Genomic DNA, 72,089 nt, shown 5'->3' on the forward strand with positions numbered 1-72,089 from the left:
TGAATGCTCTACAAATATGCAAAATTAAAAAAAAAAAAAAACCAGTAACCAGATTCAGATTAATTTAATGGCTCTTACTCTACAAATAAAACTATGTGACGGATGCACTCCAGTGACAAAATGAGAAGATACTCTTTTATACAAATGTTTCAAGACATTAGGAAAACAAACAGGACTTTAAAACTTTTGACCCATCCTTGCTACCAAGAGAGAGGGGAAAGATGCTTCTGAGTTAGGATGGGGTGGCTCTGAAGGATTACAGTATCCAATTAGCATTGATTCCCTTAAAGAAAACTGGCTCTAAAGTACAGAAAGAGAAAGTAGAGCTTTCTAATAGCAAAATTGCTACTTTGTCAACAGTAAATTCTAGTACAATTTCTATATATCTCCTTTGGCATTCTAAATCTACTTGAGGTGTCTGGGATCTCTAATTCCCCCAGGCACTTTTGCTCATCCAAATTATACCTGTTTCCTTTGGACTTCTAACAAATCAACATTGAATTCCTTCTCTATTTCATCTAACTGACAAGAAAAGTACCTCCTTTATAAATAAACTGCCAAACCAAATGCTCATAAAGCTGACTTTTCTTGAAACAGCTGAAGGCTCTGTATTGCTGACTACACATGGATTTTTCTTTCTTCTCATACTTAAGTCAAATCCAACCATGTGTTTCCAAAGGAGCCAAGGTTTCCACTGGTGCTCGGAGAATACTGGGCCTCAGTTCATCAAAGAAAATATTAACTCACCTAAGTGAGTAGCCAAACTTGCCTGATACTCTTCAAAGTCTGAAGCAAAAAATAAAGCTGAGTCTCACTGTAGAAAAGGTTACATAGATAGAGGCTCATTGTTCTCTGTGCCAGACCTTTTTGTAAGGCCAAAATGCTAAACGTTATGAATTTAGGCTCTTGAGAGATACAAGCAAAATTGCAGTCTCTCAAAATTTGTGTGTGGGCTTTCATATAGCATCAAAGGAAAGCTAATCTACCAATACAAACACTATTAAAAGACATTGAAAATTCATTAATTTTCATGAGAATGGACAGAAATGTCTTCATAATTATGACTTAACTCAAAAAAATCATTTGATTTGTTTATTATGCATGCTACAGCAATCACTTACTCTTGTTAATATATTGAATAAAAATAAATAGCAAGTTTAAATGGCATTTTCAATATTTCAAGTCTAGAACTATTAAAAAATGTTTTATTACAATGTGATCTATTAACTCACCCAATTTGTTACCACAATATTATATGCTGATTTATTTATTTAATAACATCTTGGACTTTATTAGGGGCTAAATTTGGAAAGAAATACTACACCCGTACTTGCATGATCCTTACAGTGAAAACCTCCTTCAATTTTGTACCTCAGCTCCGTCATTTCCCTTACCTCAAGGATGAGGTGTGCTGGATGCGAGCAAGAACAAATCTGACCCAACAAACACAAGCTGAAGCCCAAGAAGACAAGCTGACATTGGTATCCGTCCTGTTTGTTTCTTGCCTTGATTTTGAGATTGTCTTGTATAAGTTGGGATCCCTCGTCACAAAGCTAAACATACCGAGACCGAGAGTCAGAGAAGCTGATGAAGGATCCTCTGAAAGGTGAAGTATTTGCAGTGCCAGCCACTGTGTCATGCTAATAAGGTGAGCAAGCAGAGAACTGACAAAATGCATGACCAATAAAATGCCTATGGCTTCATTTCTGCCTACGTAATAATCAATTTTATGACCCTCCCCAACAGGAAAGGATATTCTCGGAAATGTAGTTCAGCTTAGCCAAGTGAACCTATTACAAACACACCCACCGATTTTTGTTTTTGTTGAATATGTTGAAATATCTGTATTGACAAAATATGTTAGTTTTTTATTATTTAAAACATCAAGCATTCTGTAAAAGTATAGATTTGCTACAACTCAAGTAACTAGGACTTATTGTCTGAAAGTAATATAAAAATATTCAAAGGGAAAATAAAATTGTGAATAAATACCAAAATTTGCCAATTGTTACGTTATTTTATGGAATGATCATGACTAGGGAAATACGTACTATTAGGGATCTAATATACTTTACTGATTAGATTTCAACTAGTTGGATTTACATGCAAGTATTATTTTGGCATTCTGTTGTGTTTCTTAAAACATCATCAAAATTTTGCAATTGATACTTTCAAATTTTTAAAAATTTCCTAATCTGTGAAAAATACTGTCAAATTCAAAGGTTCACAAAACAATGCCATAATGCTCTTTAACAACATACCATTGAAACTATGTTGTTTTCCTGTTCTTATTAACTACGTAGAACTTATTCTTTAAACAATGATCAATATATCCTAGCAATATGATAATTACAATGTTTAAATATGTTAATTTGTAAAAAGTGCAAATATAAATCCATATGCTTTAGATATATTTATTTTATGGACATACTTATCTTTTAATATAGACTTACATTTAATTTGCATTATTTACTTCTATGTTTCCATCTAAGCTAGAATCTATACATTTCTACAAAATTGAATATTTTGTTACATTAAAAATATGAAGTAAATTTAGACTCCACTATTAATGTCTATTATTATGTAGGCAATCACAAAGCATACAATGATTTCATAATGCCATTATGAGTTTCTATGGTGATAAGGAGCTTGCACTGATAGACAAAAATAGTTGAATAAGTGATGGTATCTCTTGCATTATAAAATCTATTATCATTATCTGTATAGCTCTTTCATCTCATACATTGTTCCTAAATCTTCTTAAAGTGCGTAAAAACTTAAAATAGACTCTTTTGTGAAAGTCCATAGGATCTGCAGCTGGGTGATTTGTTCATCTCTAGTAGTGCTGAAATAGCCCAATGACACATAAATGCACTCCCTGGCATACTTGTGAGATTGCTAACACATCAATTACAGGTGTCTCTGTTAAAGTTTTCTGGAATTATGTGTCCCAGGGAGCCAATTTGTAGGCTTAAAGGCTTTGATATAGGTGTTGATTAAGTTGAATTTGGACTTTTCATAATTGGAAAATGTTAATTGAAACAAATTCTCATTTTTCAGTGCAGCTAATCAGTTCCAGTCTTTAGCATATTCATTCCAAAATTTTCCCCATTACATTTCAACATTTCACTGATGACCTTCATATGAAGTTGGGTGTGCTATTATTGAGTAAAGATTTTAGTCTGATAGAAGAACACCATAATAGCTGGTACAGGGAATAATTTTACTGAAAAGAGAAAAGACATTATGTCACTGGAGTGCCATGTGCAATTCTGTTTGATTTTAATCACCTTCCCCCCAACCATAAATTTGCTGGGGACATTATATGCTGGGACAATGTCTAAAACAAACCAAAAAAAAAGTATGGTTTTCTGGTTACCTAGTGGAATAGCTATCTGAACTGGGGCACATGGTTTAAACTAAAATTTAAATAGGACTTTTCAATTTCCCCCAAAACTATGTACATATAAAATTAACTCTAGCTGTTCTATAAAACATTCCCAAAGTTCACCAATTTAATGAAACAAATGTTTCATTTTCCAATCTTATCATAATTTAATGTAGAGGAATGTTAGGGCAATAGTGTTTGCTCAAGGCAGTCATTCAGGTTCCTAGTGTCCTTCCATTTTTAACATGTGACTTCAAATTTCCCCTGAAATTATTGAGCCAGACTACATGGGAAAAGATAATACAGAGGATCCCACAGGAAGATATTGAGACCAGACCTTCAAATAAATTGTCTTCATTATTTTCATATTTATTACATTGTCCCTTCACTCACATAGCTCCTTCTAATTGCAAGATGGGTGGAAAATGCAATCTAGCAGTTTCATGGAAGCAAAGGGAATGCATTAATATTGGAGGATTATCATTCTCTGTCATGAACACTTACCTCTTATGCTTTACCTTTAATATTCAATTCCTTACACTCTTTGCCAGGTACCTTTATTCTTAATGTACAAAGTGCTTTTGTTTTTATTTAATATAGATGAATTTTATTTGTTTTATTTTATAATAAAATACTTATATGATTTTGATCAGCATTTTCTTTGACAGACTACTTGATAATTGCACTGTTATTTGATTGAGGGTGTTGAACAATTATTAGAAATTTTATAGTTAACGTATAATCTGGAAAAATAAATGGAATCTTAAGTTAATGACTAATTATAGAAATAGTCTTTAGACAGGTAAAAATCCTCAACCTATCAGGTAATGGTGTTTGCACCAACACTTTGCCTCATTTGTCTTTGAGTAATTACTCAAGATGTACTATTAATTGCATCTTATATTGTGGATAAATGAACATGTATAGATCTGCTAGCCCAATTAGAAGAGTGCAAAATGGTCAACATCTACAATAAAACTAAAATAAAATCTGTAGAAATGACTAAGAAACATTTTTCAAGGTGCTGATTGCATCTTCATATTGATGAGGTAATGACATTATCAGTAAGCTAGATTCCTGGACATGTAAAGTGTAATTACTGCTTTACTTCCTGCTTTATACTAATTTATAGCTAGTGAGTTGGGTCTTTTATTTATTGAAAAAAAAATATGCTTTGACTGCCTGTTAGTATCTTTTCTCCTATTGTATTACTTATGCTTTGCCACAGTGATGTTTTAACTTCAGTTCATAATTGTGAGGTTTTAGAACTGGCTCCAGGCCATTGGTATAAATAATATCCCAGAACCACAATAAAAACAAGGAAGTACCTGGACATAAAACTGTGTTCAATCATAAATCTACTAAGATCTTTCTTTTCTGTATTTATTTCATGCAGTTTGGTATAATATCTCAAAGAAAAGTTTTTTAAAAACAAAAGTATACTCATCTGAACCAATAATAATATACAGCTTAAGCAAAAGTTTTATCAATGCTCTCTGATAGTAAAATCCTGATATATCTGAGCATTTAATGATATTTTCACTCTGTTGAGAAAATATGTAAATGCTATGATATATTACATCCTTGGCACAAACAGAAATGATCAATGTCTCTTGAGGCCTTGAGAAGAATTTAAGTGAATATTATTAATCAATTAATCAATCAATTTAATCATTATAACAACCATGCAATATTGGCAGTATTATCATCTTCATTTTACAGAGAAGAGTTACACAAATGGAGGCTAATGTTGGGTTCGACCATTTTCCAAATTATTTCTATTCCTTTCCAGAAAAAAAATGTAAATTTTAATTATTATTTACAAAAAATTCTTATCAAGATATCTATGTAATGTTGACTCCCAGAGAAGGTCACCAGAAAACTTATTAAGTAAACTAAAATCTTTGCCAATGCAGGTATGGGAAACACCATTCTGAAAGAATCTTAGTAAATCTCCAAAGACGATGACAGAGGAAGATATTTATATATACTTATTACGACCTGGAGGCCAGCTAGTTTAAAACAAGTCTTTCAATGTGGAAAACTGTTTGAGCTGGAAACGTTATTGACATCAAAGATTAGGATAGTTGGCTGGGGTGGTGCCTCACGCCTGAAATCTCAGCACTATCAGAGGCCGAGGCAGGTGGATCACAAGGTCAACAGATCGAGACCATCCTGGCCAACATGGTAAAACCCCACCTCTACTAAAAATGTAAAAATTAGCTGAGCATGGTTTCGGGCACCTGTAGTCCCAGCTACTTGGGAGGCTGAGGCAGGAGAATAACTTGAACCTGGGAGGCAGAGGTTGCAGTGAGGGGAGATTGTGCCACTGCACTCCAGCCTGGTGACAGAGTGAGACTCCATCTCCAAAAAAGAAAAAAAAAAAAAAAAAAAAAGGATTAGGACAGTTGGCATAGATAAGAAATGGCCTTGATAAGTAATCTATTGCCTCCTAACTAAATTGTTTGCCTGTCTGCCCAGGTGAGCAAAATTTTCTCCTGATAGGAACAATATACTTTGTCATATATTGGCTAGGGTTTTCATGAATCAAACACAATATCTATTTATTGGTTTGTAGCCTTATATTCCTATGCAAGAATATCTAGGGAAAAAGTCAATACATGTTAAAATGGTAGGAAGAGTGTGGTTCACTTCTCAGTTGAGATTGTTAGACTATGTTAATGCAAGTTATTTGAATCGTTGCCACCATTTTTGGAAAATAAAATTTCTTATTATGTGGTATGAACAAACTACACTTACAAAGACTTGTGAGAAATTTTTACTAAAATGTGTCCATTTTCTCTAGGGTCCTTACATTCAGAAAGGAAACAGATCATTGATTGTTGTCTCAAATTAAAAAAAGAAAATCCTTTTTCTTTAGCCTTCATCACAGTTATAAATTCCTGCTTGGATACGTGTCCTATGTGAAAATAACTCTCAGCCTGGGACTTTTCTGTCAAATACAATAGCCATTGGCCTCATATCATTATTTACATTTAAGCTTCAATTATTTAAAAATTAAAAGGCAGTTTCTCAGTCGTGCTAATCAAATTTCTAGTGCTCAAGAGCCACCTGTGGGTGGTGACTATCATGTTAGACAATCCAGAATTATAGAACGTTTCTAACATCACAGAAAGTTCTATGGCACAGCATTAATCTCAGAATTCTTTATGTTCTGAGAGTTGACTTAAAATATAGTCACCTTTTACAACGCATAAATATCCTTTCTGGGCTTTTGGAACAATAGTCTTATGTATGGGAAGGATCAGTGCAATAAAATCTCCAAGTAGTAGTATTTCCCATTAATTATTATTTTTATGTGAAGTGACAGTGTATTATACGTTCCAATTTTGCATCAAATTCCCATTGGGCTCTCGTGTTTTCCTTTCTTTTTTTTTTTTTTTTTTGATAAAAAGCTATAAGAGGGAATGAGAAATAAACACTTTTTCTCTTCAAGTTTCACTGAATGTTCATTAGATATTTATGGGCGCAGTGGAAAAAAAAAATACCACGGAGTCATTTCTGGGAAATGTGAAAATACATAAAAGCAATCCCAACATGTGCTATAAAATTTTAATGTATATTAAAATTAAACACCTATGATTTAATAGTTTTGCTGTATTCCACTGCAGGAAAATAAAATAAATTTATAAATGAGATTAAAATTTACAATAGTTGGTTGCACTTGATTAGTTTCATTCAAATGCAACACATTGGTTGAAACTGTAGAATATTTAAACTAGCTGATCCCTCCTGTGAAAATTTACTTGGTGATTATTAACTACATTTGAGCATTTTTGGTTTCCAGTGTAATATGTGCTCCAGTACAGATACCACTATCTGATAAAATCAATAATGGTGCTTTTTTTCTTAGAGTGACCAATACATTATCACAAATTCCTTTTAAAAATACTTTGAAATAGTAAATAACCAAAGTTTACCTTTTAAGCACCCATGGATCAAGTTTAATAAATTAAGAAGGCATATGTAATAGACATGCGTTATCTCCTGTGTGTGCGTGTGTGAATGTGTGTGTGTGTGCGTGTGTGTGCATGTGTGTGTGTGTGCATGTGTGTGTGTTTTCTTTACCCAGGTGCTAACCAGTTCGTAAGGCTAAGCTCATATGGTTATGTTCTTACATTTTGAAAAACATCTCCATAATCTCTCAAAATTTAGTGCTAACATTTTCCTTGGGTCTTTAATAACTCTAGAATTTTACTTTACCTGCAGCTTTTTAAATGTATAATATTTTCAATAGAAACATCTGGCTCTTACATCTTTCTAAAATAGTTAAAGCAGGGATACCTTTCCTGGAATCACAAGGTGTGCATCCAAAGGGCGGGTCTTTCAAAATTATGCAGATGCATCATTTTACTCTTTTAAGGTGAGTCCTCCAAGGCCCTATCAAAAATTCACTAAGCACAGCAAATTGGTTTTACTTTTTTTCATAAGAGGAATGTACTAGAATAATATCTACCTACATTTCAGTTAAAATTGATTTAGAATTGCCTACTATGAACTGGACAATCTATGAGGCACTTTTATATGTATTTTGCTATTTATTAATCACTAGAGTTCAATGAGAAAGATAGTCAATCTTTGTTTACATAATTAAGAATCTCAGTATAAAACAACTATTTTCTAAAAAATTCATAGCTGATTCATGAATTCTGGTTCTACAAAATCCAAGTTTGAATTTAATTCAAATTTAAGTCTCTTAAACCCACATAATATTTTTGAGTTCCTTAGATCCTAAAACTACTTGCAGGCAAAAAATATTTTGTAGTTCCAGTTGCAGTATTCAAGTGCAGAAAATGTAATATCCAAAATGCTTCACAAATTAATCTACTTATCAAAAATGCTTGTTTCTTCCATGTTTAAAGATTTTCTTATCTAGCCATCTCAACAGCCTGCTTACTTAAAGTAGATATGCCTGCTTAAAAATCTATTTTCTATAACTAATTTTACTGTTTACGAATTTCATGCAAATTTACTTTCTTGTGCCTCATTTTTTCCATGCAACATAATGTTCTTGAGATTCTTCTGTGTTGTGGCATGCATCATAATTTATTACTTTTTATTGCTTAAAAATTCCGTGGTATAAATATACCACCATTTGTTTATTCAATCTCTTGTCAATGAATATTTGAGTTGTTTCCAATTCTTGGCTTCTATAAATTATTGATTGCTTGTGGCTAAAAATGAGTGAATTTGATTTCAAAAGGGTAGGAGGGAACATATGCAGTGATTAGTTATACAACTGTATATATTCAGGTAGAGTTTAATATTTAAAAATGGTATCTTAATAAATTTCACAAAATATTTATGCTTATTATGGTAACCAGAATGAGATGTAACTCACACAAATATGACCATTCCACTTCCTTTCTGTAAGCACTGTAATAGTTCTCTATATCATTAAAAAATAAATAAATACACTTCAGCCCTGGGCGCGATGGCTCACGCCTGTAATCCCAGAGCTTGGGAGGCAGAGGTGAGTAGATCACCTGAGGTTGGGTGTTTGAGACCATCGTGACCAATATGGAGAAACACCATCTCCACTAAATAATCAAAATTAGCCAGGTGTGGTGGTAATCCCAGCTAGTTGGGAGGCTGAGGCAGGAGAATCGCTTGACCCCAGGAGGTGGAGGTTGCAGTGAGCCAAGATCGTGCTGTTGTACTCCAGCCTGGGCAACAAGAGAGAAATTCCAGGTCTCAAAAAAAAAAAATTAATTAATTAATTAAACTTCTTAGAATTTGTAGAAACCCTTCCCTTACTCGGTTACCAATCCATTATCCACCTTACTTACTTATTACTAATATTTTTGACTTGATCCTCTTAAAATACCTTCATGCTTAAATAATTTAAAGCTGTATTTAACTTTTCTGCACATTCTATAATAATTTTTCTTTACATATTTCTTGAAATTATTTTCTACGTTATTCTCTTTTGTGCAATTTTTACCCCCCCCCCCCACACCCACACAGCTCATTATCATCTCCATAAACATTATCTTCTGGACCATCATCACCATCACCACATCCAACAAAACTGGCAACTCTAGCACTCTGCAAAACTGAGTAGTTGTAATTCTTACTTCAGATTTGGACCAGGTGTGGTTATATACTGTTATTTGTAATTCCGTCTCCACCATTCACAAACTGTGGAACCACAGACAAGATAACACATTTTTCTTATCCTCATATTCCTCATTGCAAAATAAGGACATTAAAGAATAGTGATAATAATGGTAATATTAATATATTAATGTGAGGATTCACATGGAGGATTAAATAAGAAAAGGAATATATGTAGTCCATCTAAGTACATGGCATAGGACAAACATTTGCTTATTCACATTAAAGACAAAGCAACATGTTGGATGAATTATCTCTCCCTTTGCTAATATATTCCCATCATTTTCCTAAAACTTGTACCACTGGGTATTTTATTTTGTTTGTATCTATTGCAAATAAAATTATTTTCTTGGTTTCTTTTTCAAATTACTTCCTGTTGGTATTTTGTATCCTGCAGCTTTTACTGAACACTTAAGAATAACCTTAAGCAAAGAAGTGAAAGATCTCGACAATGAAACTAAAATACACTGATGAATGAAATTAAAGAGGACATAGAAGTGGAAAAATATTCCATGTTCATTAAATGGAAGAATTAGTATTGTTAAAATGTCCCTACTAATCAAGACAATCTACAGGTTCAATGAAGTCTCAATCAAAATACCAAAGACATTCTTCACAAAAATAGAAAATATAATCTGAAAATTTATATAGAACTATAGGAAACCCAGAATAGCCAAAGTCTTCCTGAGCAAAAAGAACAAAACTGGAGGAATTATATTAACTGACTCCAAATTATACTACAGAGGTATCATAACCCAAATAGCATGATATTCACATAAAATCAGACACATAAACATATGGAACATAATAGAAAACCTAAAAATAAATCCACACATTTACAGTCAACTAAACTTCAACAAAGCTCCCAAGAACATATATTGGAGTAACGGCAGTCTCTCCAATAAATGGTGCTGGGACAACTAGATATCCATTTGTAGAAGAGCAAAACTAGACCTCTTCCTCTTACTCTCTATATAAATCAAATCAAAGTGGATTAAAGACTTAAATATAAGACTTCAAACTATAAAAGTAATATAAGAAAATATTGGGGAAAATCTCCAGGACAATGGTCTGGGCGAATATTTCTTGAGTAAGACCTCAAAACAATAGGCAACTGAAGCAAAAATGGACAAATGGGATCACAGCCAGATATAAATTTTCGACACAGCAAAGGAAACAATCAGTGTAGTGAACAGACAATCTACATACTGGAAGAAAATATTTGCATACTAATCATCTGACAAGGGATTGGTAATCCAAACATATAAGGAGCACAAACAACTCTATATTACTATTTTCCAAAAACAATTAATCTGATTACAAATGGGCAGAAGATCTGAAGAGATATTTCTCAAAAAAAAAAAAAAAAAAAAAAAAACACACAAATAGCCAACAGGTATATTAAAAAATGCTCAACATCTCTAATAATCAGTGAAATACAAATCAAAACTATCACACCACACATAGATACCATCACACCACAGATAGACTGGTTTTATCCAAAAGACAGGCAATAATGAATGATGGTCAGAATGTGTAGAAAGGAGATCTTACACTGCAGTGAGAATGTAAATTGGTACAGTCACTAGGGACAACAATATGGAGGTTCCTCAAAAGACTAAAAATAGAACTATCAAATGATCCAGCAATCTCACTGCTTGGTATATTTGGAAAAGAAAGGAAATCATTATGTAACACACAAGACACCTGCCCTTGTATGTTTATTACAGCACTATTAAAAATAATCATGGCCGGGCGCGGTGGCTCAAGCCTGTAATCCCAGCACTTTGGGAGGCCGAGACGGGCGGATAACGAGGTCAGGAGATCGAGACCATCCTGGCTAACACAGGGAAACCCCGTCTCTATTAAAAAAAAATATAAAAAACTAGCCAGGCGAGGTGGCGGGCGCCTGTAACCCGAGCTACTTGGGAGGCTGAGGCAGGAGAATGGCGTAAACCCGGGAGGCGGAGCTTGCAGTGAGCTGAGATCTGGCCACTGCACTCCGGCCTGAGCAACAGAGCAAGACTCCATCTCAAAAAAAAAAAAAAAAAAAATCATGCTGCTATAAAGACATATGCACACGTATGTTTATTGCAGCACAATTCACAATAACAAAGACTTGGAGCCAACCCAAATGTCCATCGACATTAGACTGGATTAAGAAAATGTGGCACATATGCACCATGGAATACTATGCAGACATAAAAAAGGATGAGTTCATGTCCTTTGTAGGGACATGGATGAAGCTGGAAACCATCATTCTGAGCAAACTATCGCAAGGACAGAAAACCAAACACCGCATGTTCTCACTCATAGGTGGGAATTGAACAATGAGAACACTTGGATGCAGGGTGGGGAACATCACACACTAGGGCCTGTCATGGGGTGGGAGGAAGGGGGAGGGATAGCATTAGGAGAAATACCTAATGTAAATGACCAGTTGATGGGTGCAGCACACCAACATGGCACATGTATACGTATGTAACAAACCTGCACGTTGTGCACATGTACCTTAGAACTTAAAGTATAATTTAAAAAATATCATCAAGCTATGGAATCAACCTAAGCATCTGACAATGGATAAATGGGTCAAAAAATGCAGTACATATATGTAATGGAATATTATTCATAAAAAGAACTAAATCCTGTCCTTTGCAGCAATATGGATGAATCTGGAGGACATTGTGTTAAGTGAAGTAAGTCACGCACCGAAAAAATAAATATTGCATGTTCTCACTTATACGTGGCAGCTAAAAAAAATTGAACTTATGGAAATAGAGAGTAGTTTCCAGAGGCTGGAAAGAGTAGCAGAGGGGTGGGAGGATGAAGTGGGGATGGTTACGGAGTACAAAAGAGAGTTAGATTGACTCAGTTAGATATAGTATTTAGTAGCATAATAGGATGACTTTAGTTTACAATAATTTATTGTATATTTTAAAGTAACTCAAAGAATGGAACTGGAATGTTGCTAGCAAAAGGAATGGTAAATACTTGAGCAGATGGATACCCACAATACCCCCATTTGATCATTATACATTGTATATCTGTATCAAAACATCAAATATACCCCATAAATATCTACAATTATGTACCCATAGTGATTCAAAATACAACTTAAACTACCGCATTAAAGTTATCTTAATTTTCCCACATCATTATATTTTTTGCTATACTTAAGCATCTCAAATAGATATAATTTTTAATATATCAAGATATCAAGTAAAGGTCAGTGTTTGGTAAATAGTAATATGTAAGAATATTTTTGAACTAAAGTGAAATAAAGAATGTGTGTCTTAAATACAGTGCTTTTCTTAAGGCTAAAATAATTAATTTTCTGGCTTTATAATACAGTCATACAGGTCAAAATAATTCCTGGATATGCCAAAACCGTTTTCACATCAAACTGCCGTTTGTTAATTTGTCACATTTTCATGTCATCCCTATTTCGGTGGCTTTTTCTCTTCAAATGTATGGTATTTTCTAAACAAACAATTTTGCCATCTGCTTTTAAGAAAATCCAACCCTATGTGAAGTGATTTTTATGAAGTCAAAAAATTAAAGTTACTATTCATTTTCTTTAGGCTGATTTTAACTACCAATAAAAATATTCTAATGTGCTTATAATATAGATGACTAAGTGGATCTTTTTCCTTTTTCAAGACTAAAAGAAATTAAATAATTGGAATTTAATTGAAGTATATTGTATATATCACCATAAAGACTTATTGTAAGACTGATTTAAAAAAAGCTGAATAGAGCAAATTATCATGTCCCTCACAGCTTTATATATTTCAAGGAGATAAATAATACAAAGCACTGATGTTAATTAATTGTTGTGATTTTTATATTATTTACTCAACTGCATATATATGCATAATACTATGCTTAATTAATAGAAATATTTATAAATAAAAAACTAAAATGGGTAATTGAGAAACACATAGATTTCAAAACTTGTCCATAATCTGCATGGAGTCAATTCAACTGATAGAAAATTTTAATTTACCTTCTTAATAGATAACTTTATACAGAATAAAGAGAAAGGAGTTTAAAAGCTCCAAGTAAAAATGGTTACATATATAATAATTGTTTCACAAATATTTATTAAATTGATAAATAAATATCTTATCTGGATAGTAATGCTGAACATGTAATATATGGTAATTGATCCATATCCTAATGGATAGCATATAAAAGCCTGTTTAGGATAGGACCTTAGTTATTTCTCTACAAATATTCTCATATTTTTGTTGGTTGTATAAATTTATTAAAATAATGCCTATAACAAATACTCAATGATTGTTAGTGACTGCTACCGTTACTGCTATTAATACCACCAATACTAGTACTAGGTTCTGTTTCTCTCTTTGCCTGTTTTGTTCCCTACAACTGAAGAGAAAGATAGCATGCTTATTTTACAGAATTATTGTGAGTTAATACATGTAAAGATGAAAATATCAAGAAAGTACAATGAAAACGTTGGATTTTGTTATTATTGTGTGTGGGGTGTGGGCGGCAATTCTTACATTTTTCCACATCCCTTTTTATCCTCTTATAAAATACAAACAAAGCAAACTGCATTATTATTAGGAAGATGTTTACATATTACATTAGATGTACATATACATCAGATGTACTCAATCCATACATCTGAATTGAGACTTCATTAAATCTAAGATTTTATTTATCAATAATCCATAAAAAATGTAAACAAAATATGTGAATGTGTATTTATTAATATGTACTTTGCAGTATTTTTAAAAAGAATAGATGAACTCAATACCTACCCAATGAAGGATTATTTGAATTAGAGCATATTAGTAATAAAATACTAAATATCTTTGACCTTTAAAAATGTTGCTAGGTCTACCTGTACTGACAGAGAGGTAGTGAAACTGTATTACTAAGTGTAAAAATTGTTAAATGTATGTAAATATACCATTAAAAATAAATAAATAAATCTAGAGGATTGTTAATTCTTGTACCTGAGAATTAAATTTTGGATTATTTCACTTCTCTCTCTCTCTCTCCATATATATATATACACACACACACACCCACACACAGACATATACACATATATAGACACACACACATATGTGCACATGCATACATATATATCAGTGACTGTTCCAAAATACTCAAATTAACGTTTACTGTTGAGTAACAATATAATTACCAAAAATTTAAAACTGTAGTTTAAGCGAAGTTGAGTACAAAAGAGTTGAGAAATTGTTTGAGAAATCTGAATTATTTGTTTAGTCATATTTATAGCCTTTCAGTTTTATAATATTGTTGCATAATATCTTATTTTGGGTGTAATAAACACCCTCATTGAAAAAAAAAAAATCATACTCTAAAAAGTGAGCTGTCTTCAATTATTTTAAAGGAAATCAGCGGAAGCCCATCTATGTTAAATTCCAAGTAACAGGAAATCATCTCTGGTAAAAAGGCTTTCGTTAGTGAGGTACTGATGTGTTTTATTACTCCAATTTTAATAATTTAAACATAGAATCATAATCGGTTCCATCTAAAGAATGAAACTACTTTTCCTAGTATCCCCTAACGTATTTGGTTTAAGGTTACAATTTCTCAATGAGAGGAACTCTCCTGTGAATATGAAGTCACAACTAAAGGAAAAGCCGTTATCTCTGGGAGCTTCTGACGTCAGACACAGTAACTTTATAAGGTTTAGTGATTTCAGCTAATGAGACAATTTTCTGGTAGTAATAAGCTTTGCAGACATCCAAGTGAACTCTCTGTATTGTTCCTTTTACCTCAGTATAACAATGTTCCTAATAATTGCAATCATTTAAATATATTGATAATTTTCTTAAGTTTGAGAAATGAAAGAGAATCAGAATAGATTTGAGTAAATTAAAATTTTGAGCAAATCTAATTATTTCTTCTGTCTTTCTTTTCAAAAAGTGAAGGAACCTATGTATAAACTGGTTTGGTTTCCAGGAAAACCAAACGTGATTTAAATTTAAAAGCAAGAGAAAGGAATTCTTCCTACACTGTCCAGATTCCAGGGACTCATTTCCCAATTCTTTTGGCAGAATGAATGAATTCCTTTTTGCAGTTTTTGCTTTCCAACACACCTCTGCTAGAAGCTCCTCTTAGAGTCCATGTTTGGAGAAATAGAAAGTAAAACAAAACCAATATCTCAAAAAACAAACTAATGAAACAACCAGGAAATTCACTTTTGGATGAGTTACTTCAAGTTTTCAGTTTCTTTGCTTCTCTTCTGGCTTCTGCTTACTTTCCAAGGTTCTTAGAGAGTTATTTAAATTTTGTTCAGAGACTTTAGTTATAATTATTCAGTAAGAGGCACGAGCTGTGGTGGGTTTACTCTGTTTTGGCTGGGATGAAGAGTCAGTAAATATTTGATTACTCTGAATATGGGAAATAAATTTGTTATAAACATAATTGAGAATAGTCAGAAGAGACAATAAGAAATGAAAATTATATCTAAAGGCAAGAAATAGGTACCAGTAAATTTTAAAAGTAAACAGCAATAAGCAAAAATAATAATTAGTAACTTATTTCTTTAAATAAGGAATTCTTGGTATGTATGATTTGGAAGTATGCCAAATGCTTGGAGCGTTGATAAAACATTTAGTAATTAAAAGGATTTGCTGGTTTTGAGCAAAATAACCTTGAAAATTTTGTAGCAATAAATATAAATTTTAAATTCCTCCATGTAATAATTTGTAATAAATTATTCATAAATTATCCTTATGTTTTACTAGCCCAAGTAAAACAAAAAAAAAAAATAATTAAATATCAAGAAAATACTCTGTCTGATTTTCATTTTAAACCAACTGACACTGATAAATTGTTAACATTCGATTAAGTTTGTTTAAAATATGAATAATTTACTGTATTTTTAAATATATCATTTGAAAGCAAAATAAACCAAGGCAACTAGAACTCATTTTACTCTAATATTTTTATTAATATTTATAGTGTGACATCAAAAAATATTTTAAAATCATTTTTACTATTTATTATCTTTGGTTTATTCTTATTATGCTGGTAATCTTAATATGTTGGTATGTGTATGTGCATGTGTTTTTTGTGTGTTTGGATGTACATACTTATATAACTATAATAGATAAAATTAAAATGTTTACTTTTACTTTACATATTTATATAATATAATCAATGAAAATAGTATGCCAACATCAGTTTAAATGACAATACAATCCATGAGAAGACACTTTTTTTTTTTTTTTTTTTTTTTTTTTGAGACGGAGTCTGGCTCTGTGGCCCAGGCTGGAGTGCAGTGGCCGGATCTCAGCTCACTGCAAGCTCCGCCTCCCGGGTTCACGCCATTCTCCTGCCTCAGCCTCCCGAGTAGCTGGGACTACAGGCGCCCGCCAACACGCCCGGCTAATTTTTTGTATTTTAGTAGAGACGGGGTTTCACCGTGTTAGCCAGGATGGTCTCGATCTCCTGACCTTGTGATCCGCCCGTCTCGGCCTCCCAAAGTGCTGGGATTACAGGCTTGAGCCACCGCGCCCGGCCGACACATTATTTTTATAATTAAAATAATACAATTCTAATTTGTTGAAAATGTTTTCTCCTAGAAATACTATCTAAACTCTTTTAAAATAAATAAAACTCTGTAGCCTTATATAAAGAGTTGTTAATGTTATTTAATTCATGCTAAAAGTTTGGTTTAGTTTTTCTTCTTACTTAGGAAGGAAGGCCATTAAAAATTTCTTCATTAAAATTTTTCTTCTAAACTACAGTTTTAGTAAGTGAAAAAGAAGCAAAATGACTGACCTTTTATTTTTTAAGAAAATGTTTATCTTCACTATATATTCCTAGAGTGTGCATAAGATAATAGAAAAATCATTTTATAGACAGTTAATCTCCAATTTTCTTAATAAAAGGCAAAGTGAGAGAAAAATTGCAAAAAGAAAAATAAGAGGGAGCTGGAACTGACTCCAGACGTATATAAAATTACCACTAGGAAAAGCTAATGATCCTTCCTTTGCAGGCAAGAGAGAGAACTTATTTGTAGAAAGACCGATTTTGACATACACAGAAAAAAAGAAATCATAGTTGGTTTAAACAATAGTTTATGCTTTTGAAAATTTCTTCTGCTGTATGATTAACAAAAATAAAGGTACAAAATTGTACTCCAAATACAGAAATGAAAGAAAGGGGCATTGTTCATGTTAATCACTATAATGTCTCTTTAAAAGTGAAGACAGATAATCTTCCCATAAGGATTTTATTCCCTTTTCTCTTTCAAATCCTCTCTCAAATGAAGAATAAAAAATTTCCCAAATAGCCATTGCAGTTTCAGATAGTATTTACTAGAGTTAGAACTGTTAGAAAGATATGTATGTGAGAATTGCAATATAAAATAGGAAAACTGTACTTGTGGAAACCTTGCATCTCCACAATTTGGCCAAAGATAAGTCATCACAAATTGAGTATCCAATGAATCCTTCAAGTCTGGCCAGAAAAAATAAAAATAAATAAATAAATAAATAAAACTGTTCTCATGGATATAAACAATACAACTAAAGCATCTGTATGACTTTGAAAAGTTGATCCAAGGCAGAGTTTGTACAACGAATACTGGTCCAGAGAGACCTTCTGAACCCATCAGTCCTTTGGGATTATACAAGAGTTAATCATCACTCATATGGTGATCTTCTTTCTATATATTAATGTTTTCTTGTAAACACATAGACAATGAACGGAGTAGACAGAAAGATAGATGATAGTGTTTTTAAAAACATGACAGTGTTTCTTGTAGGATAAGTGTTTCCAAATATGATCACTTAATCAAATGAGTTTTTAACAGGTTTTTATTTCCAAAGAGATAAAATGAATTCAGCATTTGGGAATTCCATATTGCAATTTACAACCAATATATGACTTTCACTTCACATCATCTCACTTTCATTATCTGAGAGAACAACTCTCTATACCCTTATTAACAAGTTCTTTTGAATTGATGGCAGTGGACATATTGACTAGATTTCAATGGAACTTCAGAGATCATCACGCATTGACTCTCCAAAATTCCAGAAAAAGACAAAAACAAAAATGAACTAATGCAGCAAAGTTCAGTTTATTAGACATTACACTGAAAGAGAATACTTCCTTGAAAGAGTTTTAATCGTTTCTCAGGAGAGAAAATTTGGGAAAGAGTATTTATAAATTTTTTATTAAAATAAATGTATTAATAATCTATCCATGGAAACCATTGTACTTTTGCAATCTGCTTCCAGTTTAGACAGACAAGGCACTGGGTATGTATAATATGAAACCACATTTCTTCAATATTTCTTACAGATGCTACTATTAATTGACTCAGAGAACTCACCATTAGGTGCAGTGCATCACTTAACAATGGCTGGGGAGTGAAAGAGGCAAGGAAATTTATTTTAAAATTTTAGCATTCCCCTTGTTCCAGTCTGAGTATATCAGAATTTAGAGTATATTAATGAAGATCGAAATGCTGCATGTTTAATGACTGTTTCATCTTTATTCAAAATGTGTATACAAAGGAAAAGATATATCTTTTCATGGGTTTATAATGTCTTGATTAATGGAAGATTCATTATATGAATAGAGAATTTTTAATAAGTTAAAATTTTGAATCTTACATAAAATAAAAAAACTATGAGCACATATTGAAAGTTATCTGACTCCTTAATTAGAGAACTAATCTAAAGATGAAGCTGGTCCAGAGGAGAAGTAGAATAATGTTGACTTCTATGACCCTTCAAAGGAATGCTGAAATGAATTTGCTAATAGATACAAAACTAGTTAATGTGCTATTTTTAATAAACTGTCATATTTTAGCTATATTTTCTATAGGTAATCTATAGAAATAGATTAATACATAATCTAAGAGCAAATAGTTAAATAAACAAGCAATTTCCTCCAAGTCTAAAGTATACTCTAATAGCAAATGCGAATTCAAAAGTACATATTTTCAGGAAACAAATTATCTTTACCTGCAACTGTTTGTACTCCCATAGATACCAAAGTTCAGGCTGTAATGCTGTTACTTGATGTCTAAGTTTAAATAATTATTCTTTAGAGTCAGCATCAATATCTTTAAACTTTTTAAAATTTTAAAATAATTTTAGGCTTACAAAAATTGCAAAATATTACAGAGTTTACTTATATTCCTCAACTGTCTTCATCTAATGTTAATGTTTTACCCTGATTTCTAAACACAATTGCCCACTGAAGAAACCAGGGTCTTTGTAGATGTGGTTGATTCTAGGGCTAGGGCAGGCAGAAAGATGTCAGAGACACTTGGGGGTTTCAGAAAGTAAGAAATGATTACAAAGAAGAAGAAAAAAAAGAAAAAAAAAAGGAAAAAGCATATTGAAAAACTCCAGGGCCTGAGCAATTTGAGAAACAAAACATCAATATTTTTTAAGGAATGAAGGATATTTTTAAACAAAATGAAAATGCTATGGAATGAAATGGAGTCAGAGAAATGACCTCATTTGGATAGATGGGAAGGAAACAATGTCAAAAGGTACCTCCCAAAGAGTTTTCTTTTCGTAATATGGAATATTTGCAGTAATTGACTATAGTTGTCGCCTTTCTATAAGTATCTATGCTTATACACATCCTAGAAAGTCTTTGTGCAAACACTTTTTCCAGTTTGAAAACCACTCGTATAATAAGTAGGGTTTCTGTTTCATATTTACTGTTACAAATGTCAATAAGAAAAGAAACAATAAATTTCAAATGTAGTCAGTAAAGACATTTTTATTGAACGTCTACTAAATCCTAGGTACTCTCAGAAGTCCCTTCCTTTGAAGAACTTTTATTATAGTAAAACAAGAGATTATTAATTTCATAGAGCAGATAATCAGTGAGTTAATTTTAGTGATTTTTAAGCACAGCGCTATATACATTATTTGATTCCATGCAAGAAGATAAATAAAAATATGCTCGAGCGATTATTAAATTTCGATGGCAACTAGAAGCATGTATCTATATAAAACTTTATACTTTATAAATATCAAATTGTACCAATATCTTCAGATGTACCCATTTGTCTGACTTTGCTAGAATTATATAACTGCTTCTAAAACAAATGACTTTATAATGAAAGTCGCACAAAGTGAAAAACGCAGTGTCTATTTTCTACCTCCTATTTTTTCATTTTTAAATAATGGAACAAGCAAAATCTAATGGTTAATTTAAGATTTTAAAATAGATTACATAATATAATATAGTATAATGTAATATAATATAATAATGCTTTGCTATTAGATTCCAAATACTAAATTTTGATGTTCTTTGATATTTTAAAGATAACATTAGAATTCACAATGCTACTATTTATAATTTTGAACATTTTAAAAATAATCACAAAATCAATGTTAGTGAAAATTAAAATTTTTACTAAGGATTAGTTTCTGAATTATAATTATAATTATTTTGATAATATGAAATATAAAAAGATCTTATGTAAGTGGAAACAGTATTTCTAGTCTTGCACTAATCAAACCTGGGAATGTAGAGAGGTTCACGCTTGGTTGCTGCTTTTCTAATTCCTCAGATATATACTTTGTGTTATTCAGCGCCATAAAAACAATACTTCTTATAAGACATAATTCAACAGTTCAACAATTACGATTATAGTACTTTTTATACTAATTATAGGCATAAAATATTTGACTGAGACAGATTCAATATTAACCATATTTTGCCTCTTGTAATACAGGTCATATCACGTTATTCATAAGTATTCATTTGTATTATACACAACTTAGAAATAATCATGAGAAAATAACTGATTAATGCATAAATGTCTAATATTATAAAATTACCTACTACTCATCTCTGTTTTATGTAATTAACTTTACATTAAAATGTAACTCAAGCTTCATTATGTAATTACTAAAACACATATGTCATTAATTGTATTAACACTGTTTCCACTAAGATAATAAAAAAATTAACTTCTGTTTTTATACTTGAATTTGGGATTGTGTACTCAGATTAATCTGTTTCAAATTATTTATCAATTATGCAACTATTCTTGTTTAGTATACAACTATTTTATCAGTCATCTTTTAATGCAACCTTATCATTATTTTTTAAATTACTAATGTACCAATGTTCATTTGTGTAGTCATGTTTATATCAGTCCCAACCTTTGTTGATAGTAATTTGGCAGAAAAAGTCCAGGTTATCAGCCTTTCTGAACTGATGAAGTGGTTTCCTTAGCAACTGAATCTCTCAGAACACCTGTTCTTCCCACTCATAATTCCTGCAGCTGAGATGTATGCACTTGAAAACTGACTTTTTATTTTGATTTTTGCTTCTATATATTAAGCTAGGTTAGGACTGAGAAAGTTTGCTGAGTTTGACTTACTTGCATAGCTCAAAGGACCAAAGAGTCTGCATGCTTTAGACTTATTATTATGAATAACAATTAATATTTCATCTCCCCCATCCCTGAAGTATTCCTCATGTATTTTCCAGAGTCCTGAGCAGCCAGCGATAATGGTAAGGTTTGGAAATCAAGCTAGAGCAATGGACATTCTCTAAGTGCAAATGACAAAACGTGGCTCCATTGTCACCCTCAGGCTTTTTATTCAGCCAACATTCATAATTCAATGGGCTTGGTAATATAAAAGGGCAATGTGCCTGACTGCTTGAGAAAATTACTGTCATATTTTAGCTTATAAATTTTTAAAAATTATTCATTTTCTTGATTGTGTAAGGTCATTCTCTTTGTCTTAAAAATTTAACTGAACTTATTCAGATGTATTGTCTATGGTACAGCTCCTAAGGGCAATTAAAAAAAAAAAAAATCAATCAGTTATTTTCTCTTTCTTAGAACAAGTCGAGAAACTTAAAATGCGTTTCAATGTTTCATTCTAACAATTGTGGGAACACTTCCCTCTAATTTAAGAATTTTCATTTTAAAACATCTCAACACATTAAGTAAAAAATGTACAAAAAAAATGGCCTCTATAAACATATAATACTTTCCATGGAGCGACCCATGTCAAAAAGAAAAGCTCATGCAGATAGATTAAAGTTAATTTTCCAAATATTAATCAACCATCTCATCATATCTCAAATTTTCTTCACAGACTAACTTATGCTATAATTTAATTCTCCACTTATTTGTTGGTCACAGTCTGATTTTCTAAGTATAATGTTAAGTAATGTCCTCAAAAAACTAACCTTTACCAATTAATTAAACATCATAGTTTATAAAATTGTTTATAAAATTGTTTATAAAATTTATGTGTCCACCCAAGATGAAATATGGCTCTAATTAGAGGAAACTATTTTCCTATTAGTAGACAAAAAAGAGTTGTGTAAAAATGATTTCCAATTGTCCATTTATTTTTCCCCTCAAATATGCCTATTTAAAATGATTTAAAACACATTTTTATACTAGGCATTAAACTATTTCACTATTGAAATAGAGATATTAAAAGCCTATGTCATCAGAGACCCACAAATGATATAATTTGAAGATGAATTATTATTTTCTCTTTTTCCATTCATATACTACCAATCAACATTTCTTTTCTTTTCTTTTTTTTCTTTTTTTTTTTGTTTTGTTTTTTAGACGGAGTCTCGCTCTGTTGCCCAAACTGGAGAGCAGTGACACGATCTTGGCTCACTGTAATCTCTGTCTCCCGGGTTCAAGCAATTCTCTGTCTCAGCCTCCTCAGTAGCTGGGACTACAGGCGCCCGCCACCACGCCCAGATAAATTTTGTATTTTTAGTAGAGACGGGGTTTCACCATGCTAGCCAGGCTGGTCTTGAACTCCTTAGCTTGTTATCCACAAGCTCAGGCCTCCCAAAGTGCTGGTATTACAGGAGTGAGCCACCACACCTGGCCGACATTTCCCTTTCTTTTGGAATTCTGCATGTGCTAAAAATCCCAAGGAAAAAATATTTATACATCTCTGATATTGTTTAGAAACTCTATCCCTTATCATTATTATTACATTTTGAAATAGACACAGGAAATTTGAGGAAGAAATAACATGGTAAAACTTTAGATTCCATTCTGTAGTATTTTTTTCGTGTCAACAAATAACTTTTTTTTTTGTTTGTTTGTTTCTTTTTTGGTTTTTGTTTTGTTTTTTTTGAGACGGAGTCTCGCTCTGTCGCCCAGGCTGGAGTGCAGTGGCCGGATCTTGGCTCACTGCAAGCTCCGTCTCCCGGGTTCCCGCCATTCTCCTGCCTCAGCCTCCCGAGTAGCTGGGACTACAGGCGCCCGCCACCTCGCCCAGCTAGTTTTTTTGTATTTTTTAGTAGAGACGGGGTTTCACCGGGTTAGCCAGGATGGTCTCGATCTCCTGACTTCGTGATCCGTCCGTCTCGGCCTCCCAAAGTGCTGGGATTACAGGCTTGAGCCACCGCGCCCGGCCAACAAATAACTTTATACATGAATTTGCCCAGGACCCAGTTCTTTTCTCAAACATCATTACCTCATTCATCTTTTCTTCTCCTTCCTGATGACTTTCCTTCACTAATGGCAAGATAACTATGTTTTTTCAACACTGTATCTCCAGAGATGAGCAAAATGCCTAACTTTTAAAACCAGCTTAATTTATTTTTTGAAAGATCAGTGGAATTACAAAATTATAGTTTTATCCTTTAAATACCCATACATTTAGCTAGTTATTGGATCTCTTACCTTTTATTGTCTGTAATAATTTAAAACCATTCATCTAGAAAACCAAATATTTGAGAGTGAACATCACAGAAAGATTGTATCTCTTACAGTAACTCTACTTGCTAGAACATATAAATCTCTAATTTTTTACAACTTAACATAATAGATGTTTGTTTCATACTCAAATAGTATTGCAATATGTCATTACACATCTATAGGATGCCTGTATGGTGACTCTGGTGCTAAGATTCTTTTTATCTTATAATTTCTTAAGCCTTCAAAGATCTCTGCTTTCTGCTTTCTTTCTCTGCTTCAAAGATCTCTGCTTTCTTTCTCTCTCTGCTGATAGGATTGAGCGCATGGATTAAATACACTCTCTGTACAGTATTTTTCTGTTTAAAATACATTTTAAGAATTGTTTTATATTTGAAGAAAAATTGAGAAGATAGTAATAGAATTCTCATATACCTTGCACACAACTTCCCCTATCAATGCCTTACATTAGTGTATTTGTTACATCAATGGCACCCATACTGATACAGTATTATTAACTAAAGTCCGTATCTATAATGTTCTTTTTCTCCTCTATGATCCCACACAGGGTACCAAATTACATTAATTGGTATGTTTTTAGGCTATTCTTAGATGTGACTGTTTTTCAGCATTTCCTTGTTTTTGATGAATTTCGGTGGTCAGATAATTTGTAGAATATTCCCTCATTGCAATGTCTATTATTCTTTTCTTATTAGACAGAAGTTATGAGCCTTCAGGAGGAAGGATACAGATGTAAAATGCCATTTCATCACAATATATCAACAGTATCTATTATCATCATTACTTATCACCATTTATATTGACTCTGATCACCTGGCTGAGGTAGTGTTTGTAGTTTTCTTTACTGCAAATTTGCTCTTTTTTTTTTCATTCCTTTCTATTTTGTGCTTTTTGGGAGGAAGTAAGTTAGTGCAGCTCACATTGATGGAAAGCTGATGTATGTTCTCTCTCCTTGAGGACAGGAGGTCTCCAATTCTAATCCATCACCACATTCATCTTTCTGGCCTCCTCCCGCTTATCTGTAAACTCTCCAACTCCATCAGTGAGAAAGGTGGATGTCCTCCATTTATTGAACTGTCCAATTTCAGTACACATGTATAGTAGTACTAGAGCTGTTAAACTGGACCCTACTGAGAAATATCACTATCAGCTAGAGCACAGTGCTTATGTCTGTGTTTTTGCTGTTAGTTACACAGAATTTATTATTTTCTTAGGTCCACACCTTGTTCCTTCTTCACTCTATATACTGAGGCTGTTTTGTATACTCATAATATAGTTGCATCATTTTATCACAATCTGTATTCTATTCTTCCTAAATGATTTTTTTGTTATTCATGTTATTAAGATTCACTTAATATACTGTAACATTCTATGGATTTTGACAAATATATAGTGTCGTTTATCTGTATTTACATTATCCTCGAGAATAGTTTCTCCATTTTAAAAATGCCCTGTGCTTTACATATTCAATTCCTCCTCTTCTTCCTTTCCCCAAAGCCCTGACTGTCATTTATCTTTTCACTGTTTCTAAGATTCATTGGTGTATTTTTTTGACTTAAGAGTTCAGTTATTTTATCACTAAAAAATATCCCATTGTATGGATGAATCATTGTTTATCTCTTCATCTATTAAAGAACATCTTGATCATTTCTAGTTTTTGGCAATTATGAATAGACTGTTTATACAATATTCACATGCCAGTTTTAGACATAGGTTTTAAAGTAAGTTGGGTAAATACCAAGGAGTATATTTGATGGATCATGCGGTAAAACTATATTGACTTTGTAAGAAACGGCCAAACTGTTTTCTGAAGTGATCTTTCTACGTTGTAATCTCACTCACAAGAAATGAGAACCGTTAATGTTTTGCATACCCAACTGAAATTGTCAGTGTCAGTTTTGTTTTTTTTTTAATTTTAGCCATTCTGTTGTGTGTGTAGTGGTATTTCATTGTTGTTTTAATTTGCATTTTCCCAATAAAATGTCACAATGTCTATATTTTTGTAGGCTTATTTGCCATCTAATATGTCTTCTGTGGTCTATAACTGTTCAGATCTTTTGACCATGTCTTTATTTTTTTTAGTTGTTTACTTTTAAAGATTTGTTTTTGGTTTTGGATATAAGCCTTTTATTATATATGTGTTTAAATTTTTTTTCTCAGTCTGTACTTTTTTTTCATTGTCTCAACACTGCTAACATTACCCACATGTTCTTACATGTTGTATTCTTGTTTCACTAAAATTCTTAATGTATGGATCTTGGTTTTATTAAATTTCTTGTCTGATAATTTCAAAAATATGTTGATAGGAGTCTAGTTCTGATAACTTCTTTGCTTCTTAGGACTTTTTGTTGTTGTTGTTGTTGTCCTTTAGCATGTCTTGTAAATTTTTGTCGAAGGCCTAAAATAATATATTTGGTAATAACAACTTAGGTAAAGGCTTTTAATGTGAGGTTTTATGTTTTTCCAGCTAAGATTAAATCAATGTTTAATGTTCGCTGTAGCTGTAGCTAGTTTTCAGAGGCTTTGAATTCCAGTAGTGCCCTTGAGTTGATATCCCCTGTTGTCTTTGGGCTTCCCTAAGAACTTCTACTTAAATGGGGGCTATGCCTTTGCATCTTTCAGCTGATGCCCAGTTGATCAGTGATGCGGGGAACAGAAAGCATTCTGTAATTTTGTGTTTCAAGTATGGTATCTTAGAAGTCCTATGTACTGTGCTGTGACCTTCAACCTCCCTCCTCACATTGTACGTGAGACATTAAGCCACAATAGAGTGGAGTCAGGTATTTTGTTTTTCATCATCTCAAATAAAGCTCTGGGAAAGTTTCATTCCTTGCTGGTTAGGCCTTTGTTTTGAGGAATTCTCTGGATAAATTAGATATCATCATTTTTCCCCTCATCCTGCCAGAACGATAGAGTATTTCATAAGGATTTATCAAGGTATTCTGGGGTTACTGGAAATAAACCCGTGGAAATTTGGGAATACCTAGAGTTTCTCACTATCACAATAGTCTATACTCCCAGCAATTCATCAAAGTTACGATATTCAAGTGTTCATACCAGTTTGTGGTTCCAGCCTCTTCTGCTCCCAGGAAGTGTATTCTGACTATGATTATTGGTATTTATCTGTGTCTCCAAATTTTGTGTTTGCAGTGTGTCCTGTGACCTCAATTCTCTAACATATCCAAGAAAAGAGATTAATTATTTTGGCTTGTTCATTTCTTCCCTTGTTGCAAAACCAGTAGCAATACTTTCCAAGCACTTTACATGTCAGAGCTGAAACTGAATCCTGGAACAGTGATTTTTAGTGTAACTGTTCTCAAGAGGCATATCACTTAGATCTATTAATAGGGTTTGACCATGTCCCCACCCAAATCTCAGCTTCAATTTTAGCTCCCACAATTCCCGCGTGTCATGGAAAGGACCTGGTGGGAGGTAATTGAGTCACAGCGGCTGGTCTTTCCCATGCAGTTCTTGTGATAGCAAATAAGTATCATGAGATCTGATTATTTTATAAAGAAGAGTTTCTCAGCACAAGCTCTCTCTTGCCTGCCACCATGTAAAATATGACTTTTCTCCTCCTTGCCTAGTGACATGATTGTTAGGCTTCCCCAGCCATGTAGAGCTGTGAGTCAATTAAACCTCTTCCCATTATAAATTACCCAACCTTGGGTATGTCTTTATTAGCAGTGTGAAAACAGACTAATAGATCTATATACCCTTGGCAAGAATTAGTAATATGGTCTTAACCAGCTGCATGGAAGCATTGGGAAGATAGTCTCTGGCAGAGCAGCTACATTCTAGAGACAGCTCCATGAGAAGAAGTGCAGGCCTTAGTGGACTGTTAGGTCTCTCATTCATGTACCCTATGAAGGAAAAGGCAAAATCAACATTTAGAAACCATTTTCTGAATTCCAGACATTATACTAGACATTTCATCTATATGATCTCATTTACATTTTATACTCCCTAATTAACTAAAGGAGATTATTGGACTATGTAGGAAATTGAATCAGAGAATTTAGCCAAATGCCCAAGGGTACATAGCTCAGTTGATATTTCAACCTAAATCCATGTAACTCTAAAGGCTATGTACTATTTAGAAAGTGAGTGAGCTGAGTTAAAGATTTTATAGGTATTTTAAACTAAATATAATTACATTTACATAATCATTTGAGAAGAATTTATTATTTGCATTAGAAAATCTTCTAATACAAATGTATTTCTTCTCATTTAGTCAAGTTGATTCTCTAAGCGTATGTAAAACACACAATATCCTCACTACTGCTTTTCCTAAGGAAGCCCACAGTATCTTTTTTCTGGAAGGCCTTCCAACATAAACCAGCCCTCTGTAGCAGTCCAGAGTCCCATTTTTTTTTTTTTTTGTATTAAATTCATGTTTGCTGTGGTGAATAGCATATTCTAACTGCAAAGCCTCTTTGTTTTTAGCATAAAGGAAAGTTACTCAGATAGTAACTGACTTCTTTACTGAATTCAATTTTAACATTTACTTGGTTGAATCTCCTGAGTATACCAAGTCGCCAAGTCTATCACCAGAAAATAATAGTGCTATCTCATTTTCAATATTATCCATCTTTTATCTTATTGCACTTGCTAGGACATTATAAAACAATACCAAAATCATCAAGTATGTTTGTCTTTCTGCACATCAATTCTTGTTGGGACTATTGTGATGACTTCATAACAAGGTCTCTAGATCTGATTTTTATTCTAAACAATCAACCCTTCACATAGTCATACTTAAAGTATTTTATTTTCATAGGTCTGTCTTTTGCGATAGCTGATTAGATCAATAATGACAGAAACTATGAAAATTATGCCAATGACACCTTACTAATGATTTCCACAGCATCTAAAATTGTATAGTACACAATAAAACAATTTATGTTAAATTATCTTTTATTTATTTTTAACTTTTACTAGCCCTTTGAAACATCTTGTATAACTAAAGGGAATGAGCACATAATAAAAGCAGAGTCTTTTTAATAATTATATAGAGAGGAGAAAAATTTGTTGAGAATCTGGAGATATCATGAAATTGGGCTTCCCAAGGCTTGGTGATCTGGCATGGAGAGGATTGTAGGAGTAGATAGGCCAAATATACTCTCTTCCCTCTTTCTGCTATCCTGCCAATAATTCTATTGTATAAACTCACCAAGATGCCAGAGGACAAAGAGTTCATTGGTGAAGTCCAGAAAAGTTAGCTTCACTGGACACTCAACAGAACGGAAATAAAGAAGAGGAGTAGAGCTGTGAAGAGTCAGAAGGAAACCCTCTAGAAAAGGTGAATTTGATACTGTGCCAGGCAAAACACATTCTGTCTTCCAACACAGGGCATGAAGAGTCAGATCAACTACTACAATGTTATGTGGTAGTATTAATTCAGTCATACTCATTATACTCATTCCTCAATCTTGAAGTGTTAGTCATCATCAGTGACTTTCAAATAAGCTACTGGGGAAATAAATAAATATTTAAGTAAAATAAAACACATTCTTCATAGTCTGTTTCTGTATGAGAACACTAAGTTGATAATAATAACTTCCTTCATTGCCACTGTGTCTTAAATTCTTCCAGCACCTTAGGAGAACTGAGTACATGAAGACAAAAACCAATCTTTTATATGAAATCTGAGACCATAGTGATCTGTGTTCACTGAATTTCTGTACTTTAACCAATCTACACTAGCGACTCTCAAGGAGCGTTTCACTGAACAATCTGGATTCCAAACATGCTCTTTTTCACTGCAGTTATATAAAAACAATAAAAAGTCTTCTTGGGAATCAGGCTGTATCGCTGTGCTAACCATCTTTCTGTCTGTTGTTGGAGGCCAGTAAATATCCTTAATTTACAATTTAACAGAAAAACAAAGCAATACATGGGTACTAGTAGAAACATTCCTCCCTTGGTAACTAAGACCTTCACACCTACTTCACGAAAACTTGTGAGAAAAGGGAGCAAACACTTATTCAATGGGGTATTTGGTGTCATAAGGAGAAGAACTACTCTCAAATTTATCCTGTCATTCATATCTCTGCATTCTGACTAGGGATGTGAGGTCATATATTGGCTTTTATTTAAGGCATCAAGTAGAAGCTTCCCAACTGGGGCTATAATGGAAACCTCCACAAGACATTCTGCCCTTTTATCAAGCCAGCTGCCCTGTGGCATTGGAGCACTAAAAATGTTAAACTCCTGTCTTGGAGTAAGTTGTTACACTACTTTCTCTGTAAAAGAAGAATATCAGTTAGTATTCTACAATTTCAAAAATAATGATGATGGCAGAAACATTGCAGGCAAAGAAGGCAAATCTGCAACCAAACTAATGTGTCTATTAAAAAAAAATTGTGAGTACATGGTATTGTACATATTTATGGTGTATATGAGATATTTTGATACCAGCATACAATGTATGATAATCACATCAGGATAATGGGGTACCAATTACTTCAAACATTTGTCCTTTCTTTGTGTCACAAACAATCCAATTATACTCTTTTAATTATTTTAAGATACACAATAAATTATTGTTGACTGTAGTCACCTTGCTGTGCTATCAAATATTAGCTCTTATTCCTTCTTTCTGATGATATTTTTATTCTCATCAACCATTCCCACTCCTTCACACCCCATGCTACTCTTCCCAGCTTCTGGTAACCATCATTCTACACTCTATCTTCATGAGTTCAATTGTTTTCATTTTTAGCTCCCACAAATAAGTGAGAACACTTGAAGTTTTTCTGTGTCTGGCTTCTTTCTCTTAGTGTAATGTCCTCAGGTTGAATCCATGTTGCAGCTGACAAGATCTCATTCTTTATATGGCTAAATAGTGCTCCATTGAGTATACGTACCACATTTTCTTTATCCATTCATCTGTTGATGGACACTTAGGTTGTTTTCAAATCTTGGCTATTGTGGACAGTGCTGCAATAAACATGAAAGTGCATCAGGGCACAGTGGCTCACACATGTAATTCCAACATTTTGTGAAGCTGAGACTGGTGAATCACTTGAGACCAGGACTTTGAGATCAGATTCATGAATTTATTTCTGTGTTTTCTACTCTTTGCCATTGGTCTGCATGCCTGTCTTTATGCCAGTATCATGTTATTTTGATTACTATAGCTTTGTAGTATAATTTGAAGTCAAGCAATGTGATTCACCCAATTTTGTTCTTTTTGCTCACAATGGCTTTTGCTATTCTGGGTCTTTTGTGGTTTCATAATAATTTTAAGATTAGTTTTGCTGTTTCTGTAAAGAACATCATTGGTATTTTGATAGGAATTGCATTGAATCTGTAGATTCCTTTGGATAGTATGGACATTTTAACAATAGTGATTCTCCCAATATATGAACATAGAATATCTTTCCATCTTTCTGTGTTTTCCTAGATTTCCTTCATCAGTGTTTTATAGTTTGTAGTGATCTTTCACTTATTTGGTTAAGTTTATTTCAAGGTATTTTATTTTATTTGTAGCTATTGTAAATGATATTACTTTCTTGATTTATTCTTCAGATGCTGCACTGTTGCCATATAGAAATGTTAAATATTTTTGTATGTTGATTCTTATATCCTGCAATTTTACCAAATTTTTAAAATCAGTTCTAGTAGTTTTTTCGTAAAATCTTTAGGTTTTTTTCCTCCAAATATAGGACTATATCATCATCAAATAAGGATGATTTGACCTCTTCCTTTCCAGTTTGGAAGCCATTTATTTCTCCTGTCTGATTGCTCTAGCAAGGACTCATTGAATACTTGTCCAGTACTATTTTGAATAACAGTGGTGAAAGTCAGCATTCTCATCTTGTTCTAGGTCATAGAGAAAAGGCTTTCAGTTTTTCTCCATTCAGTATGGTCACTCCACTAGCTGTGGGTGTGCTATATATGCCTTTTATTGTGTTGAAGTGTGTTCTTTCCATTACCCAGTTTTTTGAGGGTTCTTATTATGAAAGGATGTTGAATTTTATCAAATGCCTTTTAAGGGTCAATTGAAATGAGCATATGGTTTTTGCCCTTGATTCTGTTGATATGATGTATCACATTGGTTGATTTGCATATGTTGAACCATCCTTGCATACCTGGAATAAATTCCATTTGGTCATGATGAATGACTTCTTCAATATGTTGTTGAATTTGATTTGCTAGCATTTTGTTGAAGATTTATGCATAAATGTTCATCAGGGACATTGGCTTATAGATTTTTTTTTTTTTTTTTTTTTTTAATGTAGCCTTGTCTGGTTTAGATTTCAGCTTGCCACTGGCCTCAGAACATGAGCTTGGAAGTATTCCCCCATCTTCTATTTTTCAGAATAGTTTGAATAAGGTAGTATTCATTCTTCTTTAAATGTTTGGTAAAATTTACAGCAAAGCCATTGAGCCCTAGGCTTTTCTTTGCCATGGGACTTTTCTTAAAGCTTCAATCTCATTACTTGTTATTGGTCTGTTCAGGTTTTGGATTTCTTCTTGGTTATATGTTGATAGGTTTTGTGTATCTAGACATGTATCCATTTCTTCTAGGTTTTTCATAGTACTGTAATATATTTGCTCATAGTAGCCTCTAATGATCTTTTGAATTTCTGCAGGATTGGTTCTAATGCCCTATTTTTCACCTCTGGTTTTATTTGTGTCTTCTCTCTTTTTTCTTAGTCTAGCTAGAGGTTTGGCAATTATGTTTATTTTTTAAAAAAAAACTTTTCTTTATCTTCAGTATTTTTTCATTTCAATTACATTTATTTCTCTCTTATCTTTATTTATTTTTTTATTCTGCTAAATTTTAGTTTTGTTTGTTCTTGCTTTTCTAGTTCTTTAAAATGCATCATTAGGTTATTTATTGGAAGTTTTTCTACCCTTTTTGATATAGGTGTTTATTCTCATAAACTTTCCTTAGTATTGCTTTGAGGTGTCTTATAGGTTTTTGTATGTTGTGTTTCCATTTTCCTTTGTTCTGAGAATTTTTTAAAGATTTTTCACTGACCCATGGGTCATTCAGGAGCATATTGTTTAATTTCCATGTGTTTTCATAGTTTCAAAAGTTCTCTTATTATTGGTTTCTAGTTTTTTTTATGATCTGGAAGGATACTTGATCTAATTTCAATTTCTTTAATTTTTAAGACATTTTGTGGCCTAACATATGGTTTATTTTTGAGAATGGTCTATGTGCTGAGGAAAATAACATGTATTAAATGTTCTATAAATACCTGTTAGTTCCATTAGATGTATAGTACAGATTAAATTTGATGTTTCTTTGTTGATTTTCAGCCTGGATGATCTATCCAGTGTTGAAAGTGTGGGTTTGAAGTCTCCAGCTACTATTTCACTGGAATCTATCTCTCTCTTTACCTCCAATAACATTTTCTTTTATTCATCTATTTTTCTCCACCTCTCTCTGTGTTTATTTATTTATTTATTTTGTAGGAAAATGGCTACTCTGTCCATCATGGAAAGGATTCTACATAGTTCATTTGCAATCTGAGCCTTCTACAAAAGGTGTCCTGTGAGAGGCTAGGTGTTAGACAATATTTTGAGGCAGTTGGACATTTGGGAATAGCAGGATCTTGGCCAATCCATGCATAAGTTAAATTTCTGTCACTATGACAAATTTTCCTATAGACTCTTTGATCAAGACTATGGTGGCAAAGTAAAGAATTTGGGTTGCATCTATAAGTTTTTGAAACAGTTTTGTTGTTGTTGTTGTTGTTGTTAACTTTTATTTTAAGTTCAGGGATCCATGTGCAGATTTGTTATGTAAGTAGACCCCAGGATGGGGCTTTGTTGTACCAATTATTTCATTATCGAGTTATTAAGTTTTGTTTTTAACTTATTTTTGGAATTAGCAAATCTTTTCCTGTGAAGAGCCAGAAAATAAATGTTTAAGATTTTGCTGTCTATGTGATTTCTATTACAACTGCTCATCTCTGTGGTTCCAAGTACAAAAGCAGCCACAGACAATACACAAATGAATAAATGTGGCTGCATTTCAATAAAACTTAATTTATGCAAACAAGGTAGCAGATTTAATTTACAGGCCTAGTTTGCCATCCCCTGACTACTTGATTATCGTCATTTCTTAATTAATCTGTTAGCTAGGCTTCTGTTAATTGGCAATAAAGCCAGTGTCAGTGTGTAGCACATGAGTCTGATCCAGTTGTGTGCTGGATCTAGCTTGCACTGGCTTCCACCAGCCAATTATGTACATCTCTGCCTGTCTCCAAGTATTGACCAGGTTAGGAGTATTATATTATGCAAATCCACAAATGCCCCTAATCAGGGCTTCTTACTCCCTGTAGCTGTGAAGCTGTTTGTTGAACATTGTCAGCATGCCACTGGTCTGAGACTTTGCTCATGCAGTTTAATAGTCTTCAAGCCTGGATTAAATTTTTGCCAACTCTGTTTTACAATGCAACGCTTCTCTATGTGTCCAGTTGATTGAATAAGTGAGGTTACATGTAATTCATAATATCTTGTTTGATTTTTGCCTCCCGGGCTTAGAAGTTTTCTGATTACATATGTAAAGCAGAATCTTACTAGGCTGTTCGTCCATTTGGTTCACAGAGACCCCAACATCAAGCAGCTATCAGTCAGATCCTGCTGATCAAAAAACTGTAAGAATAACTTTGGTTTGGTTCTACTACTTGCTATGATAATTAAGTTTCTCTGTCTTTGCTGGTTAAGCATAGAAACCTGTCTTCAATTCTAATCTCAATATTTCTATTGAGATTAAGAGCTCAACTTTCCCAGCTACCTGAGAGGCTGAAGGGGGAAGATCATTTGAACACAGTAAGTCAAGATGTAGTAATTGTGCTACTGCACTCCAGCCTGGGTGATGAAGCGAGACCCTGTCAAAAAAAAAAAAAAAAAAAAAAGGAGACAGAGAGAGAGAAAAAAAGAACTCAACATTATCATTGCTTCATTTACCTTTATCTACCTCCACCACAACTTTGCTATTCCAGCAAAGCTGGTGACTACCTCTCCAATGAGTTACCTGACAAAGGGTAAGGAATGTAACCACCAGGTCCTTCAGGGGAGGTAGCAAGAAACACAATAGATCAGTTTCAAAAATCTCCTCAATGTAAGTCTTTTAGTTTATTTCTGTATTAAAAAGCAGTAATTCAAGCACTCACCCGCCTTTACTCCAGGCAACTGTGAATCTAGGCATAGAATTAGGCAACTAGCAGATCATAAAAGGCACTGTTAGTTGATTGTTCTAATATAACTTTCAGAGGCCTCCCATTCTGTACCACTCTGATACCAGTTATCCTATGAGTCAGAGTTCTGGTGAAAAACAGATAGCACAATAAAATGTCATTGAGAATTGTTTAGAAAAGAAGCCACTTGAAAATGCGTAGGTAGCATGAAAACTGCAAGTAATAGGGTATCTCAGGGACAACAATAGTAGGAGTTTCTCTACCCTAGACTTGAGAGAGTAGGAAAGAACTTCTTTTAGAGTAGGGCTGCCCATCAAGTTGTCATCTTTGGTATAGGGACACAGAAAACATGGAGTGATCTGACAGGGAGTGTGTCAGAGGAATCAGTTTCCCAACCTAGTTAAAGCCAATTAATAGACACAGTGTTGTCAGGGAGACTGTTGAGGCTTCCCATTAAAGTCAGTGCTCTAGGCAGGAGAACTGATTTGAGAATAGTCAAGAGTGAATCTAAAAAGGTTATAAGAAAACATATACCATGTATATAGTGTGAAAGCATAAAAGTTGTTCTAAGAAAACTATAAATTCAAAGATAAGTCAGGGAAAAGATAGCATCAGAGAAGCCAAAGGAAAAATTTCAAAGGTGAGTGATTTGGTCAATAATAACATTAACACTAACCACAGTATATAACAACTTTAATTAAATATTACAAATTTAATGTTACCCAGAAACTGGAAACATCTCAGTATTTTTTAAAACATCTGTATGTAGTATTGATCATTTTTCTTAACATGAGGAATATGTGTAATGTCTCTAAAGTTACACAGAAAGTAGGTTAAAGGCTATTTTGTGTCAAAGTCAGCCCTCAAATACTTGACTCTAAATAACTAATTCAAATGCTATGGAGTGGTTGAGAAGGGAAAGACAGGAAATATTATTGGATTTGCCAAAGTTGCTGATTGGTCATTAGAGATTCCTGGTATTAAAATGATGGGTTCTATAAGAGATGAAGACAGCAGTTCTATATCATACATTCTCAGGAATTTGATTGGGATTTGATTTGATTTAAATAGGTAGAATTGTAAATAAGGGCCGACATTGTTGAGTAAGTGTCAGTGGTTGTATGCTTATATGTTTAAGCATACAAACATACACACACACACACATTTTTTAAACAGCGTATTTATACATATTCAAAAATAAGTGGAATACAACATTTTATAAAAAAAGTTAAAAATGTTATTGAATGAGATGATATATAGGCAACAAAATTTCAAATCATATAGGAAAAGATTGGTTTCAGTGTACAGGAATTTGCTTCCTGTAATTTTCTTGTTAAAAGAGAATTAGTATTATAAGGAAATGATTTTGAGTTCATTGAACATCTAGTTTTTAATACAAAATGTTAGTAAAATGTGTTACATTCATACACACAGGCACACACACATTTTAGACAAAAATATTTAAAAAGTTATACCTTTATCTTTTTTCCTGTTTTATCTTTGTCTTAGAACTTTCAGAAAATCTTCCTGTATTACGATTGATAATGCTATATTTTGCAATCAACTTTTTTCTATCTTTGCTATTAACTTCTAAATTATTTGCATTGTTTTCCATTTGAAATAATAAAAAAAAAAATCAGTGGCCTAGGCTATCTATCTTTAGATGAAGAATCCCAAGGTTCATACATTTACAGAAGAGAGTTTTATTTCATATAAAGGGTTATAGCCTGGAGGCTGGCAATCCCAAAGTTTGGCTGATAAATATATGAAAAAATGCTCAATATTACTATCAGGGAAATGCAAATTAAAACCACAATGTGATAACACCTTACTTCTGCAAGAGTGACCATCATCAAAAAATCAAAAGTAGGCCGGGCGCAATGGCTCAAGCCTGTAATCCCAGCACTTTGGATGGTCGAGGTGGGCAGATCACGAGGTCAGGAGATCAAGACCACCCTGTCTAACATGGTGAAACCCCGTCTCTACTAAAAACACAAGAAAATTAGCCAGGCGTGGTGGCATATTCCTGTAGTCCCAGCTACTTGGGAGGCTGAGGCATAGATGTTGGTAGATGTTGGCATTGGTCTAGTAAGAAGGGAACACTTTTATACTGTTGGTGGGAATGTAGACTAGTATACCCCCATGGAAAACAGTGTAGAAATTCCTTAAAGAACTAAAAGTAGATCTACCCAGCAATCCCGCTACTGGTTATCTACCTGGATACCCAGAGGAAAAGACACCATTATACGAAAAAACACTCGCACACGCATGTTTATGGCAGCACAATTCGCAATTGCAAAAATATGGAACCAGCCCAAATGCCCATCAATCAACGAGTAGATAAAGAAAATGTCATACACACACACACACACACACACACACACACACACGTATGTAAAATGTAACTATATACATATATAATGTATCTATGCATATCATGTATCTCATACACACACACACACACACACACACACACCATGGAATTGTACTCAGACATAAAAAGGAATAAAATAATGAAAATAATGGCATTTGCAGCAACGTGGATGGAGTTGGAGACCATTATTCTAAGTGAAGTAACTCAGGAATGGAAAAACAAACATTGTATGTTGTCACTTATAAGTTGGAGCTTAGCTATGAGGAGGCAAATGAATAAGAACGGTACAATGAACTTTGGGGACTTTGTAACTAAATACCACCTGAACACCAAAAACCTACAGAAATAAATACACACAAAAAAACAATTTAAAAATAATTCCCCCAAGCATTGGCAAGCAAATATTTAAATGTAAAAAAAGAAAATGATAGTTCTGAAGCCACATGCAATTCTGATTTGATGTGAGACTTACCTTTCCACATCAAGTTAGTGAAATAAGAAAATAATGACTCCCTGCCAGTGATTGCTCATTATCTGTCATGGAATGCTCTAAATAATACATAGTACAGAATTTCACCACCCTATCATGCTTCTGATAATGTTCAAGTAAGATGATATCCATTTTACAGATGAAGTACAGTATGAGATGGTTAAATAACCTGCCAAAATACTCAGCTCATAATTACTTGTGCCCTACCCATTGAGCACCACCCTTTGCTACCCTCTATGTTTACCACCATAGTTTACAAATCCAAGATCCTTAAAATAAGCTGCATAGTTAAATCCCATGTTGCTATTTACATGCAATGGAATAATGGAGAACTGAGAAACCATAGGCCTTTCGTCTTGTCTGATACGAGAAGACTTCACACACCGTGGTCTGTGGCATGCAATGCATGTGTTTCAAAGTCCTTGACAACAGTTCCACAATTTAGGATATTATTTGAAATCAAATAAAAGTGAAAAAGTCATTTTGATATTTTAACTTCATGAAAATGAGATACATGTTCTTTTTTCTAGCTGTCATTTCCCTACCCTCTCACCTTAACCCTGTTAAATCCACAAATGCTTTTTACATAACTTCAGGGGGAAACATTGCTGTAGAAAATCAAGAAAAAGAATATTTAATCTAGACATGACTGAATTTTTATTTATTAATATAAACTAAATTTTGCCTTTCATTTTAGAACTAGCTATCATGACTTATTCCTATTACAAGATAAAATTAAGTTTCTTCAGATGATTCCCGACATTTAAAAATGTTAAAAAAGAGTGATATCCTTTCTATTTAATCAAAATTTACTGTGATTTGTGAAAGACTCAAACACTACACAGAAGGGGAGAGAATATCACATTATTAAAATATTTGTAGATGAGATTTTCAAATATGATCTTTTATCTAAATCAATACAACTTTTGATTTCATAGTTTTTGTTTGTTTGTTTGTTTGTTTGTTTGTTTGTTTGTTTGTTTTGAGACGGAGTCTTGCTCTGTCGCCCAGGCTGGAGTGCAGTGGCCCGATCTCGGCTCACTGCAAGCTCCGCCTCCCGGGTTCAGGCCATTCTCCTGCCTCAGCCTCCTGAGTAGCTGGGACTACAGGCACCCGCCACCCCGCCCAGCTAATTTTTTGTATTTTTAGTAGAGACGGGGTTTCACCATGTGAGCCCGGATGGTTCATAGTGTTTTTAATTATAATTTTATAGAGTTTTATGATTCAGTAAATGATAATAAGGACAAGTTTTACTTCGATATTAAGTTTTCATTGTGTCCTTGTGAGTAAAGTAATACATTAGGAATATATGGAAGTTTTCACAAAATGAATAAGAAAATACTCTATCTCATATTAGTTTAAGTTGTTGAAGATAAGAAAATATTGTTATTGACGAAAACTACCAAATGCATTCTCTAAATATGAAAAAAGTGTATAAAAGAGATATTAGATGCATTACAAATGTGACTCAGAATCTTCCAACAATAAAAACCCATCTTGCATCAAATGGCGATACCAAGATATAGGCGATACCTATATCTTCTTAGGTGGAAAATGATTTCTCTTGCCAAGTATAGTTCTCGTCTGTCTAGCAGTTAGTTTGATGAAGAGTTTACAAAGTAAAAATATGCCAAAATTGAGAATGTTATGTATTAATTACATTCAAATTTTCCATTTTTTTTCCTTAAGCATGAGAAATATTTTGTTCAGATTTAAAAATGAAAAACAAGTTAAGGACATCTATAATGACTTCTGGTGTCTCTTGAATATTCATATTTGGGTCATTATCTTCCCAAGGGCAGAAGAAACTTTGATTGATTTGCATGCTTCCTAATGGGCATATTACTTTAGGCATTAACAACTAAGAAAACAATTCTAAATTGAATTTATACCTAACAGATAAAGAGTACGTGAAACAATCATTTCTTGTTGTTATTTTTGCTCTGAATTCTGCTTTTGTAGTTTAGTTTATAAGGTAGTTAACTCCTCATGGACAACAACACCATTATTTTACATCAAATGCTTGTTTCCTATCCTGTGAGATACAATTGTGTTAACTAAGCAAAAATTATTAATGCATAAAAATATCAAAATAAAGTATTTTTGACAGTTATCCATCAAATTATAGAGGCTAATATGCTGCATAATTCTACTTTACAAGAACTTCATCTTGGTTGTGTTGGTGTGTTAACAAAATCATCTTTTTCGTTTCTAATTTTTTCAGCAATGGCATATCAAATATGTATTGTAACATAATATTTTTAGCAGGCATATTTCATACTGTTTAAAATCATTTATGCAAGATGGAAAACAAAAACCAAATAAACCTCCAAGCCATAATTAGTACTACAATCTAGCTTATTTTAATTATATTGAAAAAGTATTTGAAACTAATACAAAACAGTTTTAACTCACCTGTTAATGTTCTTATTCTCAACTTACCAACTAAATGTGGCAATTATCATTTCCACTTTACTTTCTTTTCCCCACCAGCCTATTAATGTAAAATATTTTGAATGCACATTGCCAAATTTATATGGATGAATGTTATATGTGTGTAAAGGTATGTTTCCACATGGGTGAAATTAATTGACATCCTTGATAGTTGGATCTAACAGAAAGGACACAAATATTAGTTAATGGTCATTTAAACCAACTTATAGCATTAACCTCTGGCATTATAAGTTTTAATATTATCTTAGATTTTTCAAAGATTGATTTGATTTTTTATATTTAAGCAGTCTTATTTAGATTAAGCAGTCTAATTCGGTTGATATTTACATAATATTAGACTTTTCTTTTTTCTTTTTTTTTTGAGACAGAATCTCCCTCTGCTTCCCAAGCTGGAGTACAATGGCGCAATCTTGGCTCACTGCAACCTCTGCCTTCTGGGTTCAAGCAATTCCCCTGCCTCAGTCTCCTGAGTAGCTGGGACTATAGGCACGTGCCACCAGACCTGGCTAATTTTTTTTTTCCTATTTTAGTAGAGACGAGGTTTCACCATGTTGCCCAGGGTGGTCTCAAACGCCCGAGCTCAGGCAATCTGCCCACCTCGGCCTCCCAAAGTGCTGGGATTACAGGCATGTGCCACCTCACCTGGCCATAATACTAGACTTATAATCAAACAATAAAGACATTAAAATAAATAATAATAATTTTACATAAGATTGGTATAGTAAAAGGAGGAATGTGGCAATTAAACACATTCTGAACGGGCATTGCTGAAGAGTCAAAAAATATTTTAACAAATGCTGGAGAGGTTGCACAGAAAAAGAAACACTTATATACTGTTGGCAGGAGTGTAAATTAGTTCAAACATTGTGGAATAAAGTATGGCAATTCTTCAAAGACCCAAAGACGGAAATACTATTCGACAGAGCAGTTCCATTACTAGGTATACACCCAAAGGAACAGAATCATTCTACTATAAAGACGCATGCATAGGAATGTTTATTGCAACACTATTCAAACTAGTCAAGACATGGAGTCAACCTAAATGCCTATCAACAATAATAGGCTGCATAAAGAAAATGTGCATGGAATACTATGCAGTCATATAAAGAACAAGATCATGTCCTTTGCAGGGACATGCATGGAGTTGGAGGCCATTATTCTTCACAAACGAATGCAAGAACAGCAAACCAAATACCACATGTTTTCACTTATAAGTGAGAGCTAAATAATGAGAACACAAGGACACATAGAGGGAACTGGGCCTATTGGAGGGTAGAGAGTGGCAAGAGGGAAAGGATCAGGAAAAAACAACAAATTAGTACTAGGCTTAATACTTGTGTAATAAAATAATCTGTTCAGCAATGCCCATGACACACGTTTACCTGTGTAACAAATCTGCACATGTACTGCTGAATTTAAAACTTAAAAAAAAATCTGAAATAATAGAACATTTCAAAATTGTATATTTTATATTATGTTCCCACTATTGTCAATTAGTACATGTGCTGATACAAAAATAAATCTATTTATTTTAAGAATGTAATTCAGGCTGGGCGCGGTGGCTCAAACCTGTAATCCCAGAACTTTGGGAGGCCTAGACGGGCGGATCACCAGGTCAGGAGATCCAGACAATGCTGGCTAACACGATGAAACCCCGTCTCTACTAAAAATACAAACATACAAACAAACAAAAAATTAGCCAGGCATGGTGGCGGGCGCCTGCAGTCCCAGCTACTCGGGAGGCTGAGGCAGGAGAATGGCGTAAACCCAGAAGGCAGAGCTTGCAGTGAGCTGAGATTCCGGCCACTGCACTCCAGCCTGGGCGACAGAGCGAGACTCTGTCTCAAAAAAAAAAAAAAAAAAAAAAAAAAAGAGACCACTAATGTAATCATTTGCCTGATACCTATTCGCTCTAAGACAGTAAAAGAAAAGCTTCATTTTCCATTATTTTACAATTCTTACAATTCTTCAAGTCGGAAGTTATCATTTCTTTTTACATGAGTAGATAATTAACCTGGCCAAAGTCACAGAGCTACTTGGTTGCTTTGTCCGTCCTCTGAGTCTAAATTTTAAGGTATTTCTATGACACCGTAACATCTCTTCAATAAACTTTGAAACATACATAGACACTTTATGTCTTTATGCAGTATTTATTAGAATAAAAATCATAGTCTATTATATACATATACTACATATAGTATATATATATATATGTATATATACTAGAATATATACATATATATATATATATATATATTCAGTCTGCCCAAACTGAATTGTGAACTCCATGAAAGCAAGGATAGTGTCCATTTTACCTTTTATCTCCTCTAATTTTTTTGAAAGGTAACGTGAAAACAATAAAAAAGGGTATTCATTTAAGGGTCAAATCGTCATTGGTTCAAGTTCTATCTCCTCAGTTAATGGTGGAAACTTGACTAATCATCTGTTTCCTTATCTATAAAATGCAGACAATAATAATAATCGCATAATATTGTTATGTGTAGTCAACAACAACAGCATATGAAAGCCTGGCGCATCCAAGCTATTCAGCATCCTCTTCGTTAATATTCATCCCCAAGGTTATATAAGAGAAAACTCACAGTGCAATTTCTTGGTCCAGTTCTCAAATTCTGGGTCACTTCAGCCACCACGTGGGCAATCCATCTAATGCTGTACTCCATGTCGTTTTAATGAAATTCACGCATTTCCATTTGACCATTTTATGATGCCTCAAAACATTTATTCCGATAGCCATTGAATTCAATAGATATAAATATGGAGATAATTGGATACATATGAATATAAATATGTCACAGAAACCTCAAACCTTTGTGCCTTCTCTTATTTTGGCACATTTCATCTATCACATCCAATTTATATTTCTGGGAAATGATCAGTCCCTTTACAAGTCTCACTTCCAGTAATTATGTTTCCGTCTATTCAATTTTTTCCCAGTGGCATTCCAGCCAGTCTCTTTATTGCAACGAACTTACCCCACCTACTTCTCCACTTTTTTGGTGCAATTCCAATTATATAGCTACCTCTTTTTCTTTATCTATATCTAAGAGGCAAAAAATTGTTAAAACAAATCACTCAGTTACTCTGATTGATTCTGTTATAAACTCATGATATCTAGCACCAGTAAAACTCTAAAAGCCAACTAGCACATCTTTACCCTTCTTTGTTAATTTAAGTGTCACATCCTCCACACAGGTTATTAGACATCTGCTTTTGCTGTAAACCTCTTCTACCTAATATTCTGCTTTCAACAGTCAACTCTCCATTCTACCTTTAAACAAAAATAGAAATCATATAAAAATATAACACTCACACGCGTACACATTATGGTAATACTAACCTACCTGCTTACCAGCATGCCTGTCTGTGTTCATGTTCTTTTCAAATGTTCTATTTTCACAATAAAATAGGTGGCTCTTCAGTCAAATCCAAGTAATTATTAATTATATATTTTTTCTACTTGCTTGTATGAAAAACTCCTCCTTTAATGTTCCCCTCAATTGCCCTCTCTAATAGTCTCCTTTAATTTGGTAGCTTGCCTTAATTGTTCCTCCTTATACTCCTACAGAAGTCTCTACTATCTAAGATATGTGTGTATAACATCAAATGTGTGCCTACCTTGTCATTTGTCTGCTTTCTACACCAGACTTTTAGCTATGTGATAGCAGATCATTCATTTACTCATTCATTCTTGCATTCAGCAGGCATTTAATGTCCCTAAGGTGAGTTTTGTATTTGTTTTCAAGATAGAACAATGAGAGAACCATACTTAGTACTTGCTCTCTTAATTTATTAGATGAGATATATCCTGAGACAAATGAACACACAATTTTGATCTAATATCAGTTATTTTAAGGCTATAAAAGAAAAGTACAGTGTGCATGTGTCAATAAAATAGTCTTCATTGTTGTAAAATATTATTTCAGGGATCTTCACAACCCAGAATTGTAAAAACTCATTATGTCAGTGAAAATAGCAAAATACATTTCACAATCATTGTGTTTTAAATCTCTGCATCTTATCTTGTATATTTCTATTATTAAAAACTACTGAATGGTATATTTCCTGTTTTGCTACTTTACTTATTCACTTCAAATTTGAAAACAGAAGCTGGTTAATATTGCACATTTCAGGATTAAAGAACTACTACCTGTTGGAGCCAGTCATGTCTCACAGGATTTGATAAGAGACATATAGAATGAAAAGATAGAAAAATAAACCTTTATTAGACAAAATACCATACTGTGTATACTTAGGCTAATAGTAGTTGGTAAGAAGAAATTAGAAAACATTGGTAGATATAACTGCCAAGTTTTTATTTTGACAATCACTCCAAATTCTCACTCATAACCATTATTACCTATTTCTGAAAGTGATCTGCAGAAGAAATATAAGCACATAAAATACAGCAAATTAAATTACACACAAAAATAATTCCTCTTCAATCAAGCTTTTGTATATCTGTATTCCCTCCAGCTCTGACATTTAACACTGACTGTAGCATGAATAGTAGTTAAATACTCTGCTTCTCAGGAGAGAATGCGTAATGCTATTCTTGCTCTGTGTCAACTGGCCTGAAGGAATCACTGTGAAGTTAATATTCATGCTCCTTCTATGTTGATATATATTCTGAACGTCTGAGAGGAGCCTGGGGTCAGAATCTAGGTAGTGAACTTCTTGAACTTTCTGTGCCACATCTCTTTGTATAGTTTTATGGTTCATCAGCTGGCCTAACTGGAACCTTCTATCCTAATCAAATATTTTACTCAATACCTCCTATAGTGCGCATATTTTTTTCTAAGCCTTTTTCTTGTGATGAAAATGAGGCTTCTTTTCCCCTTTTTCCAAATATCAGATATCTTACTAAAACCATACAAGACATCTCCATCCCTGTTTACTTTTCTAACCAATCCAATCCATATTAGTTATAATTTCTAAATTCTAGTGAAATGTGTTTTCTTCAACATCCTCTCTTTTATGTAGAATGAATTTTAAGTGGATTATCAAGTCATGAATAAAATAATCTAGAAAAATATCACCTTTCCAGATGTACCTTAGAATTTGTAGTGTTTATGTCTAATACTGATATTGTTTTATTACTGTCAGTTATAATAATATTAAAGATATAAATACGTACTAAGCAGTTTTAAGTGTTGATTACTTATTTTAATATCTTGGAATGTGCTAGGTTAAGGCAATAAGTTCAATTTGAGTGTTTCTTAAAAGTGAATATGTAATAAAAAGATTTATGTGACCAATTTAAATAACCAAAACCTCCCAGGGATGAAACATCAGAGGATTAACAAAATTAATATCTGAGAATCTCCTCCGTCTCTACTTAAGACACAACATCAGCTGTGACCAGTGTGAAATTAATTATCATTTCTGACACCAAAAAGTAGTATGTTTGACCATAAAGCTCTTTGGTAAAATGTCTTATTTGTTCTTATAATAGGAGTTTTAGATCATTACAGGGATTTTTTGAAAATATCTAGCCATGTTTCTCAATACCAACTCCAGAAACACAATATAACAAACACAAAAACAGCAAAGCAAGTAAACAATTCACAACAAAATAATTGGGCTCTAAAGTCAACCATTTATTATTAGTTCATTAGAAGGTTAATTCTATCAGAGCCATGAGCTCTCTCTTTAAGAGTACTTCTAACTCTAGTGCTAGCTGACTAGGTTTATGCTGACCTTAGTGATACCGGCCAGGTCCAGGTTCATTCTGCTCATATGCAGTGAATCAATCACTGTGACATGGATTCTGCAAAAGAGAAAAGACTTATGCAGTAAGTCACCAAGAGAGGAGGTGGAAGAACACACCACCTATGTTCATAGGACATATGTACAGAAAATGGCAACATTAGCATGATCTTGAAGGTGGAGTTTTTGACTCTTTGATATCAAAAGGCCACCTCTCAGGCATTCATGCAGACCCAGTTGAAGGGTCAGTGATCTCAACTAGTTTGAACTAGACAAGAGCTGGCCAAGTTTCTGAAAAACAATGGAAGCAGCCATCACCATGGTCACCTATGAATGTTACTCATAAAGTCACCAGTAAAGGTTAAGTTTTAGTATTTAGCGGTAAGGCCTTCAGTTACCGCAACCCTCAGCTACAGAGAAAAACAACAACAACAAAAGCAGGTGACAGAAAGTAAGCAGGGCATGTAGACCTTGACTTTATTAACCCCACGGTTTCACTAGGACAAATGATTATCAAACAGGAGATATTTCTGTTTTTATTTCTCCACTCTAAAAATTCATCATTGCTTTAAGAGACAATATTTAAATTTAATGAAATCTATCTGTTTAGAAAGCCTTAATACTATAACTTCTCAAGAAGTAAAGCATATTATTACATGGAAAAGGTTATTGACAACTTTTGTGATTTTTGTATATAGAATAACTCTATTTCCATATTTAACATTTCATTAGCTATTATTGATTCTCAGTTTATTTAGATAACAGATGCCATGTAACAACTATGTAGAAAAACATTCTTTCACAAGCAGAAGAAATAGTGACTCTCTTGAGTTAACATTATTAAAGCTTAATTAAAAACCAGCAATTCTCTTAAAAAAAGATTCAGACAGAGCCTAAGATTATTCCTAAGCAGGCAAATATATGTAAAACAAGAAAACAAAACTTAAAACTGAGAAGAAGTAAGTTGAAAAGGCAAAGTTGAGATATAAACTAGAGATTGGAAGGATATTGAAATCTGTAATTTTGTTGGATGGGCTGAAATTTAGCTTTATGCTGTGCTGCTTGTGTGGAAAAAAAGCAAACTTTCTTAGCTAGACAATTATAATAAGAAGTAGACAAATACAAAAACATTACAAAAATAAAAATACTCATAAACAATACATTGAGTGATAATATTTAAAGTATCTTTGACAACAATCTTCTGAAATATGCAGTAGTTACTTTCATTGCTAATAGCATCACACCAAATACCTTTCAGAGGAAAAGCATGTCTTGGAGGCATGTAATGTTTCTGTACAACAGCTGGTGTACAGTTCATTCAGCCTACATAAATGTTTCTCTGCTGATCTGACATTGATCAGCAGCACGCTTAGTGTATCTGCAATTGGGGAATAATTATATGTCACTTAGTCATTCCTTTCTGAAAGGATTTTTCCTCCACCACTGAACATGCAGCAACAGCCACAGCTATTTATTTTTCAATGTAGTTCAAGATAATCTTATTCCACTGTTTATTATATGACCTCCAGAATATGTTTCATATATATATTCATTTCATATATATAATATATATTCATTTCATATATATATTTATTTCATATATATATTCATTTCCTATATATATTATATATATGAAATATGTCCTGGGTTTACTTTTTAATTATTAGAATTTGATTAATCAGCATTTACTTTAAAAACTGATCCCCAGATATCTTTTGCGCTGGTTGCACATATACTGTCTTATAACTTGAAGACACTTAGATTTCCTTGAGAAAATTATAAAATTGAAGTTGGTGAGGGTAAGATTGGCATAGTTCTGTGAAAGCTGAGTTGTTTAACAGATGCATGTGCCTGTAAGTGAGTTAATCCTTCCTCTGCTCAAAAGAGCTCTCAGAATATTGACTTTAATCTGCTTGAGCAAGCAAGCATTCAGCCATAAACATCACAAAGATTTCACTCCATATTTCAGAGTCTTGGTAATTTTATACTTAGTAAAAGAAAGAAAAAGGTTAAGCTAATTTTCCATGTACATGCTCTGTATTCAACATAAACTTTCAGTATTACAGATTGTCTAAATAATGCACTTACATATTCTTCAACATACATCATTAATGAACTCTAGAGTAAGCAAATACATTGATATAAGTTATATGAGCTGCTCATTTTAAGCAGACAAAGGTGAGGAAACTCCTACAAAATAAAAAATACTAAAATGTGATTTTTTGTTGTGATTATACATGATGTTAATTTTCAGTAAGCCATTTAATTTTAGATATAGAGAAAAGTTGGGAAGATAGTACAGAAATGTCTCATATACCTTTCACCCAGCCTCTCCTGTTGTTAGTGCCTTACATGATCATGGTACACAGCAAAGAAATCAACATTAATATATTACTATTAATGGAAACCTATATGCTATTTGGGTTTTATAGTTTTCCCCACAAACTGGATATATTACTCAATAAAGAAACGGTTACAAAATTTAGTGGAGTAATGAAAACCTTGTTAAAGCATAGGATAAATTACTATTTCTAAACACTTTATAAAGAAGATCATGTTGAGAATCAGATTGCACATTCATTGTTTTCTTTTAATACCTATGGACATTTATTCAATGTAGATTTCATTAGTTGCTGTGAGGAGAGGCTATGTTAGGTCCCAGTGAAAAGGGGGCCAGAGGATTACAAAAATCAGGGCAGTTGAACTTGCTACCTGGATTTGGGAAATATAAATCTCCGAGTAATTAACTGAACCTCTACAATGTAATTCTCCAGGTTCAATTAACAAGTAATTTTATCCCAGGATCAGTGATCATTTCCAAAATAACTGTTCTAACCTCAGGACTTTAAAGGAGATATGTTTTTCAATGTATACTAAAAAATTATGTGTTTGAAATGTCATGAGACTTTAGATCAAGTTAGACGTTTTACTAAATTTTTGATAAGCCTGATACTACAAAAGTAGGCTCTATAATTATTTATGTAAGATTTGTTGTAATTTTTAAGCAAGTATTGCTGTTGTTGTTCTCTACAACTATCTGCTTGAAAATACAGAAATAACCTGAGCTAAAATGGCTCAAAATGGAAGGTGGGATTTTAAATAGCCCTGTGCCAACCAAAGACAATCTAATATGCAGATTTTAAAAACCCTTCTTCTTATAATCTAATACGTGGATTTTAAAAATCGCTTATTAGGTTATACCTGTTTGGTGCACTTGTAAGTAAAGACAGACTCAACATCCACAGTCAAAACAAAAGAAACAATTGGTCTTTATTCTGAATTTAGAATTATCACTCTAAAGTGGGTCGGAAGCCCTGAATGGTTATTGATAAAAAAAAAAAAAAAAAGAGAGAAGCAAATGGTTAGGTTAGACAATATATTAATATTAATACATTTTCATATAATTTTTTTCATTAAGTGTGCAAGTTTACTGAAATGTAATAAAGAAGAATCTTTATTTTTATCTTTATACTGACTCTTCAGAATTTTTTCAAGAGGAAATATTACTTCCCTGATTTCCTAATAAAAAATGTATACATTATCATGAATTTTCTTATTACTCTCAGGTAATCATAAAATCTTGTGGTGGTATTAAAGCGCAACCACACAGCATCAATTTTGTAATTTGATGTGTCCAATCTCATAAATAAAACATCAATTTGCATTTTAAAAATGACTCCCCTCGTTTCCCAAATGGGACATTGTTCAAAGAGATGTATCTGCTTTTAGGGAATGGAGTGTGGTAGGTTTCCTTCTAGCTCTGTAGGTCCTCCTCGTAGTAGAAATTTTTTACTAAGAAACAAAGCAACTGAGAAGAGAGATAATATTCCAAGATGTGCGCACTTTGATCAACCATCAAAAGAGAGTTGAACTACTCCCTAGAGCTTTGTACTGTACTGCATCAATTTAGCTTAATCTCAAATTAAATTTCCAAGAATATCCTATTCCATGTGGTTTTGGGTTAGAGTTGGTCACAGGAGAATTTTTCTTGAAATTTGGAAACAAAGTACAAATAGCATCCATGATTATGCTCTGGATGTTTTAGTAAGCCAGACATTGTTGGAGCTTGCACATATTGTCCCTGATCTACCAGCTTACTTTGCTGATGGGCCAGCAGCTGGGATTGAAGTTCCTTTAGAGTCCGTGATATTTCCTTCTTTAACAACTTCAAACCTTCAGCAAGATGTTCAGCTCTGTAGTGAAGGGATCCAGTAGGTCACCTATACCAAAGAAATTAGAAGTCAGGAGACAAACGAAGGTTAAGTTTGTCCTCACTGGTTGCAGTTTGTTTTTATACCTCTCTTTTCCAGGCGTAACATAAGATTAAAATATAACAGTTTACATAAACTGCTGAACTACCTCTCACAAATGTGTGGCCTATCGCCTGTTATAAACCATTTATATACTCTACAATCACAGGTGACTTTAGACTGTCTCTTTATTAGATGTCAGCTATGTCTCAAAACACTACTGCAAAGTGCATCTTTCTATATTTCAGGAAATATATATATATATATATATATATATATATATATATATATATATATCAACTCTGATCCTTCCATTAAGTAAAAATTGACATTTCAGTTTACACAGAACATAAGTGTTATTCTTGTTTGCTTCTCAGCCCACGTGACTACATACCTATATTCTGTTGTAATTTGCTACACTGCTTTCATGAAATTGGTAAAGTATAGGGGAAGTGTATATATTTATATATATATACACACACACACATACACACACACGCACACACACACACGCATGCTCCAAATTTCAGGAGGACTGTAATGATTCTTTCTGGCGATTTTCTTTGAAGCCCCATTGACAAAATCTGTAAGGCTGGTATCTTTTTCTTTATTTTTGAGATAGAATCTTGCTCTGTCGCCCAGGCTGCAGTGCAGTCGTGCGATCTCGGCTCACTGTAACCTCTGCTTCCCAGGTTGAAGCAATTCTCCTGCTTCAGCCTCCTGAGTAGCTGGGATTACAGGTGCATGCCACCACATCCAGTTAATTTTTGTATTTTTAGTAGAGATGGTGTTTTACCATGTTGGTCACCCTGGTCTTAAACTCCTGACCTCAAGTGATCCACCCATCTCAGCCTCCCAAAGTGCTGTGATTACAGGCAGGAGCCACCACACCTGGCTGGTGGTATCTTATTAGGGATGGTCAAATACATATATATTTTTTTAATTTGAAGCCGCTAATGTCTACTTTGAAATTTCTGATAATTCACTTGGAGAATTTTTTTCTGAAAACTCACTTGGAGATTTTTTCTCATCTTGATGCCATTTTGAAAGCTAATATTTTGAAAGCTAATATAATAATATCTCTTAGTGTAAAAGAAATTGTTCAACATTTTGGATAAATTAACTCCTTTAATCAACTCTGATCCTTCCATTAAGCAAAAATTGACATTTCAGTTTACACAGAACATAAGTGTTATTCTTGTTTGCTTCTCAGCCCACATGACTACATACCTATATTCTGTTGTAATTTGCTACACTGCTTTCATGAAATTGGTAAAGCATAGGGGAAGTGTATTGTCCTGAATCCTGAAGTAAATCTATGGTAAAAATACAGAAAGTTGTTTTTTCTTTCTTGGCTAAGATTATTCAGGAACTAATATTGGAGTCAGGATGGAAATGTCTCCCTCTCTGATGTTCAATTTCACGTTCGTGTTACCATGGACTAGTTCCTTCAAAGGACCACAGAGGGATTCAATCGGGCTCTGATCAGAATTCAAAAACAGGGCCTAGCCCTTAAATTGTGGAGGAACATTTGATCCAGCCATGTAGCCTATTATAACTAAATAGTTTTGACCTCCAAACTTTTAAAACACATGTCTATTTATTTTGCATTAATTGCTCAAAGCATGACTTATTCTTCCCACCTTCACCTCAAACTATAGTGTAAAATAGTTACTAAGTATGTCAAAATTTCTCCTAACTTATGATTCTTCCAAAACAGAACACTTCAAATACAGTAGGTATCCTACATTACACTGACTCTCTACATTAGCATCGACTTGGGCCCCAGTCACTTACCTCAGAAACCGCATGAATAAACAGAAACAAGGCTAACTATTTTTATATATTTTTGCTTCTCAGACAAATACTACATATTACCCAGACAGGTTATCTCTAAAATGCCTGTTTTCTTAAAATGACAGATGAAGAAAGATTAATAGTTTATCACCCCAGGCAGGAAATTGAGGAGTCAGGTTATTAAATTTATATTAAAGTAAAACTGTAAGCTAACAACTTTGATTAAATTTGATGCAAAAATTCTAGCAGCTACTAAATCATTATTGCTATTATTAAATAAATTGCTATTTATTTATTTATTTATTTTTTGGATGGAGTCTCTCTCTCTTGCCCAGGCTGGAATGAAGTGGTGCGATCTTGGCTCACCACAACCTCCACCTACCGGGTTCAAGCAATTTTCCTGCCTCAGCCTCCCAAGTAGCTGGGAATAAGGTGCACGCCACCATGCCCTGCTAACTTTTGTATTTTTAGTAGAGCCAGGGTTTCACTGTGTTGTTCAGGCTGGTCTCAAACTCCTGACCTTGTGATCTGCCTACCTCGACCTCCCATAGTGCTAGGATGACAGACATGAGCCTCTGTGCCTGGCAATTGTTATTATTATTAATAAAATATGAACAAATCAAATTCAACAACATTTAAAATAATTATACAACCTAATTCAGTGGGATTTCTGGAATAGAGGGTTGGTTTAAAATATGGAAATAAATAAATGAGATACAAGATAATAACAGAAAGAGAAAAATACATTATGATCTCAGATTCAAAAAACTATGACAAATTTCAACAACATTTTCTGATTAAAATTTCTCAACAAAATGGGCATAGAAGGAAGTTTCGTAAACACAGTAAAGGCCAATTATGTGTTTCACTATTTTGGTCAGGCTGGTCTTGAACTTCTGACTTCGTGATCTGGGTGCCTTGGCCTCCCAAGGTGCTGGGATTACAGGTATGAGCCACCTAGCCTGGCAATTACTATTGTTATTAATAAAATACAAGCAAACCAAATTCAATAACATTTAAAAGAATTATGTAACCTAGTCAAGTGGGATTTATTACTGGAATGCAGGGTTGGTTTTAAAATATGCAAATAAATAAATGAGATATATGACATTAGCCGAAAGAGAAAAATATATTGTGTTCTCAGATTCAGAGAAACATCGACAAATTTCCGCAACATTTTCTGATTAAAAATTCTCAACAAAATGGGCATACAAGGACATTTCCTAAAAAAATAAAGGCCGATTATGGAAAGCTCACAGATAACATCTTAATAAATGGGGAAAGCTACAGCTTTTCCTCTTAGATCCAGTAAAAAGCAAAGATGCCTACTCTTCATTACTTCTACCTAACATAGTACTGGAAGTACTAGCAAAAGCAATCAAACAATTTTAAAAAATCAATGCCATCCAAATCAGAAAAGAAGCAAAATTATCCTTGTTGCAGATAATGTGAACTTATATGTAGAAACTACCAAGTCCCCATAAAAAAAAAATAGAGCTATTGGGCAGATCACCTGAGGTCAAGCGTTCAAGACCAGTCTGGCCAACACGGTGAAACCCCATCTCTACTAAAAATACAAAAAATTAGCTGAGTGTGGTGGCAGGCATCTGTGATCCCATCTACTCAGGAGGCTGAAGCAGGAAAATCGCTTGAACCCAGGAGGCAGAGATTGCAGTGAGCAGAGATCAAGCCACTGTACTCCAGCTTAGGTAACAAGAGCAAAACTCCATCTCACAAAAAAAAAAAGAAAAAAAAAAAAAGCTAATAAATGAACTCAGCAGAGTAGCACAATCCAAAGTCAACATACAAAAATCAGTTGCATTTCTTTAAACCAATATGATCTATCTAAAAGAGAACTCAAGAAACCACTCCTGTTTATAATAGCATCAAAAATAAACAGTACTTATAATTTTTTAACATTTGAAATTGATACATAAAACTATTTATATTTCTGAGGTATATGTGATATTTGGTACATGCCCACAATATATAATGATAAAATCATGGTGTTTGGGATATCCATCACCTGAAGAGTTTATTATTTCTTTTGCTTAGGAATATTTCAAATCTTCTCCTATGAAATATAGTAAATTATGATTAACTGTAGTCACTCTATTGTGCTATCAAACACTATAACTTATTTCTTCTATTTAACTGTATTTTTGTACCCATTATTCAATCTCTCTTCCTCTTTCTGCTTCCCAGTCTCTGGTAACTATCATTCTATCTCCTCCTTTATAAGATCAACTTTGTTAACTCCTTCATATAAGTGAGAATATGCAATATGTTTCTTTCTGTAACTGTCTTATTTTACTTAATATAATGAGCTCCAGATTTATCTGTTGCTACAAGTGACAGGATTTTTTTTTTTCTTTCTTTACAACTGAGTAGTATTTCATTGTATATATATACCACATTTTCTTTATTCACTGGTGGACATTTAGGTTTATTCTATAGCTTGGATATTGTGAAAAGTGCTGCAATAAACATGGAGGTACAAGTATACCTCTGATATATTGATTTTCTTTCCTTTGGGTAAATATCCAGTAGCAAAATTGATGGATTGAATGATGGTTCTGCTTTCAGTTTTTGAGAAGCTTTCATGGTGTTTTCTATCATGGATGTACTAATTTACACTCTCCCTAACAATGCTTGAAGTCTCTTTCTGTCCTTGTCTCCACCAGCATTCATTATTTTCTGTCTTTTTGATAGCCATTCTAACTGTAGTAAGATGATATCTCATTGTGGTTTTACAGTCATTTCCAAGATGATTTGTTATGTTGAGTATTTTTATATACCTTTTAGACATTTGTATTTTTTCTTTTGAGAAATGTTTATTCAGATTTCTTGCCCACTTTTTAGCAGAAACATTTGATTTTTTGCAACTGAGTAGTTTGAGTTCCTTATATGTTCTGGATTTTAGTACTTTGACAGATAGTTTGCAAATATGCTCTCCAGTCCTCCAGGCTGTATCTTCATTCTGTCTGTTTCCTTTGCTGTGAAGAATTTTTAGTCTAATATTGTTCCATTTATCTATTTTTGTTTTTATTGCTTGTTCTTTTGAAGTCACAGCCATAAAATTATTGCCTAGACTAATGTCCTGAAGTATTCTCTCTCTCTTTTCTTTCAGTAGGTATATAGTCTCTGGTCTTTTGATTAAATATTTAATTTATTTTGAGTTTGTATTTGTACATATTGAGAGATAGATGTCTAGTCTTATTATTCTGCATATGAATATCCAGTTTCACTGAAACAATTTAGTGAAGAGGGGGACTTTGCCCCAATGTATGTTCTTGGCATCTTTGCCAAAAATCATTTGGCCGTAAATATGTGGATTTATTTCTGGATTTTCTATTCTGTTCAATTAGTGTATATGTCTGTTTACATGCCAATATCATGATATTTTAGTTATTATAGCTTTATAGTATAATTTAAAGTCAGGTAATGTGATGCCTCCAGATTTGTTCTTTTTTAATTATTTATTTGGCTATTTGAGGACTTCTCTGGTTTCATATAAATTTTGGGATTCAAGAACTATACCTTTGAAGAATAGGATTGGTGTTTTGATAGGGATTGCATTGATTCTGCAGATTATTTGGGGCCCTATGATTATTATAACAATATTAATTCTTCCAATCCATGAACATGGAATATCTTTCCATTTGTTTTTGTCCTCTTCAGTTTCTTTTGTCCGTGTTTTGTAGCTTTTCCTGTAGAGAACTTTCACATTCTTGGTTAAGTTTATTTCTAGATATTTTATTTCATTTGCATCTTTGCAGTTAGGATTGTACTTTTTTCTTTGTTTTTTGTTTTTGTTTTTGCTTTTGAGACAGGATCTTGCTCTATCACTCAGGCTAGAGTTCAGTGGTGCAATTACAACTCACTGTAGCCTCAACCTCCTGGGCTCAAGCAATCCTACCACTTCAGTCTCCCAAGTAGCTGGGTCCACAGGCATGCATCACCACACCTCACTATTTTTTAAAATTTTTTGTAGAAATAGGGTCTCACTATGTAGCCCAGGCTAGGATTGCTTTCCTGATTTCTCTTTCAGCTAGTTCTTAATTGCTGTATAGAAGTGCTGATGATTTTTGTATGTTAATTTTGTATCCTACTACGTTACTGAATTTTTCATCAGATCTGAGAGTTTTTCAGTAGAGCCTTTAGGTTTTCCTATATATAAGATCATGCCATCTACAAAGAGAAACAATTTGACTTCCACATTTCAAATTTGGATATACTTTCTTTCTCCTGCCTGATTGCTCTGGCTAGGACTGCCATTATGTTAAATAACAGTGATGAAAGTGGGCTATATTGTCAGATGTTCCAGTTTTAGAAGAAAGGCTTTGAGCATTTCCCTATTCAGTATCCTATTAGCTGTAGGTTTGTCATGTATAGCCTTTATCATGTTGAAGTATGTTCCTTCTGTGCCTAATTTGTTGAGAGTTTCTATAATGAAAAAATGTTATTTTGACCGAGTGCAGTGGCTCACGCCTATAATCCCAACGTTTGGGAGGCCGAGGGGGGCGGATCACTTGAGATCAGGAGTTCGAGATCAGCCTGGACAACATGGTGAAACCCGGTCTCTGCTGAAAATAAATAGAAAACTTAGCCATGTTTGGTGGTGAGCACCTGTAATCCCAGCTACTTGGGAAGCTGAAAGAAGAATTGCTTGAACCTGGGAGGCAGAGGTTGCAGTGATCCATGATGGCGCCACTGCGCTCCAGCCTAGGAGACAGAGCAAGAGTCTGTCTCAAAAATAAATAAATGAACAAATAAAAGTTATTTTGTATCAAATGCTTTTTTTGCAGTAAGTGAGATATCATTTAGTTTTTGTTCCTCATTCAGCAGATGGTATGTATCATATTTATTAATTTTCATATGTTGAACCTTTTCTTGCATCCCTGGGATAAATTACACTTATTCATGGTGTATTATCACTTTGATATATTATATTTGGTTTGCTACTATTTGATTGGGAATTTTTGCATCTCTGTTCATCAGGGATATAGGTCCACAGTGTTTTTTTGTTGTTGTTGTGTTTTTGTCTGGTCTTGGAGAATTAGTTAGAAAAAAATTTTCTTCTCTTCAATTATTTGGAATAGTTTGAGATGAATTGGTGTTAGTTTTCCTTTGTAAGTTTGTAGAATTCAGAAGTAAAGCCATCTGATCCTGGGCTTTTCTTTTTGGAAGAACTGTTATTACTGATTCAATCTCATTACTGGTTATTGATCTGTTCAGAATTTTATTTTCTCCTGGGTTAATCTTGGTTGACTTACTCTAGAAACTTACCTGTTACCTCAAAGTTTTACAATTTTTAGCATGTATTTTTCATCCTTTGTATTTCTGTGTTGTAAGATAGAATGTCTCCTTTCTCATTTCTAATTTTATCTATTTAAGTTTTCTCTATTTTTTCTTGTTATATAGCTGGTATTTATTTATTTACCTTTTCACAGAGTCAACTTTTATTTCATTTTTGGGGGGAGTATTTTTATAGTATCTATTTTGCTTAGGTCTGCTCTGTTCTTTTATATTTTACTAATTTTGGGCATATTTTGTTCTTGTTTTTCTGGTTCCACTAGGTGCAACCTTACGTTGTTGATTTTAAATACTCCTACTATTTTGATACAGACATTTATTGCTTGATATGGCTATGAGTCCCCACCCAAATCTCATCTCAAATAGTAATTCCCATGTCAATCCCCATGTGTTGAGGGAGGGATCTGGTGGGAGGTGACTGGATCATGGCGGCAGTTTCCCCCACGCTCTTCTCATGATTATGAGCGAGTTCTAACAAGATCTGATGGTTTTATAAGGGTTTTTTCACCCTTTTGCGTGTTGTCTTTGACTTTTGAGAGTTTGACTATAATGTGCCTTGAAGAAGAACTTTTTGGACTTAATCTCTTTGAGATTATTTCAGATTCCTTTATATGGAAGCCTATATCTCTTGCAAGACTTGGAAAATTTTCTATTACGTTGTTAAATAGATTTTTCTCTGCTTTTTCCCATATCTTTTATTTCTGGTGAGGTCATTTTAAATGATTCAAATATTTGGTCATTTTTTGGTTTCCCACATGTCACACAGGCTTTATTTATTTATTTATTTATTTATTTATTTATTTATTTCTATGGAGTTTTGCTCTTTTGCCCAGGCTGGAGTACAATGTCGCTATCTTGGCTCACCACAATCTCTGCCTTCTAGGTTCAAGCATTCCTCCTGCCTTCAAGCGATTATCCTGCCTTCAAGTGATTCTCCTGCCTCAGCCTCCAAAGTAGCTAAGATTGCAGGCACGCATCACCACGCTCGGCTAATTTTGTATTTTGTGTGGTTTTTTTTTTTTTTTTTTTTTTTTTTTGAGACAGAGTCTCACTCTGTTGCCCAGACTGGAGTGCAGTGGCACGATCTCAGCTCGCTTCAACCTCTGCCTCCCAGGTTCACATCATTCTCCTGTCTCAGCCTCCCGAGTAGCTGAGACTACAGGCACTCGCCATCACGCCTGGCTAATTTTTTGCATTTTTGGTAGAGATGGGGTTTCTCCCTATTGGTCAGGCTTGTCTTGAACTCCTGACCTAAGGAGATCCACCCACCTCGGCCTCCCAAAGTGCTGGGATTACAGGCATGAGCCACTATGCCCGGCCTTTCATTTTTATTTATCTTTTTCCACTTCGTCTTACTAGGTTGTATTAAAAGACCTATCATCAATTTTAAAACTCTTTCCTCCCCTTAATTTACTCTATTATTGAAGCTCTTGATTTAGTTTTTTACTTCATTCATTAAATTTTTCTGTTCTAGGGTTTTCTATTTGGTTATTTGTTATATCTATCTTTTTGTTGAATTTATCTTTCAGATCATGAATTGTTTTCCTGATTCTTTGTATTGTTTATCTGTGTTCTCTTATATTTTACTAAGTTTCTTCACTATCATTATTTTGTATTCTTTTTCAAACATAGCATAAATTTCTTTATTGTCAAAATCTGTTACTGGATAATAATTTTGTTCCTTGGAGGTGTTGTGTTTCCTTATTTTCGTTGTTTCTGTGTCCTAATGATTATTTCTGCATATCTGTTGTGATAGTTTTTTGTTACAATTGTATGTATTGACTTTCACAGGGAAATACTTTTTCTATAGACATATCTATAGTGTTGCTTGAGTAGGGCACTTTGGCTTTTGTTCTGGGTGGGTACAGTAGTGTAATCTCTATATGATTTCTTTGGCTGTATTCAGCATCAGTCATCCCTGTAAGTTCCTCATTAGCTTAAGCTGCAGTTGTTAGTGGAAGCTATGAGAAGGCTTTGTTGGAGATGAGAATGTCAGGTGGGCCAGACCTCAGGTACTTGTGTTGGAGGTAGCAGGCCAGATGTGTCAGTCCTTGGGCCCCTAGAGTGCATGTGTGTGCATCAGCCATGGCAGGAAAGGCTGGTAAATCTCCAGGCCCCTTAATGACACATGTGGGCATTACCAGTGGAGGCTATATGTGAGATAGAATGATTTTTGGGTTTCTCAATTGTATTTATAGGCACTTGCTGTGGTGAGTGGAGTCCATTGATCCCCAGGCCCCAGAACAGCATGTTCAGACACTGGCAATGGTGGCAACAAGTGTGGTGGGCCTGTTGTTGAGCCTTCCATGGAGCACACAGGCACTAGTGGCATTGCCCAAGCATGGTCACTCCTCAGGTTGCTGGATGACACATGAAGGAGCTGGCATTGGCAGTGGTGGAGAAACTGGTCTTTCCTCAGGCCCTTCAATGGTGTGAACTTGCTGTGGCAGACAAAGTGGATTGATCCCCAGGGTCCCAGATGTTGCACCTAGGCACTAGTGACAGTGCTGATGAGTGGGATCACCAGCAGGCCAGAGTCTGGGATGGTACCCCAGCAGGCCAGAGTCAAGGCCCCCTGAAAGCCTGTTCAAATGTATGGTGGCCCTCTTTCTGGAGGATGTGGGATTACTATCAATTGAAGCAGCTCCAGATGGGTGGCTCTCAGGTTTTGGGGAGTGCATGCTTTACACATATTTTTCCTGCACTGCACTACCAGCTCCCCAGGGTATAGAACACTACGTGGACTAGAGCATTAGGGACCCAGCCATACTACTGGGTCCAACTGGCATCACGATGCTGTAGCCCTCTGGGTGATTATGGAGGTGTATTAGTGGGGCTCCAGGGATGTGGAGATACAGGGACTGTCAGGCCCCATGGCATGATGTAGTCTTGTGAGAACTGGACTCTCAAATGGCAGCTGTTTGGGTCTTGGGGATGTATGGGACTCTAACTCTGGAACAATATCATTGCATGGACTCCGGTCAGCTCCCTATACTAGTGTCAGAGCTGGCAAAATCATGGGACTCTCTTGTCAGTAGAATTACAGAAGTCTTTTGTCATAATATGGACTTCCAGGGATCTCTCACTTACGTTTTCCCCACAACGAGGAGTTTCTCATCTCCAAACCCATTCCAGCTAGGCTAGCTGCTTTGCGTCCCTCTCTATCTATACCTCAGAGTTTATTTGTCACTTCCCTGCTGTATTTCAGTGTTGTCTCTTACATGTTATATTGATATGTGATTATGTATTTGCTGTTTTGGTCCTTCTTTATGCAGGAGGAAAGTCGCAGATATTTCTATGTGACCATCTTGAAGCCCCATATTAGGACTATGTTTAACCGAAGAGGTGAAATATCTGCATGCTGAAAGTAATGCAAATTAATGAAATTGACATTGTAAACAAAAGGGAAGTTTCTAGCATTCACAGATAGGAAAAATTAATGTTATCAAAATGTCCATAACTCTAAGGAATATACAAATTCAGTGTGATATGACTTGGTTCTGTGTCCCCACCCCAATCTTACCATGAATTGTAATCCCCATAATTCCCACATGTCAAGGGTGGGAGCAGATGGAGGAAATTGAATCGGCAGATGGTTTCCCCCTTGTTGTTTTCATGATAATGAGTGACTTTCATGAGATCTGATGGTTTTATAAGCATCTGGTCTGTCCCCTACTTGCACTCATTCTCTCTCCTGCCACCCTGTGAAAAGGTGTTTTCTGCCATTATTGCAAGTTTCCTGAGGCTTCCTTGGCCATATGGAACCGTGAGTTGATTAAACTTCTTTTCTTTATAACTTACCCAGTCTCAGGTATTTATTTATAGCAGTGTGAGAACAGACTCATACACAATGCAATTTCTATTTAAATTCCAAGAGCATTTTTTTATTAGAAAGAGAAAAAAAATCTTAAAATTTGTTTGGAACCACAAAATACCCTGAATACAAAAAGCAGTCTTAAGCAAGAAAAACAATGCCAAGTGGGCCAGACCTCAGGTACTTGTGTTGGTGGTAGCAGGCCAGATGTGTCAGTCCTTGGGCCCCCAGAGTGCATATGTGTGCATCAGCTGTGGCAGGAAAGGCTGGCAAATCTCCAGGCCCCTTAATGATACATGTGGGGATTGCTGGTGGAGGCTATGTGTGAGACAGAATGGTTTTCAGGCTTCTCAATTGTGTTTAAAGGCACTGGCTGTGGTGAGTGGAGTCCATTGATCCCCAGACCCCAGAACAGCATGTTCAGACACTGACAATGGTGGCAACAAGTGTGGTGGGCCCGTTGTCGAGCCTTCTATCTTAGGCTCGGAGGTAACATACTTCATGATATCAAACTGTATTACAAAGGTAGAGTTTTCAAAACTATATAGTACTGACATAAAAATAGACATGTAGACCAATGGAACAGGATGGAGAGCCCAGCAATAAACACAAACACATATAATCAACTAATTTTCAACAAGACTATCGAGAGGACACAATGGAGAAAGGACAACCTCTTCAATGAATGGTGCTGGGAAAACTGGATCCACGTGCAAAAGAATAAAATGAGGTTCTAACACCACACACAGCAACAGAGAATGGATTAAGAAACTATATATAAAAGCTGGAAACATTAATCTTCCAGAAGAAAATACAGAGGGAAAAGTCCTTCATAAATATTAGCCCTGAAATTGATTTTCTGAATATCACACCAAAAGCTCAGGCAATAAATGCAAAAATAAACGAGTGGGAGTACATCAAACTTAAACACCTCTGCACAACAAAGGAAACAGTTAACAAAGTGAAAGTCAGCCTACAGACTGAAATGAAATATTCGCAAACAATATATCTGACAAGATGTTTTAATAAATAAGTAGCTAACACATATGAATAGCAAAAACCAAAACAAAACAAAACAAAAAACAGGTAATACATTAGCAAATTACCTACATAGACTTCTTTTTCAAAGAACACATAATGGTGGCCAATATATGTGTCAATTTTTTTGACCTCACTAATTTTCAGAAAAATGCAAATCAAAACCACAATGTGATACTATCTTATACTTGTTAGGATAGCTATTATCAAAAGGATTAGAGGTGATAAGTGTTGGTGAGGGTGTGAAGAAAAAGGAGCCCCTGCACATAGGAACTTTTGAGGGGAATGTAAATTGATATAACCAGTAAAGAAAACAGTACAGAAGTTACTGAAGAAATTAAAAATATAAATACCATATAACTGAGCAATTCCATTTCTAAGTATATATCCAAAGGAAATAAAATCACTGTCAACGAGATACATGCACTCCCATATTTATCGCAACATTATTCACAATAGCCAAGATATGAATGCAACCTAAGTGTCCATCAATGAATGAATAGACAAATAAACTGAGGAACACACATGCACTCGCGCACACACACACACACACACACAGGCTTAAAAATGAAGGAGGAGATACTGACATTTGTGGAAACATGGATGAAGCTGGAGGACATAAACCAGACACAGAAAGGAAAATACTGCATGATCTCATTGATATGTGGAAGTTGAATACATAGAAACAGAGAGTAGAGCAGTGGTTACTAAGGGTGAGATGGGGACGAAATGAAGAGAATAGGTCAAAGGTACAAAGTTGCAGTTATGTAGGATGAATAAGTCTACAGAAATAATGTCATAACGAAGACTATACAGCAGTTAATACTACTGTACGTGGGAAATTTGCTAAGAGAGTAAATTTTAGGTGCTCTTCCTGAAAAAATGGGTAACTATGAAAGGTGATATACCATGTTTTTAGTTTCAGCATTGTACTAAAGATTGCATGGTAATTTCTTATATATATATACTTTTTTCTCTCTTGTCTGTCTCCTCAGCTTGATCATAAGTTTGAAGAGAGGAAGAAACGTGTATATTTTTCTCAATATTCTTTCTCTGTGCTTTTAATTATGCCTCAAAGGTGAAGCACATACAATAAAACATCTATCAAGCTAATGCATAACTCCTTACTGTTCTATTTCTGATTTTACTTTACGAATAGATTTTTCATGAAGTCGTGAATATATTTAACATGGAATTCCAGTTTGTTTCACCTGAAAAAATTGCAAACGCTTTAATTTTGCTTTATACTTTTACTTGCCACAGAACCTTTGGGATCTGTGTATATTTTTTGACCAGGGGAACTTTGGAATCATTTTCTGGATACAACTTTTTAAGGACTGAGTTATACCGGATTACTAATATGTACCAGTTGTACTCTTTTTTTTTTTTTTTTTTTTTTTTTTGAGGCGGAGTCTTGCTCTGTCCCCCAGGTTGGAGTGCAGTGGCGCAATCTTGGCTCACTGCAAGCTCCGCCTCCCGGGTTCACACAATTCTCCTGCCTCAGCCTCCTGAATAGCTGAGACTGCAGGAACCCGCCAACATTCCCGGCTAATTTTTTTGTATTTTTAGTAGAGGTAGGGTTTCACCGTGTTCGCCAGGATGGTTTTGATCTCCTGACCTCGTGATCCACCCGTCTCGGCCTCCCAAAGTGCTGGGATTACAGGCGTGAGCCACCGCGCCCGGCCAGTTGTATTCTTATAAGAAAGAAAGATAATGATTTACATCAATTACAGAACAAGACATAAAACATTCAGTGAGTCTTTTCTAGATCAGGCAATGCTTCCAAAGACTGTTCTATTTCATGTCAGAAGTAGTGGCATTTTGATTCAAGCAGTCTTTTAGCATTGGCTATGCCTCAAATCAAAAAGAGCAGTAATCTCTGTTATCCAAGGAGAAGATCTGAGGTTTATAATAAGTGCATAGAGACATAACAAAATTACATAATATTTAAAATTGATTTGGAAAAATTATTTTGGTAAACATGTGATCTCTAGAATTCATAATAAAAGTTGAAGATTGAAGAGCGAGGTATTGAAATAAACAGCACACAGATCTCCTACCTATCAAGTTTTAGTTTACTAGATAAGAAAATGGGATAAAGTAGTCTCTATGAATAGATTAAGAAAATAAGTTGGTCAGGTGTGGTGGATTATGCCTGTAAAATCATAAATTTAAGAGGCTGAAGCAGGAGCATCGCTTGAAGTCAGGAGTTCCAGACAAGCCTGGGTAACATAACAAGGCCCCAGTCATTCATAGATCTATATAAATATATTAAGTATATATAAAACTAGACAGACATCGGGTTCATGCTTGTAGTCCCAACTACTCGGAGGGCTGAAACAGGGAAATTGCTTGAACCCAGGAGTTCTAGGTGGTAGTGAGCTATCATCATCCCACTGCACTCTAGTCTGTGCAACAGAGGAAGACCTCGTCTCTATTAAAAAAAGAAAAAAAAAACTATTTGGTAATACCAAATTACTAAATTGGGGGAAATAACCTAATTAAAAGACCAAAGAAGGGTCTCTTCTCCAAATCTTAATTTCTTTGCCTTTAATTTTTTGCTTGCTTAGCATTCTGTTCAGTCAAACGGACTATCAAAGGCTGTATCATCTACTAAGTCTTTCTTTTTCTTACCCAACACATTATGGTTATCCACTGTGTCCCAGGTACCTAGCAAGGTGATGGTAATAAAGTGATGAAATAAAAAAAGAAACACACACACACACACACACACACACACACACACACACAAACAGTGTCTACCCTTAGAAACTTACATTTTCCTGGGGGAGGTATCATAAAGCAAATAAATAGAAAAGAACAAAGAATTACCATATTGAAGGTAGTAAAGTAAGATCAATGAGGCCATAAGGTTATGGGGCAGCATGAGTGTTCTGAATTCAAGTTCGATAAGTAAGCTGGGTTTAAGATGTTTTTGTTTTTTTAAATTTGCACTGGGATTATTTTATAAAATATTTGAAAGGCATATTAGAAGAAGCAATGTTTTCAACAAAAATTTACTTTCATACCAAATCATAATTTCTGAAAATGTTTATAATATATAGTAAGCTTTTTAAAATATATATTATCACCTTCCTTGAATTAAATAGATTCAAGTATAAATAGAATATAATTTTTATACAATAATTCGATAGATACAATTAGAAATTACTTATGAAATTACATACACTAATCTACTGAGAAGAATTAATTTATCAGATCATAGAGGAATTCACTTTCTGAGTGTAAAGAAACAAAAGACTATTTCATTCTTATCTGAATGGAGCCATCAAAATGTATTATAGTCAAATTATTAATCTCTTACATCTATAAATATTTATATGTTGAATAAACCTTTCAACATATAAATTGGCAAGTAAATAATTAGAAAAAAATTCTGTTTAGAAAAGATAAAAGTTTTTTTTTTTCCCAACAAGGAAAATATATACCCTAAAAACTTTTGCAGCAAATCTGTCCATTTTCATTTTTTCACCTCATTTTCATCTTATCAAGTCATATTTGTAAAACACAAATTCCAGTATTCATCTAAAAAGACTTTGCTAATATGTCAGACCTAAATATCTAAGAGTTCTGATTATTTTCCTTGTGCCAGCCAGCTTTCTCTTTTGAAATCATTTGTGGGAATTATTTAAAAAGACAAAATTTCATATATATGTTGTTTCAAATATCCATCAGTATAAAATATTTAACTAGCATTTTGAAAAATATTAAGATGACATAATTAATTATTATTATTTTATTTGATGAAGCAGAAAAATGAAGATTAAGGAAACATTCCATAAACAAGTTGAAACTATTATAAAGGGGAAACATGCATGCTTAATCAACCATTATAAGTAGTTTGGAAGCAGATAGTAGAGATATTTAAGCAAAATCTAAAGAAAAATATTCTATAAAAATTTATAGAACATTCAGTATACCTTTAACACCAACAAAATATTTAAATTTTTAAAATATATAATTATTCAAATAACATGATATTTGGACATTCACTATTTATTAAATTCCAAAATGCCATTTTAAAAAACATACTCCGAGACTGAACTACTCATTACTTCAGAAGATATGAAAGTGTGAAAAGTAAGAACTTTCCAATATAATCAGTTCCAAAGTATTTTAAACTAGTTTAGACAAAAAAAATAAAATAAAATAAAAGCAATATTGTGATATAAATATAGAACCACAGTTGACACACAAGTGAAATCAAATTTCACATTATTTTATTTTCAATAACAGCAATGCCACTCACAATTTTCAGCACAGAGTTATTCTCTGCCAAAACGTTTATTTGCTTTTATGGACAGCCTAAATGTGATCGTGTTCACATTACCTCAAAACAACTTCTCCTGAGAAAGATAGGTGAAATGTTTTCCTGGTCAGAGATGGAATTTTTAGACCACTAGTAATAACAGAAATCAGAGAAACAAACCTCTAACTTAATGTTTTGAATATATGATTAATTTTGAAAAATAAGCTGCTTTAACTTATGTTATTCTTATATCAGACAAGTCAGTGTATAGCTCAATAGAACATGGAAAATATTTTTGAATTCATTTAAAAACAGTTATTTTGTATCTTCTAATAGCTTGTACAAAATCAAAAGTGCTTCAACACATCTAAATGAGGACATATAGACAAATTTAGCAATCACTGAGAGCAATTGTTTCTTTTTATTTTGTGTGTGTACAAATGGAAACGAAGTATTTTTGCATTGGAATCTATTTTCTATTAAAATGTACTAGATTTATTATATCATTATTCCTACAGTAGAATCATATGATTTCATCTGAATCAGCTCATATGGCATTGTACAACTGTATATGATAATCAATTTGATTTTCGGTGTTGGGATGACAAGAACATAGCAATTCAACGCAGATTGCACATGATAAATTCAGCAATCTGACAATTTGTGGACTAGGTAGTACAAATAGTACGGCCAATTTTCAAGGCTATGTCCAATTTGCAGTTGGTATACAGACATGATATAAAGTTTATTGACTACATGCTTCTCTTGTGGCTTTGCATGTAAGCAGAGTGAGATGCTGTGCCTGTGGAGAGATGTGAGAAGCTTTGCTGTATCATTTCTAATGAGAACACAATTGCAGCAATGGTTCATCGTCATGACAACAACCTGATGCTTCCTTCTAAGAATCAATACTAATTCATTGAGTCTATTTCTTTTCTGTTGGAGTTTTACAGTAGTGTAGGGAAAGGTCATGTGGCACTAAGTGATATAATGTTATTTCCATTGCAGCTACTGAAAGTTCCTCTGTAATATTTCTCCTTTTTACACAACTAATAGCTAATGTGAGAAATATGATAAAAAAAAAACACTAGAGAATTCTGATAAACTCCAAATATCATCAATATGAATCTATCAGTGCCATGAGAAACATTAGGCAACTGGCTATAGAATTATACCCTCGGAGTAAAGCTAGGATGATTTAGACTAGTTCCAAGGTTTATTTTCTCTGAAGCTCATTAGATACCAATTTGTCATTTTTCGCATGCCTCTGAAAAAGAGGTGCTTACTAGCAAATAACATTGTTATGTCTTTTGACAAAATTAAAAGAGAGTTGTATTGTGTGACAGATTTTTTCCAAAATTGTGAAATTATCAACCATGAATTGCTTATTTTATCTCTAGTTATGAACATAATTTTAGATATCATAAAAATGATCTAGTCTAATGTAGGCACATCTTTTCCTTTCCTGAACACTTACTCTCTCTAGAGTAAAAATCTACAGAAATAATAAAAAACGTTTTTCATACCATCATACATAGATTATAGCTGAAAAGCATCGGTTCATATATGACATTACAAAAAATATGAAAAATAAAATCTTGACATCACAGGTGATAAAATCAGAGACAACAGGCAGTAGAAATTTTAGTTTTGTTTTTATTTACATAGAAATGTTAAAACTGATACAAAGATAACTTCAATGTAAAATCAGTCAAGTATTTTTCAACCTAATGCATTGATGTCTGAATATAATAAGAAAAATTAATTCTTTTAAACTCTAATCTCTACAATAAAAGTGTAAGATAAGTTTTATTCTTATGATTTTTTTATATCCTAAAAAGAAATTTATTGTTTGTTTCAGATTTATTTATTTGTGAAGGAACTGGTAAAAGAGAGTAAGGAATTTAAAAAGTATATTGGAAAGTAATACTGAAGGAAATAGGCAAGACACAGGAATGTCTCCTAATGTAGACTTGATGGTTTCTACCAGTCCCCTAAAATTTCTGAAGCAAAGTCTTTCCTTGGGTAAAATGATTAAACCATTGAACATGTGACTTGTGCAGTCATTGTCTGAGGACCACTCAAGAATTCTGGACAAATTATAACACTATTAACAGTTACAGTGCCTTTGGTCAAGGTCTGTCCCTAGAAAACATGTCAACTAGCCAAACTTCTTATAGCTATCCAGCAAATATGTTTTTGAAAGAAGTTCTGTCTCTATATGGGTTACTTTATTTCATTATATTTTATTTTGTGTCACACCCAATTCTAAGCACTAATCACATTTTCTTGTTTCTCTGTTTCACTTTTACTTGATTTCATTTGAAGGAAAAACTGGACACTTGCTATTAATGTCACTTTGTCTTTTCAAGCAAAGTCTACTTTGTTAAATCATCCAATAAAAAAAAAACTTCCATAATAAAGAAAACTAAAAGCTACTTCACAAAGGTTGTGCATTGAACATTAAATAATGTGTAAATTATGATTATTTTATTCTATTTATTTTAGTATGCAATTTTAATAATTGATATATTATTTAGAGAAAGTCAGACATGGAAACTCTACATTTAAACTCAAAATTCAGAAGTTTAATATTTTGGAAAATTTACCTGAAAAAGTAATACTTTATCAGAAAACCCACTACTTCTAGGTATTTAGAGATGGAATTTAAGATCCAAAATTACACAAGATTTATGGCTTTTTATTAGGCTTTTTTGATGAAAATCTGAATCCTGATTTTTTGGTTCAACTAAGGGCTTTCTCAGAAAACAAATCAAAGAAAAGAGGCACTTGAGTTTAGACAATGAATATGGTAATCTCAGAAAGAAGAGACAGACTATCACAGCATTTTTAATGTCTTCTCATAGTGAAAATAACCACAAGAAGACAGGACATTTAAGTTTTGTCAAATAATATTTTGAAAGTAATCAATACTTTAAAAAAAAAACCTCTTTACTTGTGTTGTTCTATTTTGAAATAGATAACTTTAAAAATATTTAATTCCTTTAAACCAATTATTTATAGCATTTATATTTGTTTCTAAGTTAGAGAATATTTTCTAATATCTATGACTCCCAAAGTCCATTTTGATTCTATGTATCCAAGTAAAACAGTATTTCCTCAACTAACAGATAATTTCCAGCATGACAGAAATTTGTATTTTACCATTTTAAATCCCTAGTTATTTGAATAGCATCCAAGACATAATAGACATTTAATAAACATTTAAGTTTATTAATACATTTATGAATTTAACTTTATATTTTAACACAATGCTATTTTTCTCAGAATGATTGTAGGAACTGGCTGACAACTCAGAATAAATATAAATGTATGGAAATCTATATAAGTTGGATTAAAATATTCAGTCTTTATCCCTTAATAAGTGTATAGTGAGACTATGCTAAGTTGTAACAAAGTACTCCTAAGTGTCAGTACCTTAACCTAGTAAAGGTTTATTGCTTACTTGTTATATTCCAATACAGGACAAATAATTCCTCTCCAATTAATGATGTAAGGTCCATGCTCCTTATTGTGCTGCCATTATTGTCACCACTTGGACTCCAAGTTCCCTGTCACATGAATGGCAATAGAGAATGTATGTGAATACTATTTAGTGACCAAGTCTGCAAAATGTAGGTATCCATCTGCCCATGTCCGTTTGGCTAAAATTCACTAATGTTGTTCTACCTAACTGCAAGAAAGATGGAAAATCTAATTAAAGTGTGTGTTCAAAAAAAGGATAAAAAAAAAAAATCTTTTTGAAGATTAGTAGTAATTGCCACAGATGTATGCTTCTCTTGGTTATTAGAGAGTTTTACTGTTTAAATTATGGATAAATGTACTTTGTTGATTATCTTTTCAATATCCCTGGCAAACTTAACTAGAAAAATCAAATACTACTCCAGAAGTTTTAGTTACATTTTTATTTTGTTGTGTTTCTTTTTCCCAACAAGAGTCATTATCCTAACAGACCAAAAATATAATAGCCACATCCACAGAGTTCAGTAGAATACAATTGCATTACTTTATTTTGAAGGATTTAAGAAACAGTGGTTGCCTCTGGAAGACAAGAATTGCTAGAGGAAAACATAAAGGGAACTTTCTAGGGTGATGAAAATGCTAAAAATAAAAAGATAAAAGAAAAAAAGAAAGAAATCATAGCCTTAAATGTTTATAACAGTGAATAAAATGACTGGGTAAAAATAACAACAAAACTTTCATTTCTGACTACTATAGATTAGATTTAGAAGAGAGATACTTCTGCTGAGGACAACTATGAAAGCTGAATACAATTTTAAAAATAAACACAATTTTCTTTAAAAAAAAAATAGGCATTTAAGAGACACCACGGCAGCTAGAACTTGAGACACCAAGAACCCAGGGTGAAAAAAATTTGAGAGGAGAGAAGGCTATATATCACACTGAAAGCAGCAGCTGAGACACCAAAGTCCTAAGCAAAAATACTGGCAGACTCACTATGCTGATGATATGAAAATTGGAACTTGGGTGAAGGCAAAGAGGAGATGCCCCAATAAACACTGGGTTTCAGTTGAGTCTTCTGAAATGTTATATCCTGAGAGTGAAGCAAAGAGGAAATAGATCAGTCCTCATGAAGCTGAAACTCAGACTCGAAATATCACAAATTTTAACTGGATATAGATGACTTTCACCTAATCAACTACTTCGGCTCTTTAATTTTTTCCTTCTTAATGTTTTAGTTCATTTTTGTGTTGCTCTAAAGAATACCTGAGGATGGGTAATTTACAAAGCAAAGAAGCTTATTTGGCTCACAATTCAGCAGGCTGTACCAGAAGCATGACACAGGCATCTACTCAGCTTTTGATGATGGCCTCCTGCTGCTTCTACTCATGGCAGAAGGTGATGGGGAGCCAGCTTGTAAACATGACATGGCAAGAGCGAGGAATAGAGGAGAAGGCATCAACAAACAGTTCTCACAGGAACTAAAAATGAAAACTCACTCTCAAAAATGCCACTAAGATATTCATATAGCATCTCCACCCAGACTCAAACGCTTCCTACCAGAGCCCACCTCCAACACTAGGAATAAAATATCAACATGAGACTTGATGGGACCAAACAAACCATCTTCAAACCACGGCATTTAACATAAAGTCCAGTTTAAAAATAAAATAAAATGTCA

Source organism: Piliocolobus tephrosceles, chromosome 4 (assembly GCF_002776525.5).
Source record: "Piliocolobus tephrosceles isolate RC106 chromosome 4, ASM277652v3, whole genome shotgun sequence".
Taxonomy (NCBI): Eukaryota; Metazoa; Chordata; class Mammalia; order Primates; family Cercopithecidae; genus Piliocolobus; species Piliocolobus tephrosceles.